Source organism: Folsomia candida, unplaced genomic scaffold (assembly GCF_002217175.1).
Source record: "Folsomia candida strain VU population unplaced genomic scaffold, ASM221717v1 Fcan01_Sc032, whole genome shotgun sequence".
NCBI classification, from domain to species: domain Eukaryota; kingdom Metazoa; phylum Arthropoda; class Collembola; order Entomobryomorpha; family Isotomidae; genus Folsomia; species Folsomia candida.
Window position 1 is genome coordinate 154,688 of NW_019091224.1, and position 72,089 is coordinate 226,776.

Genomic DNA, 72,089 nt, shown 5'->3' on the forward strand with positions numbered 1-72,089 from the left:
AAAGTTTCTAATTTTTACTCCATTTAACGGTGCTAATGTCGAGACTAACGTCCTGCTGGAGAATTTTATCCCATATTTCGAATGTGGAAAAAGATATTAAAATTTCTTTACAAATGCTAAAAGTTTATGACGCACAAGTTCTGTAAATCTTAACCAAATATTTTTTTCGTCTTTCGAAATTCCTGTTTGGATTACGTACTTCAATTTTTACTCAGTGAAAAAATGAATAAATATTTAAATGAAAATCTGCTAAAATACAACTTGCAAAAAGATTATCATTTTGTAATTCCATTCTTAAGAAAAACGATAATAATTTAATCATTAATGAATATAAAAGTTTTATAAGTAGGGAACACAAGTCTACTCAATATAAGGAGTTCAAATATATGTAATTAAAATTATAATTTGTATTTTATACACCTTGTAGAATGCAAATCACGCGTGCATACATATACATTTTGATTGATTTATGAGGTTACTTATTTACTGCAATATTTTATTCTGACTAATTTCAAATACATAAATAAATTCAATGAGAAACACTAATTTTAATTATTCCGAGCAATTTTGTCCTTGACAATGGACGAGACAATCTATCTTAAAATAATTAATGCCACCGTATTCAAAATGATACGTTTTGCCGTGAAATGTTTATCAAATCCTGTGTAAATTTTGGCAAATAAAAAGTTTGCAAAAAAATGTGGAACGCTTCACGATTTTGCGTGTCATCCTTGCGCAGGGGCCATGCTAATCTTCTCTGTATCGTTCCAATTTTAGTATATGTCCTCCCGAAGGAGGACAAAGTTAGTTGGACGGATTTTCATATTTATAATAACACTCTTTCACCTCTTCAGTTTCCCCAACTGTATCTTATTTCACATGCTGTTTTCTTCATTTTCCTAGAAACTATCGCATTCAAGTTCAGATATGTACATTAATCAAGTCATCATGAGACTAATTATGCATTAAAAGTATCCAAAATTACTTAGGTAAAGTTCAAAATTGGTAATGAGAAAGGTATTGGTGAATGCAATGAGTAATCAGGGTGTCCAAAAACGTCCCATGTAGGTTTGTAGGTTAGTCGAGTTTGGGCTTTGGACAGCAGTGCAGATATTTTTCTGGGTGCAGGCTTTCCTGTTGCCCAAGTTCTCCTCCCACGTCGGAGCGATCATGCAGCACGTGGAGGAAAAACAGGAATGGTTTGAAATAAGTAAAGCTCCGTTTCTGGGTAACTTGCGTCAATGTTATAACTTAACTATGGCGCAAGTTATCAAGGAGCGAAATATAAACCCGACTTTACTTATCAAGGTTATTTGTACAAGGGGTGGATGGTGGTGACGTAGAATGTGAATAAATTTCCTTTTTTCATTTGTCACATGACACGGGTAGAGGGAAAATGTCTCTTTTTCAAAAACTAAAACTGCTTCTAAAATAGTAATCTTAATAAGGCTAAATAAATATGATAAGTATGAGAATTTTTGAGAAGTATGATAAGCAATTTGAAGTTAATGTGCGAATTATTAAGTAGCCCAAGCTACTTTATGCGATCGGTTAGTTAGTCTGTCTGTCTGTCCGTTTGTCCGTCAACACTATAACTCGAGAACGCATCAAGATAATCGAAATCGATACACATGAGCTTTGGAGGAGGATCCCGTAAACTTTTGGACCACACCCCCTCGGTGCCAGGAGGTGTGGTCGCGGTGTCACAATTTGGGCAAAACATGTTTGGAGTTGTCGACATGTCGCAATATGGCGACTAAGGTCACGATCCTTTTTTGACATGCTTTGTCGCCATGCTCTAATTTCAGCATTTTTTGGGCGATTTGCATGAAATTTGGGCAAAACATATTTTTTTTGTGTTGTCGACCTGTCGCAATATGGCGATTTAGTTGACGACCCAGCATTCTCAGCATTTTTGCGCAACTTATATATCGTGCTTTGCACGATATATGCTTTGACTATAAATTTTGAACCAGGAGCAAAGTGGCTCAAAACACCCATCAAGAAATTATATCAAAAGATTTTTTCAATTTCTCTCGCACGCGATAGTGAGAACGGGTTTAGGAAATAATTTTGCAAAATTAAAAACCTAGTAACATCGATATTTCTTAACTCAATTTATTCTCTTCTTACAATATGTATTGCCAAAAATTCATGCTTTTTGCCCGAAATCTGCAGATATTAAGATGGCCGTAATGTGCGAGGCATTATTTAATGATCTTATTTAACAAATATACATACATCTTATTATATATAATGCAAAACTGAGTACTGAAGTACTGGATCAAATTTGGAAGCAGAGCTGAACCAGGACAACTGTGCCAGTCATTTTCGCATCGATGTCACCGAATTAAATAATAAAAATTGCAAAGTTAATTTTGGGTGGAAGGATTAATATAGCATGACAATTTTTCAATTATATGCAACCACACCCCCAGGAAAAATAGGGGGAGGAAATTGGGAAAAATGAGAAACCTAGTGTACAGTCGGTACAAAAAGAAGTGGACCCCAACTTGCATTTTACATTTTAATTTCCCCAGGAATATGAACATTATGATGCATCAAAAGTTTCGAAATTCGAATATTCGCGGTTTTTTTACCTATGCATAAATCGGTAAAAATTTCATGGTTCCGACACTTTTACTTCTGACAACCTGATGCCAGAATTTTATCCATGAAAAGAGCTTCATTTTCAGCTTTTGTTGTCCGGAGTAAAAGTGTCGGAACCATGATTTTTTTGAGGTCAAAGTTTCTGTGGGGGCCATCTTATATGGCAAGCGCCGTAGCAAACTTACTTCGTATGATCACTTGTAAAATGATTTAGATACTTGGAATTACCGAAAACTGTTAAAATAACCTCACATCGTCCCCAAATTAAAAACCTAAGCTTATCTAAATTTTAGGATATACATTCGAAAATTAGCACAACGGAGGATTATCAATGTACTTATCAATTTTTCAGATAAGCAAATTTAGTTTATTCAAATCGCCCCAGATTAAAAACTTAGGCTTATCTGAATTTATAATTCTGATATCGACTCTAAAATTAACGCTACGGGGCTTATCGATGTACTTATCGATTTTTTGGATAGTCGAATTTCGTGTTGAAATTGCCCCATATTAAAAACTTTTATGAATAACAGCAAAAATTAAAGGTTTATCATTGTTTGATAAGCCTAGATTTAATTCAATGACTTTGGTGATATCCGATGTTTGCAGAGAGAGAGAGACGAGGTGACACGGATACGGCCCTGTCGAACGACGGTGGTGGACAGCCACCAGAACCGAGTTTCTCTCGCTCTCTCTGCAAATATGGAAACAGGATTTGTGGCACACTTGTCCTGGTTCAGCTCAGCATGATCATTTTTCAAGCGTGTGAATTCTGCCCAAGTGTCTCACCAACTCAGGCCATGCCTGGAACTTATTTCCACAGAAATAGCAGGCATGCTTCTTCTCAAAATTACACTTGTCCCAGGAATCCTGCTGCGTGGACGCGTGATTCGCTCCGACATGTCCCCTCAAAGCACAAACGGATCCAAACCTCTGGTCGCAAAACTTGCATCGTAAATTCTTTCGGTTTTCGTTATAATCTCGGATGTGTTGAATAAAACCGTGTCTGCTAAAAAATCTTGCGTCACATCGATTACACGGAACGAATTTTCGACTAGATTTCTCGACGTGCCTCGCCTGAAAAAAAGTCGACATGAAACTCAACTTAATAATCTATATTATAATTTCGAAAAGTCCGTCCCGTTAAATTTTCCGTGACATTCCAGCATTCTGATTGGCTGTTGGGATTCTAGGTCCACCAATTAGAGCACGGATTATGATTATGGTTATGGTTATAGTTATGGTTATGGTTATGGTTATGGTTATAGTTATGGTTATGGTTATAGTTATGGTTATGATTATGGTTATGATTATAGTTATGATTATGATTATGGTTATGGTTATTTTAATGACTATGGTTATGGTTATGGTTATGGTTATGGTTATGATTATGGTTATGGTTATAGTTATGGTTATGGTTATGGTTATGGATATGGTTATGCTTATAGTTATGGTTATGGTGATGATTATGGTTATGGTTATGCTTATGGTTATGGTTATGATTATGGTTATGGTTATGATTATAATTATGGTTATGGTTATGGTAATGACTATGGTTATGGTTATGGTTATGGTTATGGTTATGATTATGGTTATGGTTATGATTATAATTATGGTTATGGTTATGGTAATGACTATGGTTATGGTTATGGTTATGGTTATGATTATAATTATGGTTATGGTTATGGTAATGACTATGGTTATGGTTATGGTTATGGTTATGGTTATGGTTAAAAAAATTCCTTAGGAACCTTAAAAAAATTCCTTAGCAACCTTAAAAAAAATCCTTAGCAACCTTAAAAAAATTCCTTAGCAACAATAAAAAAATTCCGTAGCAACGTTAGAAAAATTCCTTAGCAACCTTAAAAAAATTCCTTAGCAACATTAAAAAAATTCCTTAGCAACGTTAGAAAAATTCCTTAGCAACCTTAAAAAAATTCCGTAGCAACATTAAAAAAATTCCTTAGCAACAATATAAAAATTCCTTAGCAACGTTGGAAAAATTCCTTAGCAACCTTAAAAAAATTCCTCAGCAACATTAAAAAAATTCCTTAGCAACATTAAAAATCCTATCAGTACAGCTTTGCTTAGCCTGAACCAGGTTTGATTAGTGAACCCATATTTGTCAATAGTTTCCTATAAAATTAGTACTAAATGTTACTATATTACATTTAGCGTCAATACTTAGTCTTAAATACTTCACGCCAAATTCTAAAAGTCAACGCTTATAAATCGGTAGGGATCACCCCCACTGGTCCATTCCGGTGAAATTTTTTCCCATTTGTTTTCATATTCCTCCATATTGAGATATTATCAACCTTTGTACCAATTTTCAGCTCGATAGAATGATTTCGAAAAATCGGTATGGGTCACCCCATAGGTTACCTTCGGTTGAAAAAATTTTCAATTTCACTTTATATTCTTTCATTAGAAGGTAATAACATCCTTCGTACCAAATTTCAGCTCGATTGGATGATTTTCAAAAATCGGTATGGGTCACCCCGTAGGTTCCCTCCAGATAAAAATTTGGCCGATATCAGTTCATAATCTTCCGGTAGGAACCCTTAACTAGCTCTGTGCTAAATTTCAGCTTTCTACGACCATTTTGAAATTTTGGTGCAAAATACCCCACTCACTTGACCCCCACCGGTCAACCACTGGACCGATTTTGCCTACCTTCGAACTCGGTTCCTAACTTTGTCCAATATAAATATGGTAAAAGTTTCAAGTCAATCGGTCAATCCGTTCGGGAGTTATCGAAAGACAGACGGACGGACGGACGGACGGACGGACATGACAATTACATAAGCCCTGGTTCGGGCTAAAAATTCCTTAGCAACATAAAAAAACCCTTAACAACCTTATAAAATTCCTTAGCAACCTAAAAAAGTTCCTTAGCAACATTAAAAAAATTCCTTAACAACCTTAAAAAATTCCTTAGCAACATTTAAAAAAATCCTTAGCAACACTAAAAAATTTATTTAGCAACGTAAACAAAATTGCCTGGCAACATTTAAAAATTTCCTGAGTAACGTGAAAAATAGCCTGACAACGTTAAAAAATTCCCTTACCAATGTGGAAAAAATTCCCTAGCAACGTTAAAAATTTCCTTAGCAACATGAAAAAAATTGTCTGGCAACATAAAAAATTTCTGTAGCAACGCCTTAGTATGCCTTAAATGCCTTAGTATCCTTTTAAAAAACTCCTTAACAACAGTTAAAAAATTTATCAAACAAAGCTACTACTGTTTTAGCTACATTATTCTTGCACTTATTTACTTAATAAGCCAATCCAAAATGCGGCCCGTCTTTAAGACGGGCTTCTAGGCTAGTTATAATTATAATTTGCCGGATGCGTAACGGAAAACCGATTTTTGACTGAGCGTGTAAAAGCCGTCTTTTATGAAACGTTTTTTATTAAAGTGTAAAACCGTCTTTGAAATTGTAAAACGTGTTAATTGAATATCGGTTTTTGCAAAATCAAGAAAACCGATTTTACCCGCCCTACCATTCATCTTGTCAATTTTAGAACGAAAACGAATTAAGAACCCTGTAAATAAATATGAGACGCATCTGCACCCGCGGGAGTGCTCTACTTTTGTGTGCTGATTACGGTGACGGTCACCATTTGGAAATATGGCAAAAACTCGTGTATGAAGCATACGTACATGACGCCGTTATTTAAAAAAATGAACATTTATATCTTACTATAGGATTTTATTTTTACATAAAAGTATTGATTTTTTTTTAATAGCGTCTGATTGGGACACGAATTATTGCCTCATTTCCCACTGGTGACCCAACATCCCCTGAATCATTACCCAAAAATAGACCTACCTCCTCGGGGTGAAGATTTGTTTCAAAATTTTTATTTAGTGTAACGAAGCCCTTACCACGTGATACTGCAAAGTTCCCTTCAACGCGAAACTCCTCCCACACGTGTTGCACTTGAAGGTCTTCTCCTTCGTATGGGTCGCAATGTGTCGATCGAGTTGCTTTCTCTGCGGAACTTCAAGGCCACAAGGGGCGCATGGAAACCGATCCGGATTTTCGGCGTGGTGAATTTTCACGTGCACTCCTAAATCCTGTTTATGTCTGTACTGCTTCTGACATCCGTCGAACGTGCATGGGAAACTGGGTCGGACTTCGGCATGAATACATCTCTTGTGTCGGAGTAGATATGAACTGTGCGAAAATGTTCGGTGGCAAATGCTGCATAAGACACGTGCTCGGGGCGAAGTGTGACTTAGCTCAATGTGTTTCGCCAAACTAGATGAGTGTTTATAAATGTTTTTGCAAATCTGAAAATTAAACATGTGCATAATAAGAATTATTTCCTGTTGGGAATTCGATAGATTTAGTAATTAATTAATCAGCTAATTGAATTCCATGTGCGTACAATGTGCATAATTATGATAGAGTTAGGTACGTAAGTTTGGTTTTGGAATTTTTGAAATTATTACGTATACAGGGGGGGGGCAGGGTTAAATGTCACGCTACGATGGGAAATTTTTCAACGAGTAAAGTCCCTAAATCTGTAGTAGTTACAAGATTTGGGATTGAGATTCTGAATAATTATTACCAAAACTGATGGAAGACTGGTGACAAATTTCCCAAATGTTGAATTTTAGAGACAACATTTTGATAACTAATGGAAATTTATTATTCTTTTCCATTGAAAAATTTTCCATTGTAGCGTGACATTTAAACCACCCTGTATTTTAGTATGTATTTGGTAAATTTCAGACGCATAATTTCCTTAAGTGAAATTTAAAAAAGCTTTCCACCTTTGCCATGTTTCTCTCTTCAATTCGCAAATTTATGTGTCAATTACAACATGCCAGCTCGAATTAATTTGCAAAGTTACAAATTTAAGAGTTTTTTAAAAATAACTTTGCATGATATTAAACCATAGCGTTTCCCGTAGAAGAACAAAGAGGAAAAATGCAGAGAGGGAAAGGGAAGACTAAAATGTGAGCAGCTCGACTTGTGTATTCCAGCAACTTTGTAAGTGTACACTAGAGGTGAGCTGGATCGACTTTTTTTGAGATCCAATCCATCCAAATCCGCTTGGCCCAAACATTTTCAGATCCGATCCATCCAAATCCAATTGGCCCAAAAAAATCAGATCCGATCCATCCAAATCCGTTTAGCCCAAAAATTTTCAGATCCGATCCATCCAAATCCATTTAGCCCAAAAATTTTCAGATCCGATCCATCCAAATCCAGTTGGATCGGATCGGGCCATGGATTATCCAAAAAAATTATCCAGTTCGCCTATATGGTTTGAAATTCAACCTTTGAATTTTAAAACGAGCTTTTATACATGCAAAGCTTATGGCAGGCAAGCCTTTCGTTTAAAAAAGTCAAACCATAGGTTAGGGATAAATGTGATTGGGAGTCTCAATTTATTTGTGTGTACCACACCAAAAATAACAATGACCCATTTAGTGTTTTGAACAGCATCGGATTCTTGATAAATATATTCATAATATATTTTTCAAGAATCCATGATGTGACGTGGTGACGAAATTTTATCCAACCCATCCAAATCCGACCCACCCAAAAATTTTCAGATCCGATTCGTCCAAATCCGTTTGGCCCAAAAATTTTCAGATCCGATCCATCCAAATCCAGTTGGATCGGATCGGCCACAGATAATCCAAAAAAATGGATATCCAGCTCACCTCTAGTGTACACACTTGCTTTATAATAACCACGTGGTGGGTGTCATTCAATTAAGTATTTTAATTAATTTTCTAAAAACTAGGAATCATTAGTGTATTTTTTAAAAAAACAGGAGAGGTTCCGGCTGGCCGACAAAATTTCCATTTCGACTCCACTTAAAAATGGCCGAGTTGACGCCAGCATTAAACAGAGACGTATGTAAATATTCAATTTTTAATTTAAATTAAAAACTGTAATTTATTTATTTTAATTTTAAAATTCCAAATTGCATTATATATATTTGGAAGATAATTTCTAATACTACGGTTATCACGGTTTTTAAGTCGAGTTTAATAAGGTGATTTTTGTGCTTGCAATGAATATTGTGGGAAAAGATTTACGCTAAATTGTGTAAAAAAAATACCACCTTGCGAAAAATTGAAGAATAATCATTACGAAATTCAAAAACATGTAGGCACAGTCAGTTTAGGTAGTGGTAAGGCATTACTAGAACTGCAAAAAAACTTACACTGGGAGAATAACCTAAATTTCGATATATTTCTAAATTTAAACAGTTCAACCAAGTTAAAACCTAGAAGAATATGGGAATAATTGAGGGTGGGCATTTGCATTTGCTTACGTATTTTCCAGGGTGGGCAATGCCCACCCAGTGGCTGTGCCTATAAGCGTCAAGTTTTGCTAAATTTCCTTGGTGTCGAGAATTTTTTTGGTATGCATGGGATTTTTTTACACAAATTTATCTTAGCAATTGGACAAGTTCTTATTTCGGAAACTCATCATTACCTTTTCCATCCAGAGAAAGTTCAAAAATCCACGGAAAAAATTTCAAGAATAGATCTATTAGTAGATTTGCAAAGTCATATTTGTCGATTCCCCTCACCTTTGAGAAAGTTCATGTATTACGTCATCATTTTAGTTTAGGTGGGTGGTTTAGGTTTTCCTATATATCTTTCCCATGTTAACATTCCCTATCCCATTATGTACACGGAGGGCAGGTGAATGCTAAAATCGAAAATTTTCGATGCCGTAACATTTGTACAGCCCTAAGGAGATTTTATAACACATAAAATACTTTTACTTTGTCCAGGTGGTCCACCGCATTTCCAAATTTCTCCCAGTTTCCGACCTCTTATCTTGCCGACTGGTCGACACCGCTTGGAATTCAGGGGTGTTACCCGAATTCCGAAAACGTTCCACACTCTACCTAACCTGTCAGGAACTCTCCCGCCATCACTTCACTGAAACCATGTCCTTCTACCAGTTGCACAACGTCTCGATCAAATTCGGTTCGGATTCGGACCCGGCTCAAAATATTAATTACGCCTTATTCCTGAAAACCCTCCAATTCCGGAGACTTTCTCTAAATCCGATCCGAATCGGGGGTCAAGCCGAGCTGGATTTGTTCCTGGGAATTCTATTCGGCTCAAGGGAAATGTTAGAAGAGCTATCCATGGATTTTGACCCCTTCAAAGTTTCCATGGAGGAATCGCCGTGGAGTCACAAATTTCCCAAAGTGACGCGACTATCCCTCTCGAGACCGAACCCGGCCGAAGGGGAGGATAAAAGCGAAAATGATACATTTTTTACCGGAATTCTGACAGCATTCCCGGCCTTGAAGAATCTAACCGTTTCTGGGAATCTACTCCGTGTCCTATTTTCCAGCAAAGATTCCATCAACGCAAGGTAAAAGTCACTAATTGGGTGACTGGGACATCCCCGTTTTTCAAAATCTGTCCCGAAAATGTCCACGTTTTGATAAAATGTCCCGGTTTATTAAACAATTTTTTTCTTTTAACCCTTCCCACGTAAAAATTCCCCATCCCTTAATGTACATGTAGGTTGGGTGGGTGGGTGCTTTTTAATGACGTAATATATGGATGGCTCCTATATCTTGCCAACCAGAGTTGGGACTTTTTATCAAATCCCCTCAATTTGTGTAGTCCTCGCCCTCCCCTCTCCTCACAAAATCCTCAGATTTTTACCCCTCTCCCCTCATTTTGGAGCAAAAGAATCAAATACGAGGACGAGGGGCAAAAATCCAATCATAATCACTCCTTAATTTTGGAATTTTATTTATTTTAGCATCATCACCCAGCTAACTCTTCCCTGCAGCTCGGCCCCCCTGACTCAGGACGAGTTACACCCTTTACTCCAACTCCCCACCGGTCACCTTTCCAAACTAACCATAAACTCGATCCTATCCCCGGATCGAGCCATGTCCGACTTGTACATCCTCCTCTTTCGCCACGCCTCCACCTTGAGGGTGCTCAGTCTCCAGATTCACGCCCAATTTGCAGGATTCCTTCTATTCCCGAGGTTTCCTGCCTTGAAAAAATTTTCATTTTCCATGCAGCATGGCGACGTCGAGATTTACTTTGTAAAACCCGCCTTCTCCACGGCCACCCCGGGCCGACAGGTGGGACTAATTCTGGCGAAAAATTATTACGGTGGGATCGACTACCGATACCATTTCCCAAAATTGGAAAGTTTCCAATGTGGATCATGTGGGACGTGGTCAGCGACCTGTTTTAAAGCCTGGTTTCCGTACGATTTTCGAAATCCGGCCTACGTTTGTAAGACTGTAAAATATTTTGAGTTTGAGGAACACGATACGAAAGCAAGATTAAGGGAGGGGAAGATATCCGATAAGTATACCAGACTTCCACGCCTTTTTCCGAACGCGGGTAATGAGTACGTTCAGTTAATTAAGAAGTGTAGCCCATAACTTAGGATTAATTAGTAATTAATTACATACTTCCATGTCCAAACCAATAATATTTCCTAATTATACATACGTAAATTGTTTAAATCAGAGTAATCGTATTATTAATTATTTCCATGAAATAGTATTTAAAAATTATAACTAACTTGTTTGTGTTAGACTCTAACAGTTAGAGTAATCGGACTTTTTGCAAGACCAAAATCGTAAAATCTGAAATTTTCATATTAAATATTTCTACATTTTGAGAAGTGCAAAAAACGCTAATTTTGTATAGCTTACCTTTCGGTTGAATTCATTTATGTAATTTAAATAGTATGTTTGCATAAGCGAGCTTTGCATGAGGCACACATTAAGTGAAAAGTTGCAAAGCGAGTCAGAAACCCAGATAAGGGGCCATCCATATATTATGTGATCAAAAATTACCTATTTTAGCACCCACGCACCCCACGTTAAGGGGTAGGTAATTTTAATATGGGAAAGACAAGAAGATCCAAACCGCCAAACAACAAAAGTGGTGACGTACTATGTGGACGTTCCCTTTTCTGCTTTATCCACATGATACAGGCCAAGTCAGACATACAAAACCTGGTGTATTGACGAGAACTTGGCACAAAGTAAGCACATATCTCAAGAAAGTCGGGTTGAATAGAGCCATGAAATAAGTATAAGCAAAACGTACATAAATGGAATATGCAAGACAATACTTATAATGTTAAGAGTGTAGGAGGTTTTTTTGGGCAACTTTGCCAAACTCTCCTCCCACAACCCGTCTTCTCATTGGCTGCCCGTTTGGGGAAAAATGTGCATTAAGCCGCATCCACACTGCACAAATTAAGGCTGGTTCACACCGACAGTTAAATCTTAATTCCACAAATTTTAATTCCACTTTAAATTCCATAATTTATATGTGCTGAAATTGTTGAAGAACGCTGCGCAGAACAATTAAACACCAAAAATTGGTCAAAACACGGTCACGACCTTTTTTGAAAATGAAATTTATTTCGATAATACTTTAATACAATAAAATGGCAATTTAATTTTGTAGTAAAATACGTTCTTGTTACTAAAGATGAGGTATAAACATAATTTAGAAACAAGACGTATTGAGGAAAAATAAACTCGATGGTCGGGACAACATGAGGTTTTGACTTAAATTGAATTTATAAAATTTATATAAAGAAATTAATGTCCACACTGTCATGGATGTGACTGGGGTAAAACGAAACAATAAAATCGATGACTGGAGTGAAGTGAGATTTTTGTGTAAGTCGAAAATTGATGATTAATGAGAATTAACTCTTAAATCCTCCTAAAAGTATTCACCGAAGCTACTTCCGTATGTGCGCTTACTGCGGTTTATTTTACAAATACTGAATAATGTACTAAAATAACCTCAATCGAGTTTCACAATCTCCTTACCATTAATTCTCCCTATGATTAATTTCTTCATATTTCATCTATAGATTCAATTTCAGTAAAATCTCATTTTGCCCCGCCCACACCCCTTGAGTGTGAAGGGGTGTGACACATTGCGGGAACAATTAATTTCACTATATTTCATCTATAGATTCGATTTCTTTAAAAATCTCGTTTTACCCCGACCACACCCCATGGCGACAAGGGGGTGGTCCGATTCCTGCCACGGACAGATAGACAGACAGACGAACAAAGTCTTCGCATAAAGTAGCCGAAGCTACTTATTAAATAAAATATATTCAAATTGCAACATTTTATACATATTTATATACATTGCTTATCCTAAATTTACTAATTGGAGACGAGATAAGCCCGTTGGGAAGAAATTCCAAATTTTTCCACGTGCGGAAGAGAAGTTGTTGTGGATGCTACCCAAACTTTCCCCTCACCCGCTCGAACCATTGAGCAAAGTCCTCCCCCACTTTTCGTCCATTTACCCATATTGCACTATCCTGACATTTTCGTCTTACTTCTCATACCTCATCCTTGAATAGAGCCAGATGATGATCAGACCGTGGTTATATATGTAGGTATGTATTTATGACTTTGAAATACCAAATCGGATCGTACATGGACGTCGTATTTAAAAACTATCACAAAAAATCAAACGTAGTTTTCCATATTTTCTATATTTTAAAATTTTAGTACATATTCCTTTTTTTCATACATACACTCTCAATAATTTTTTGATGATATTGTTACCGGCGGAGGTACTATGCAACTCTACCGCTCAGGTAATAATTTATCACCGAAGGGTAACATATATACAGAGGCTAAATCCTGCACTGCCCCCAATGTCAGCGCTCGGGTAATAAAAATATTACCGATACCGGAGGCAATTTCTTACCCACAGAAGACAATTTGTTACTATGTTGTTACCACGCGGTAGAATTGCATAGTGTCTCCGACGGTAACAATATTGTCAAAAAATTATTGAGAGTGTACACATTTTGAGGATTTTTCGTACATACATATGTTTTGTATGTTTCGACTATGTTTCTAAATATAAATATTCTAATGGATATTTCAAAAATTTGTATGTAAAACTATTTTTCTTCATTCAGAAATTAAGGTTTCCTCACAACTATATTCTTATAAATAAAGTAGAAAATTTAAGTTGAAAAACATACCTATTTCATGTGCATATTTTCCGGGTTTTTAGGCACATATTATTACATGCACATTTATTTTGCACAATTTACGTCCATATACATATCCACCCTCTGATGATGATGGACAAAACCGAGGCAAAGTCATGCGGGAAAACTTCCCGCATTTCCCTTCTTTGTTTCAGTATCTTTTTCTTTAAATTAAAGCAAACATTTATTTCTCTTTTAACTAATTGCTATCCAATTAACATACGTTCGTCAACATCTACTCGAAAAATTCCTCTTTCGCTCTTATCACAGGTTTGTGTTGCGCCATGAAAAACCGTTTTTATAAGTGTAACAATAAACATATTTATTATGAAAATACAATTTACAAGTGATTTGCAAATATTTAAACTCGCAACTTTTATGTTATATGTACAAAGGATAAAACCAGTCAGTATGGTCAGTCCACCTCCACCTAGGTCTACTTCGGAATGTTTTCTCAACTCATACGTAAACTTCTATCCACACATAAATGTCTAAATATTGATAAATCCATTAATAAATAAATAATGGATTTTTCTTGGATCAGGTAATTAACCACATCTGCAAGTTTCTTGGTACGACGGACATCAAAAATTGTCGGCTTGTCTCTCACATTTTGAATTATGGAGCTATTCCCATCCTAAAAAAGAGGACAGTAACGAATTTTGACCTGGATTTAAATATTTTGGAAATTGTGGAAAAATGGAAATTCCGTCCGATCAATGTATTTCTATCTGTCGAAATTTGCCCAGACATTGACCACTTACCGGTGGACATCTCACCAATTAACAACTTAAAATCAATCGTTCTACATGTGGGTGGGGAAATTGGGTGGATGATGGAATACTGTCCAAATATTATTCTCAATTCGTCCTATACCTTGGAAGAGTTAACAATTATATGGGATGAATTCGACCCGGATTTGCCATCCTTTGAAGGCACCGTCTTCCAAAATTTGACTAAATTCGTGGTCCGTGGTTGTCCTGGGTCGACCGACCAAACCGTGAAAACGATTTATCCCGCGATTACCAAGTCATTCACGAAATTAAGCCATCTAGAACTCAATTATTACCAAATAATTGCATTTGCCGAGTTGGGATTGGTGGAAAATTTTCCAGCGTAAGTAAGCATTAATTTCCTTGGGAAATATAATAATAATTCAAATTCAATATACTTCGACACTCTTAAACCACCTGGTAACAAATTATTACCAGCAGGACCACATCTGTTACTCTGTTATAAATGTTTTAACAACTGTGATGAATTTGTTAGCAAACTATAGTATATAACATCTTCAGCACAAATGGAAATAATTGATTTACCGATTAGTAATAAATATATCACAACAGTGTCAAAGTCACAAGTTTATGTACACTCAAAATTACGTGGTAATAAGCGATATTACCAGAAGTTACAATATATGACTCTACCGCGATGGTAACAAATTTTTTGCTGCTGCTAGTAAGTTTATTATCACGCTGGTAGTAATTTTTGCTCCTCGGTAACTGTAACTGTTATTATCAGGGCGATAACAGATTTACGACTGGTTGTTAGGAAATTTATTACAATTTCTGTGAACTTGTACATAGTCACCGCCTGGTAATATCAGGATTATTTATAGTGTATGAAATCCTGCTTGTAGTAATTTGTTATCGTTATTTGTTGTAGTATACTAAACATTATTGTTCAAATTATTTCAGGTCAATCAACTCTTTGGTAGTCGAAGGGCTTTTTGACATCAAAGTGGGCGAATGGCTGCTCCAGTTCCCTCCCACTTTAAAACGTCTAACCATGAAGGAATCCTCTTACTACTGCGACCACCGTCCTCGCCTCAGTGGCGCATATTTAGACCAGCTGTCAACGACGTTGTATAATTTACTAAAGAAACTTTCTCCCAGCCTGGAAGCATTTGAGATTAATATGGAACCCTATCACAATATTAAGACAGTAATGACCTTAACTTTTCCGGTTTTTCCCGTCATGAAAAGTTTCAAAATAATCGGAAATCCGGATACCTTTCAAGCCGTTGAATTTGAATCTAGTCCTGGGCACTTTGCTGAGATTGATTACAAAATATGCTTTCCCATGTTGGAAATCTTGGAAATTTCCATTGCTGAAAGAAATCTGTTTCCTGGAGAAAGTGAATTCTTCCCTGATGGCTGTACAGTTGTGGAGTCTGTCAAAAAAGTTGGAATAGACTTTGTATCTTTAAGAAATGATACTGACAAGGTATATGCGGCTCATCTTTTCACACGAGGTTTGGAAATGTTTCCCAATGCGAAAGAATCGTTGGTGAATAGTATGAAGAAAGTCTTCCAGTGGTAAATCATTGCCTTTGAATAGAACTTCGTCTAGTCATGTCGTACTTAAAGATTAGCTATCAATTTTGAAGTAGTCCAGTGTTAATTTTAATTTATGTACTTCACTTTGTAGGAGAAAGCTAGCAAACTTTTTTTTTAATGCAAAGTTATTTAAAGTTACGTTGGGCTGAATCTCATGTATTAGGGGACTAAATAAATCAGACGATGGAAAAAGTGTTTGAGAATATTGCTGGATTTGTGTCATATCATATGTACTTCCTTTATTTCTATGAAGCTAAAAACACCCATGAACTAAATTAATTAAATTTCCGCCTTATCATTGATACACGTTTCTCATATACTTGCGACAGTTGCAACTCATTAAAAACTGTAATATTTTCGTAAGGATTAATCTAAAAAAAGCCATTAAGGTTATATTTATCTTCAATCTACCCCTCCCATCCCATTCAACCGAATAAGCCTGTCTAAGGGGACGTTCATAAACTTCATAACGCAAATTTAGGCTTTTTTGGGCACCCACCCTCCCCCTCGTCACGCTAGTGCCACAAAAATTTGGGGGCCCACCCACCCCTCTGTCACGTAACGCTGGTCTCCATTTGTCCAGCTTTTATTATACTCAAAATCTATGATTGTTGATTTACATCACACGATGGGGAATGTTACTTTGTTGGCACACATATATGGTAGTGTGGATTTACATATGTTGTAAAGGAGATCAACATATTAATTCATTAATTTGTAAGCTTCACGTTCGAATTTTTAAGTACGCTTGTTGAACTTGTCCACAAATAGTGTTGATTTAATTCCTCCGTACGGGTTTTTGGACTCGCAAATCTTAGCATAGTTTTCGAATAATTAGTTAATTTCCTGTGAAAGTTTTGTGATTGGTGGAATGCATGTATATAGGTAGTTTCTAATCATAAGCATCCATGAAGGCGGAAGCAGGCGGACAGGGTGAAAATGTTCCAGGGTGACCTGTAATGCTAGTGTCCCCACGGGAAAAATTTCAATAATGAAATTACATTATCTGTACATACTCTGCTTACTAATTTAATGAAATGTAAAATATTTTTGTGTCTATTTTTTTATTTTTTTATTCTCATCAAGCTTGATTTAAATACTAAATCTTGTTACGCTTGACGGTAACATAACTAGTAATAAAATTAGAACAATGCTTGTCATACTCGTATGTACATACTTCAAATTGTAAAATATACGTTTAGTAATTGTGATTTATCCAAAAGAATCTATGTGTGTGTATGAAAAACTGCAAGTCTTCACGAATCATTTTCCATGCAAACGATTTCCAAACTTATAGCTCATACAATCGTATGTAAGGACGCCTTACGAATTTTGGAGTTCGATTTTTTCCAAAAGTCCAAAATCCGGAAATTAGTTTTCAGAATTTCAAAAAACGTTCGAAAAAGGAAAGCTTATCCAAACCAAGTTTTTTCTGTCTTAACAAATTAAGGTTGAAAAATTTCAATAATTTTATTGCTACTCAAAAGGTACACTTTTATCAATTTTTTCACAGTAAAATACGGATATCATGAAAATACCATAAAATACCACAACGAGTTCTTAGTTAATCAAATATTTTAAAAAATGCAAAATTTCTATATTATTACAATTTCTAGACTATAGATTTTTTCTTGGATTCTAAACTGACGTCGGGTTTGGCACATATATCTAGCTTCAGTTTGGGCCTGAAAAATATAAATATAAAATTTGTACCTTTTTAGTTTGAAGCGAAACTTTAAATGAGTTGTAAATGAGCCGTAAATGAGTTTTGGACAGGGCCTAAGGTCCATAAATTATGTCACGGAAAAAATCGCGATCTTCTAGACCCCCCCTCCCCCCTTTAACATGTGTCACATACACACGATATCATTGGAGCCTTAGACCTAAACTTCTCCCTCTTGCGTAACATAATTTATAGACCTTCTGTAAAAATTGTCAATTTACAATTGATTGATATTTGAAATTGATACCATTTAATCCCAAATTTATCTGGTAGTCCAAACAGACTTATGATTGCAATATTCCACAAGTTGGTGAGTAATTATATCGAATTTACATTATGGCAAACTCATATACAACTCATCGGTAACACATTTTAATGAGGGTATTCATTATTTCTTCGTATCGTAAAATTAATGTAGTTTACTAAGAAAAAACAAGGGGTCAAGCTTCGTAAAATCGTAAGTTTAGTAACGTGATTTTTTATGACAAAAATAGATATATCATTATTCTCAGCTCGACGAGGAGATTCCGACAGAGAAAGTAAAATTTCGAAACCACACCCCCAGTGGGTGTGGCCATAGGCTTTTTACCGGTTTACTCGAAACCACGCCATGTGATACATCATTTTTCTCAGCTGGATGAGCGGATCTCAGCATAAGTATAAAAATTAGAAGCCACACCCACTGGGGGTGTGGCTTCTAGGCGTATTTTCGGTTTAAGTGGAACCATGTCATGTGATATATCGTTTTTCTCAGCCGGATAAGGGGATCTCACCGGAATTATAAAAATTAGAAGCCACGCCCTCTGGGGGTGTGGTCATGGGCGTATTTTCGGTTTAAGTGGAACCATGTCATGTGATATATCGTTTTTCACAGTTGAATGAGTGAATTCAACCAAAGTGTATAAAGTGTATAATTTAGAAACCTCTCCCCCAGTGGGTGTGGTACATGTTGATTTTTCGATTGAATTGGTACCATGTCATGCTATATATTAATTTTCTCGGCCGAGTGATATGATCTCAACTGAATTATGAAACTTCAAGAACAGAACCCCGAGTCTGTGTGGCTCTCGGCGACTCTGAGCTCTAATCAAAACCGTGTCATGTGATAGGCAATTTGGTAAATTGAGTTTATTTAGACATTGGCAGATAAATGAAGCTTAGTTGCGGATTAAGACCATGGACCATTTTTAAAACGATAGGGTCCTGGTTAAATGAGATACGGATACAATATTATAATCCGAAATAATAAGAAATAAAGTGCGGCAAAGCACGATACATAAGTAGCGCAATAATGCTGAGAATGCTGAGAATTAATTTGCGCTATCAAGCTCAAATTAATTAAATTAATTAATTAATTAAATTTAATTGATCACATGCTCTATACTGCGACATGTCGACAACTCAGAAAAACACGTTTTCCCCAAATTTCATGCATATCGACCGCAAAATGCCGAAATTAGGGCATGGCGACAAAGCATGTCGAAAAAAGTTTCGAAACCTTAATCGCCATAATGCGAGATGCCGACAACACCAAAAGACATGTTTTGCCCAAATTTCATGCAAATCGACCGAAAAATGCCGAAATCAAGGCTTGGCGACGTTTTTCGACATGATGTCGACAAAGTGGCCACACCCCCTTAATAGGGTGTCACCCAATAGCCGTGAAGAACATGTGTTAAAAATTTAAGGTCGCTGCGACAAACCAGTCTCGAGTTTTAGTGTTGACAGACAGACGGAAGGACTTACGGACGGACTGACAGACAGACCAACTAACCGATCGCATAAAGTAGCTTGCGCCATTTAATAAAGGCGCGGTGCCCAGATTATACAGAAGTTTTAGAACAAATCCAGCCACCTACCTACCCCATTTGACTAATTAAGAATATCTTGAACGCCAAAAATTTTGTCGGTGTTTTCCTAATTCAAGCCTGCATGAGATCGTATTGTAATTTGAGAGGAATTTGGAATATTCTGATCACCCTACTTTAACCACACTAGTGTCTGGGTTCTAATCTTGAATTATTCTATCCCAATTTACTTGTCGAGCTCCGAAAACTGGCACTACACGGTTTAGATTGGAAGTCAAAGCCACCGAGAGCTATACGCACTGGTTGTCCGATTTCTGAATTTTCATTATTTAATTCAAATCCCGTCATCCGGAGAAAAGTAATATATTGCATAACATGGTTCCAATTGAATCGAAAAGACGCCCACGGCCACACTCCCAGTGGGTGTGGCTTCTAATTTTTATACTTATGCTGAAATCCGCTCATCCGGCTGAGAAAAATGATGTATCACATGGCGTGGTTTCGAGTAAACCGGTAAAAAGCCTATGGCCACACCCACTGGGGGTGTGGTTTCGAAATTTTACTTTCTCTGTCGGAATCTCCTCGTCGAGCTGAGAATAATGATATGTCGCACCCCATGTTTTGGGTGAAATCGAAAAGGCGCCCAGAGCCACACCCACTGGGGGGCGGGCATGTGACCACTTGAAAAGTTTTAAATGTGCGTCGGGGTATGTTTTCGACAAGCGATTCGAGTTTTTGAAGTTTTGTTTTTTGAAATTGTGACTTTAATTGTAAGGGGGTGTGGTCGAATTAAAAAAAAACTGGGAATATATATTTCGCAGTTTGACCTGAAGTTTCCAAAACGGGCCCAATTTTGAAAATTGGTCAACAATTCAAAAAGTACCCCGATTTCAAATTTGCAATGTTGTTAAGCAATACAAGATCGGCCAACAAGCCTCTCAGCAAGATCGGTAAAATCTCATTATCCCCCAACCACACCCCCTGACTGCGAGGGGGTGTGGCGTTCACTCGGTATTAATTTATGGTGGCGTATGATGAAAACAGAATTGTAAAGTATTAATCAGCTCAAAAGTTGTCATGATTTCCCTATTTTCGATATAACCACACCCCCTGGGTAGAGGGGGTGTGGAAGCTAGGTCACATAATGCTTTTAACGATTCTTGTCACAATGGGGTGGAATCCATGTGAATAGAAAAAAATTAACCTCAAAAAAGTATTTGACCACGCCCCCTGGCGCTAAGGGGGGTGGTCCCATTGACCCCATGATCGAATTTATCCACCCCAGAAATTAGACGTCGATGCCAAACAGCAGGTTTCAAAAATATTGATCCTGTTGTAAAAATGTATTACAGATGCTATATAAACATCCACCCCCATAGAACTAGTTAGAGGTCATATAGAAGTGCCAACTCTGAGCAAAAAGTTTGAAACTTTCGAAATTTTTTGCTCAGCCATTTATGGCCATGGAGTCAAAACCTTCTAGGGTTAAGGTTCACTCAGGTCGAACTATCATTGGTAAAACTTTCAAGCCGATCTGTTATTATCAACCTCGCAAGCTCCCCTCCTAAGAAACGGGGGTAAACGATAAGCGTCAGATGAAAATTGTTTTATACAGTGAAAAACATCATAAGTCCTTTGAGAAAAGTCCCAAAGTCTGTTTCTGCTTTGGGGCTTCACAAAAAAATATTTTTTGTGACACCATTTTATAAGAACACAAGTTTAGAAAGTTAAAAAAGGACACTCCTCTTAATTTGACCTTATCTCATTATCCAGAGGGCACAAAATCGAAAGCCGGATATATTTACCTATAGCTTGAGACATGGGCTTTCACATAAAAGACGTTCGAAATCTCTCAAAAAACAATTCGTCTCGCAATTTACGTGTGAATTTTTATATACCATGTCGATTCACCTTTTGTATATGTACATATCAATAGAAAATCAATATGTGTGTACATATGTTACGATTACGAATGTTATAGTTTTTTATGTCTATTCCATAATGGTCTTTACGGATAACCGTTATGACCTTGGGGATTTGATGAAAAGCATTAGGCATAATGCACGCAAACAATGTTCGAAATATATATTATTTCTTGACCAATGCAATTTACGTGTTTTTGGCAGTGGGAACACTAAAAAGGTTTGGTCTGAAACGACTATTTTTAAAAGATGGTCATTTCCTAAATTGTAAGCTAACTTTTTATTCAAAACTAATTTATTTCCTAGACTGTAAAAAATCAGAAAATTCCATTGAGTAATATTTATATACAGTCCGCCCTAATGAGTAATGACTTTTGAGAAACCTCCGTTGGGAGACCTCCATTGTTAGTGAAAACTGTCCTATGCAAATACTTCGTGATTTTGATTGAGCAATATTTTTAAGTTCGGGTATACACAGCAGGGTCAATAATTCCCGTACAAGAGTTTGCGATTGATTTTTTCGCGCCAAATCTGTCAGAGGGAAGTTCTTTTCATTGTCCATATTTTTCTGCTATACTGCCCTGAACTTATTTTGCTTTAAAAGAACTGATTCCTTAATATTTTCGTTTTAAATAGCGTCGAAAATAATCAATCTGGACAAAAAGTTAAACATAGCCTATGAAAAACATAGCCTAGCCTATGAAAAACATAGCCTAGCCTATGAAAAACATAGCCTAGCCTATGAAAAACATAGCCTAGCCTATGTTAAACATAGCTGTGTTTATCAATACATGCATACCAGAATAACCTTTTTTCAACGTGAGTCACGTCACGTGACCAACCTATTCAAACTACATAAATCTATAGAAAATAACGTGCCATCATACGTGACAATCTCGTTAGTTTATCCGCACATTCCAAAAGTTACGCCATATCGCACAGAGGCCTCAATTAACTACCTATAACTACCTATTGTGTCAAATACAATGCAGTGGGAAAGAAGTATTTATGTGATGTTTTTGTTGACAGATAATAAAATTTGGTTAATTTATTTTCGTAATTTAAACTAAGATTTGAATTTGAATTTATTTGGTTCAATTAGTTATCAGTTAATTACTAATTACTTAAGTTAAATGTAGAAATAGTAATACAATTTCCGAAATATTTTTTCAAATTTCACTCCATAGTCTGTCCATTCATTCTATGCCACATCTATTCCAGATTTCAGCTCCCTTCAACCATTTTTGGTTTTTATGATAGGTAAAGTTGGAGAATTTTGGAAAAATCTTCCCATAGTCACACGTGTTGATCAGCTTAATGCAAATAATTTTGTTGAATTTTGATGTGAATCTGATTTTTGAATAATTTTGATGTGAATCTGACCCTGGTCGGTGGAAATTCAAAGATAAAAATATTATTTTATACAATTACGTACTCCGATACGTGTACACTTGTGGTTCCACCACGCACAAAGAACAAATAATTTAAACTTCAACAACATCATAATTCGGATAAAAAATATTAATGCTATCCAAAAACATTCCGCTCCAAAACCTAATAATGACAAAGCAATCAGAACTCCGCAAAGCAAAAAAACCGTAGAAATCGAACCGTCTAGTTCAACCGAGCTTGAAATCCTTCGTTCCACTTTCTCGCCGGACTTCATCCGCCGACTCAACGTCTTTGACCATTTCTCCTCTTCTAGTCTTTGCCAAATTCCTGACTCAATTGTTGCTTTAAGATTTCTTGGGATGGTTGACTTGTCCACTTTAACAAAAACCAAGGCCGAAATCCTTTCCCAAAAGGAGTTTTTGCTCACGTAGAAAGTCTTCCAGTAGTATTTCCTGGATAAATACAAAACTTCTTGCTTTATGATATCCGAGTATTAGACATCGACTGCACTTACCTCTTTTTAAAATTAAGCATTGAGTGCACTTACCTCTTTTTAGAATTAGTGCGACGATATAGGTTTTTAAAATTAAGCACCAATCGAACTTTACATTTAGAATTACACCGATGATATGTGAAATTCTGCATGCATTTGTTCTTACACTAACTTTGTTTATTATTATTATTATTATTATTAAAACCACAATTATTTTTAATTCTGGTATGAATGGACAGCAGGATTTAGTAAATTTGCATAATAAATGTATAGAAAATTTGTGTAGCAATACACACAATTCTAACACAAATTATCTCGAGCTTCTGGGAATTTTTGAGACAACCACAATGAAAATGCTACAATACATAATGTTACTAATACAATACAGTAAATAAAAATTCCATAACCCGCAATGCAATGCCGTAAATTTTCCCTCCAGAAAATGCATTTGCACCAGCCACATGTGCACTTATTGAATTTTGTACACAATTATCGCTACCAAATATAAGGTTCACTTGCACACAAAAAATATGAATGCAGGTTTTAATTTAGCAACGCTCTAACATCACAATTACGACAAGTTTTAATAACATCATGGGATTTGGTTATAAAACTGCTGCGCTGAATATTAAACTGGGAAGTTTTTCATATCAACAAATAAATATTTAACTAGCTAGACATGCACTAGCAAAAGGATGAACAGTAATGCTTCTTGCCTCAACAGACACGTAAGCTTAGAATTCTTTGCCCAGGGTTAGGAAAAACCCTGGGGTTTTCCTCGAAAACCACTACCCCGGGGTTTTACTGGATTTTACTGGGTTTTGGGGTTTTACTGGGTTTTGGGGTTTAACTGGGTTTTACTTAATGTTTGGGGTAAAATAATATAACTAACATTGTTAAGTCAATTAGTTAAATTGATGCATTTTATCAATATTTACCATGAAACTTCAATGCAAAATGCCAAGAGGACCACCAATAACGCTGACACAACTAAACTAGAGATTAAGCTGTAAATAGTGACTTTTAGACCACGAATGAAAATCTAAAATAAATATGGAAATTCAAGGAATATTTCTCAGAAGACTTATTTTGAGTTAGATAAGTAATGCAAATTTATTTTATTGACTTATCTACTTAAACTTTAAACAAAACAAAGTAAAACTCGAGTAAAACCCAGTAAAACCCTAGTAAAACTCCTTTAACATAGTAAAACCCGCTGGGTTTTACTCATTTACAACCCAGTAAAACCCAGTAAAACCCCAAAACCCCAACCCAGTAAATCCCGGGGTCGGAATACCCTGTCTTTGACGCTTTACGAAAACCTGATTCTAATTAAGGATTCTTTGCGTGTACATTGCTTTCTATTCAGCGAGACTATGCTTCGTGCGGGGTAGGGGTAGACATTCTAACAAAATAGGAATTGACGCGTCGACAAAAATATTTTGCGCATCACAGGATTTAAATTGCGCACCTTATACACCATTGCTTACTTTATGTAATACAGAATTTACAAGTCTGTAAGTACCGAGATGTATAACTTCCCACCAACGGAGTGATATGCGTCCATAATATACTGTTTTTTTAACATTAGAGATACATTGCACAATTTTGTAAAATGTCCTTGCAGTATCTTCATAACAATGGCGTGTTAACATTAACATCAATCAGTTATAGTATCACATTGCTGCATCAATTATTAACAGATTCCCGCTATCAGGCCTAAATCCGCCATTTCTTTGTCCGGTAAAATGTTTTAGCCGATATAAACACGAGACAACCTTCAAACACGCTAAACAAACATTTTATATAAATGAAATTTTTAGTGTTTTTACCTACATTTTAGAAGAGCGACTCTAAACGAAGTGACACAGCGATCGTGGTTTGTTCGGAAATTCCAAAACCTTGTACTGTGTGGGGTGACCAGACTACCCATTAATAGAGATAGCCAGGCCAGCGGCGGTAGCACATTAAAGGCTAATTGCCGACTTCCAAACCCTTAGTTCAAAATGCAGAAAGGAAGATATCAAACATTATTTATTTCATACACTATTTTTACAGCGGCAAACGTGGTCAAAGGGAATGACGGGTGTCTGGTAGATAACTTTGTCGATATTAACTCAAATTGCGATTTGCAATTTGTTGACGATGGAAATGAGTTTGAAATTAATTTATACCATTGTCACATAGAAAAAGATCTACTGCTTCCTACCACAATAATTACAAATTACAGAACCCCGTCAAACTTTCCAGGTCTAAATATTCACAGCGGGCGTATTGCTAAATGCAAACTCGTCTTGATATTTCTGATTCACCTGCAAATTGTTAATACTGAGTTCCAGGGCATTGCAGCTAAATCTGAATGGTTATCAGAATATTTTTTAGCATCAGGCAATACAAATTGGACGCGGCTGAAGAAATTATTCCTATTATTCATTGCCGACGGAGCTGTACAAACCATTGGGTCATATTCAGCCGAGGATGTTGTGTTGCAATATTTTTCTATACAATTAATGTTTGGTAGTTTAGATTACGTTGGGATTGCTTATTTCGCAAACAGAAATTTAATTGAATTATGCATTTATCCGTTTGGGCTTGGGTTTGAGCATCAACACTGTCCAGAAGAAATAATTTGTGTGAAGAAAGCATCTAATGTCGAAAAACTAATTTCTATTGCATCTCCGCCAAAATTTTGGCTTGTCTTTAATTCGGTCCATCGATTGGTATACCTGCCGAGGAATCCGTTCATACCAACCGCAAACTATTCATACATCACATATCTGTATTCTGCTGTGTTCCAACGGATTAATGGCACAATAATTCCAGCCGATAAAGAGTACGTTAAACTTACATATATTAAACGGACCGCTTATATAAATCACGAAGTACCAATGCGTTATGGGTCTGATGGCTACTCTCAAACTTTAGTTGTCACAAAATACAGTGCCATAGAGTTTCTATCTTGTTACACAGAAAAATTTGTAACATTTCAATTTTATAGTACACCATTTCAACCAGAATTATGGTGCACTGTTGGAATTGGGATAGTTCTTCTCTGTATAATCCTTTCAATATATTTGTATTTTGCAAAGTTATACAGATTTCCGGTGTGGCTGTTATTACTGGCAACTATGTTCGAGGAGGGATTTCCCGTTCCACCCTGTGTTGAGAAAAAAAGCATTCTTTCGCACAGTTTTGGGGGCGTGGTTTCTAATGTCGGTTATCTTAACGAATTGCTACAATGGAATAATGACTTCAGAACTTAATGCTCCATTGCAAGGAAGACATCCCATAACGTTTAATGATTTGGTTTGCTCTAAAATAAAACATTCAAAACAAAACCCTGACTACGTCTTAAGCATTGGAAGAAATATATCCGCCCTTGATACATACGTTCATAAAGCGTACCACAAACAGATCCGCCAGTTTATGTGGAACCTTCAACCAAATAGCTCCTTGCTCCATCCAATAACATCTTTTGATTGTTTTAAATTACTATCAAACCTAGTCAATGTCGCATTTGATCAACGACAAATTCCGGAATTCTTAGACTTGCTTTATGACATTCATACCTCTCTGCTAGATCCAGGTGCTCCAAATGGCAGGCAAACATTATCTGAGCACTTCATTAGTCCCGTTTTTGATTTGATGTTTAAATTGCTAAATCCAATGCATGCCCATACTCCCGCTTCAGTAAACTATTCAACATACACAGTTGAAACTGTGCGAAAACTAGTGGAGAATGAAATTGTGTCGTGTGGAAAGGCTGTGTTTGCGGGAACGTCAGAATCGTACATTCAGAGTTAGTGTTTCTGCAGAAGAACTATCCCTTGACGCATTTCTACAAGGGGGACCTCATATTCGCGTTACCATTTAAATTACTATTTACTAACGAAGGAATTTCAAAGGTTCCGATATATTTCAAATTTATGCTGGAATCTGGTATATATCGCAGGCTGGAAATGGAACAATGGAATAATGCATATGTGGGCAGGAAGGGAATTGTACAGAGAAATAATTATCCACACGGGGCAATGCCAGTTTCAATGACCGGATCGCTTTTGACAGCCTTAATATTGTGTGGATGTTCCGTTACCTTAGCAATAATTTATTTGGCAGTGGAATGTCGGTTAAAGCTTTTGATGTACTTCAAAGGCTGGATAATGTTAATATATTTTAAAATTAAGCATCGGATATGTTATAAAAAGTAGGCCATAATAGAGGAATAGATATGCATGTACAGTATTTTATGTACAACATGAATCATGAAATTTCAATAAAAGCTAAGTCATAATTATAATTTTAATCTTTTCTAGAAATGGCCAGACGTTCGTAAGTTTTGAACGCGTGGCCATTTTGTGAAAATTTGAATCTGAACGTTTTCTTGTATTTGGGTCCCAACACTATGGTTGGACTTTATCCCATCTGTACACTATTTCCCATTCGTGTAATTGGTAGGTCGGGAGTGATTAGTTGCCTTGATGTATTGTATATTATGGAATGCTCTTGTAATATAAAGTTTTGCAAACAATTATTTCCCATGTTCCTGCCCGATGTGAAATTATGTATTTAATATAAGGAAGTCAAACTAGAAATATGTAATATAAAATAAATGATTTTGTAACCCAATCAAACAACCGTATAATATTTCTGGTTTCTCTAGCGGGTGATGTGAACGGAATTTAATCATCTTATTACCACACAATATATTAGTGTAAACTTTACACTGTAAAGAGACGAGACGTTCACATGTTCCAATTTATGGGGTAATTGAAAAGAATCAATTCGAAACCATGAAGATACAGTTAAAGAAATTCTGTTATCGGAAAGAATGACCGGTAGCCAATCAATTGACAAATTGTGAAATATTTTGAAACATACTACAAATGTTATGTAAGGAAGCTCCGGTAAAATTACACCAAAGCTATTCATAATATAAATAAATAGATGGACGATAAAAAAAATCGACAACTTTCAGTTTGTTTTGGTAAAACACATATCTTGTTCTAAAACGGATTTATTGCGACGCTACCGAGATCTAAACCGATGTTGACATATTAGAATGAAACTGTTATTTCGTTATTTTGAAAGGTAACAAATATGGTGGCAATTTTATCACCATCTAGGTAATAATAGGTACTACTATGTCACGGTGATAAAAACGGTGATAATTTTATCACGATTTTATTCGCAGTGGAAGCTAACTATTAACTACAGTTACAACAATGAATGGATCACTTCTCTTCTTCTCTTTTCTTCTCAGGTACTTCTTCTTCACATTCACTTCTTCTCAGACAGTTCTCTCTTACGTACTTTTAACGAATACTGCCGGCACGCACTCTCCTCTCTTACCCTACGCTTCCATCCTTGAACCTCCTTGCTCACTCCTTGCAGCCAAGTTCAAACACTAGGGGTTACTTGAGATACTATATACATTACATCTTACTTACTAATTTCACTGAATTTTACCAATTAATTATTTGAATTAAACAAAACACTTCAAACTAATGGAACGAGTCTTTTATTAGGATAACTTTGTAGCTTCGACCGGTTTCATAATCTATCATCAGGCTGCAGAAATATTAAGAATACATGAAAAATATACATGAGAAAATATAATTAAAATTAAAATCAATAAAGTTATGACCAAATACCTGTACAAAATGGTATATTTTAAGAATGAAAATCTCTAAAACTGATACGGAGTAACATGGTTCATCCCTAAAAAATATATATCAAAGTAAATTAAAATCTAGTTATGACGATGTAATAATATATCTCTACTAAGTACAATAATATTTACCTTAAATACGGGATAAATTTTCGTTAAATTGTTAAAATTAATACAATATAATCAGAGAAGCTAAAACATTTATGTGATTGTGTCAAAGTAAAAGAACGAAGTAGTTTATTAAGCAGAAATTGGCGTCCTGAGTGATATGTACATACATACATGCATACACATGTGTATATTAGTTGCTACACAGTTGTCTCGTTAGTGAGTCCACCTTACGGTAGCTTATTTTAACATTGAGTGTATGTAGCATATTTGTGTAAATACGATCACTGTGTTTCATAATAAACTCATGGGTGAGACTGTATAATCATAGCTGTTCATTTCATTTCACCACAATCCACAAAACCACAATCCACAAGTCCATCCACAAACTACAATCCACAAAACCACAATCCACAAGTCCATCCACAAACTACAATCCACAAAACCACTATCCACAAACCCTTCCACAAACCACAAAACTATCCACAAAACTATAGCTGCAGTCCACACATACCATGTTACCCTTAATTCTAATATCAAAAATATTTAGTGGCTTAAAGTTTTTCGCATTTTAAACATACTCTAAGTATATGCACATATACTGAAATTTCATACCGAGGCCAAACACAGGAATGAAAGTAAAAGAAAATTAGAACAAAACTGTTATAGTCTAGGTTTGATACACATGTCAAAATCCAAGATAAAACTATATTTGAAAATTAAACCATGAATTAGTTCTCTAGCACTGCATGTAAATCATTAACAAATACGCCACAAAACTACAACCACAAACCACAACTACAATCTACAAAACTACAAACTGGTCCACAACTAGAAACCACAAAACTACAAATTCGTCCACAACTACAAACCACAAAACTACAAAACTACAAATTCGTCCACAACTACAATCCACAAAACTACAAAACTACAAACTGATCCACAACTACAATCCACAGAACCACAATCCACAAGTCCATCCACCAACTACAATCCACAAAACCACAAACCACAGCAAATACGTATCCACTTTCCACACCACAGTCCACTTTGTGGATTTACACTGTGGTTTGAACAGCAATGCTGTATAAAGTAGGCAAAGATTTATAAAAGGGCATTATAGTATAGGATCTATGTATTAGCAAATCACAGCTATCCTAAATACGTCATCTCTAAATCTACTCGAAATCATTAACTAACACCTTAATGAACAACTCAAGCTTTAATTTGGAAATTTCTATCCATTAGAATTTAAGTAAATTACAAATACATATTATACCTTAGTTTTTCTGCTTACCACCGTTTAACCTAAATAACTAATTTTCTACTGGATAGATTAGTCACATAATATTGGTGATGAAACTCAGCCACGCGAATCCATGTGTTCAGCTTCAGGTCTAGGTAGTCCCAAGCTGACCTGACCCGAGCTAGTTCGATGAAGTGTTTTGAAATAAAAATTACGAGTTTGCAATATCCGGTTGCGCGAGATTGGACTGAGTTAATCTGAAATTGCCTCTTCCCTCTGTTGTCGTAAATATCAAGACCTGTAAGGATCTTAATGGGCAGGTGGATGTTAATCCAATCAAGCTTACTGTTGGGCACGTCGTGAATGATTTGAATATCGCAGACAACTAGATGTTTGAGCAAGACGTCAAAGAGTTTCGCACCCTGACAAAGGTGAAATGTACTAAGAAAGTGGAAAAGTGCATAATACACATATAAAGAGGCAACGTTTGCCATTTCTAAACTCTTAAGAAGCTGGTAAATAATTTGTAATAAACGTTTTTACCAGGCCCTTGGTAATTGCATGTTAAGCATGATGATAAAACCATAAATACCGTCTTATTACCAGTCGGGTTTGTGAGTGAGTGTACACCACTTTGTTTAATTTTATGGTAAGAATTATGGTAAAAAATCTATACCATCGTATACTTTTTTTTACTCAAATGTATATAAACTTCTTTAGATGATTTTACCAAACGTAATCTCTCTAATGAACTATTCTGTTTCTATGAGACAAATATATTTTGGTGATTATATTTACAATTATAGACTAATAAATTGTGTGCAACTAAACCACTGAGCTACAATGGTCCGGAAGTTAATTAGGACATTCTACTGTAACCTATTTAGACAACAAGCTTAGCAATTTTGTGCGTACTACATGACTAGTTAGTCAACTTGTTCAAATTATATACGGACGTACGGCAAACGATTTAAGTAATTGTGAAAATTTAAAGAACTCGATAGATTTTTAAAATCTACACAGATCTGAATATCAGAATTGACAGGTGCGATTAACAAGTCAGTTCGCTTCGTTAGTGATATATTTTTTTAACTTAAATTAAACATGTACATAAATGCATGCTACATATTTCTTTCCTGTTTGATTTTTTAATGGTCTTATGCTTGAAATTTTACACATTTATCGGCATTGCTCGTCCTTATGGTAGACAAAGACCCAAAAGACTAAAGGGATTGATTTTTCTGCGTTTTATGCTGCGTTTTCTGCGATTTTTTACCCGATTTTTCTACGCTTTTCAGGTAGGGATACTTCCTATACAACGCTGGTCGTTTAGGCTTTTTTATGTATATACAAATTGTAACATATACGTAATTGTAACATATTTGGCGCCACGCCATGGCGCCAAATATGCAATTAACACGTAAATATCAATGAATCCTTGGTCTAGGGTCCTAGTAGATTCTAACAAACATAGTGGGTACCCTGGACACGCTTAGCAGTCGGGGACCCTCCCTTGTAAGTTGCATAAACATACATAGTTCTTTAAAGTACTAAATATTAATGCGGGACTTGAATCACGCAAGCACAAAGTAGTTCAAGGATTATCCTCAAAAGACAAATTTTTGTTGCTGTAAAAGATGTAATTTATGGCTGGGATATTTTTGATGAATGCTGTGGTATGTATAAGATTGATATGAGTAAGAATATGTATAAATGAATGAATTTGGTTGAATGGGGAAAGTACACGGAGGGAATTTTAGGTGAAAGTTTTCCGAAATTTGTTAAGGTTTTTGAGGATTTTCTGGTATAAATCGTGGTTGCTTAATAACTGAGCCGTGGCCCGTTCATTATTCCAGAGGAAGTTGAACTTCCTTTTATATATTTTCCATCCTTGAACGGTTAACTTAGATATGCAGAAAATGAATTACCAAATGTATTTTACCAAATGAATAACCAAATTGTCACTGGACACACATTGTAGCTAATGTCACCGCGTGGTGGCAACCATTCTCACCAGCGGTGCAGCAATCTACACCATCCCGGTGTAGCCGCAAATTTACACCGTTGGTGTTAAAATTTGCACCAGCTTGTTTGCAGTGTAGTTGTACCTGATTACCATATAATTAAAACAAATAATAGGCCGTCTGTAGGGCATGCAATACCGGGACTAATTTCCAAAACCGGTATTCGGTATTTTCGGTATTGGGGCCTTCGGTAATACCGTTATTACCGATATAATCGACGAAATATTTTCGTTGAAATTAATGCAAAAAGCAAAAGTTTTCTAATCAGCAGGGCATTAAACAAATGTGTTTATATATTTGTGACTTTATACGCTACCAATTTGTTTAGTTTTGGTCATATGTATTCGTCATGAGTCAGCAAGTGTTTGGAAATGTGATCATGAAAGTCGCTTTGGATTTGAACACTTTGATTCAAAGTGATCCAAAGTGTCGTCTCCCATACCTTATTTTATTGCATAATTATGCTCTCGGGGAAAATGCCCTCAACACTAATCGAAACTATCCCAGGTAGAAATTCTTTTGCTAACTCCAACTGAAACTATCTTTTATGTCCGTCCTCCCAGACCTTCATTTCTTTTATAATCGTCGTGGTTAACGATTTTTGGGGTTCAACTTTCTGCAAATGACGAAATTATCTTATCCGACTCTGCCGGGATGCCTGGCTTAGAGTTCTTGATTTGTGATTTCTGCCGTCCTGCAGTTTGGATGCATCGACATACATTTCTTATAGAGGACCATATTTTGATAGACCTCGGAATTAAGAATATCCCATCTTATTCACAATTTCAAAACCTGTTCAGTATGTAAATATTTGAATAATCCAGCGTTTTTATTATTTTTGGCTCATTTCCCACTTCCACCGACTTTTCAAAAGTAATTCCAAATCGAATTTTTCTTTGTATTTTGCTGATGAATTTGAAAATATCTTGGAACTGTTTTATTCACATCTTATGGTGCTGCCCTACTCACAATTATGTAGTTTCTGCTTCCATATTTGTGTATAAAGTGCGGCAAGACACGATACCTAAGTAGCGCAAATATTTCGAGAATGCATCAAAACAATTTGTCTAAAATAGGGGAGTGACAATATGCGCCATATTGCGACGTGTTGACGACACCAAAAAACATATTTTGTCTAAATTTCATGCACATCGGATGAAAAATGGCGGAAGTAGGCCATGGCGACGTTTTTCGACATGATGTCGACAAACTAGCCGCACCCCAGCAATACAGGGTATCATCCTATAGCCCGAATATGTGTTAATAGTTTCAGGTCGCTGCAACAAACCATAGTCGAGTTATCGTGTTGACAAACGGGCGAAAAGGAAGAATAACTAACCGATCGCATAAAGTAGCGTACGCTACTTACTAAACAAAAATGCATCTAAATCTAGAGCCAGGGTATGCAATAATAATGCAAAAGAACGGGTTATGCATTTGAACCTGAATGCACGGAATTTACTCTATTTACATGGCGTCCAGAATGCATGAATTTGTATTTGAATAGCCGTCTGTCTTGCGATAACTCTATTTAAACTTCGACTTGAGATTTGGCACAAACTTAAAACAAATATAAATATTTGCGAATTTTAAATTCATTCCGCAAGGCTATTACGTGTTAGACTTTAATTTCCCTTACCATCGCCCGGCTACAAAATCTTAGCATGTAAGGTAATTGTTAGATAAATACAAAAGAAATGGTTCAGCCTTTCCCTACTTGAAATTCGACACGCTGGATAATACATGAAACGCTTAGATCAATTCCGTTATAAATGCCAGGATAGATGTTCCTATTGCGATGCCCAATAAAGAGAAAAACCTGACCAAATTTTCCAACTCGATAAAAATCTTCCTATCGATTTTCAACTCCCTGTGAATTACAAATTTCTCCCCGTCCAAACTGTCATGGAATGTCGTCAGCCCGGATTCCTTTAAAGCAGTTAAGATACTGTGCACCTCTCGATAAAAGGGAACGAAAAAGTAATCAAACAACAGTAATCGTTGACTCATGTAAAACATGTTGCACGGATAGCTTCCTTGACGTTCCGTTTGATCAAACCGCAATCTTGTTGCCTTTATGTATGAATCGCTTGCGTACTGTAACACGAGCGCCCTGTAGGATGAATTTAATAACACCGCAGAATGTTGACGAATATCAGAACTGAACGGGTTGTGCATTACTTCAAATCCAGCTTTAAATAGATCTGGGATTTTCCAGGTTTTGAATTCCTGTTCAATGTAATCGTGTAGCAGATAGCTGGAATCCGTCAAATACACAATTTTCTTAAATACACCGAAAAGTTCGGCCACATCGTGGTACTCGATTGGTTTGGATGGTGCAATAAGTCCTGCAATTATCAATGATTCATACGCACAAGAGACAACAAACAATACCAGTGCGGTTAAGCAGAAGGAAGGCTTCATGTCCCGGCTGGGTTGTCGCAACAAATGTGAAATTATGAAGTACATTTCAAACATTGTTCTCGACCAATTCCAATGCGTCCCAAGAATTGGGCTTGATGCTAACAAAATACATGAAACGCACAATCCCACCCAAACTGGATACCGAAATGGTGTCAACCATACTGTCCACGTAACTGGGAAAACTACTTGATGCCGACAATGGGTACAAGTTGCGCAGGATTTGTTAAAAACATGTTCTCCACAAACTTTTGGAAGTCGGAATAATTGCCTATATGTATTGTTAAGAGGAATATTTTCGGCCAGTCGGAGTTACCTTTCCTTTCCAATAGCGTAAAATTTAATTGGGACTGCAGTATTTCCAAATTAAATTGATAATAATAACAATGCACATTCGGAAAGGTATTAAGTATCCTTAATTCCTTGTACAACAAGCAGTTTTTGACCATTGGTTTTTCCATGAGTGCAATAGTCTTTGCATTGTGATTGTATCTTGGATAGTCGTATGGTTGAAAGTAGAGCGTATAGATGGCCACGTTATGTATGGGAACGACCTGATTTAAGATATGACTTGCCCCAGGATCAAAGTAGATCAGCTTCGCGTCCCACCAATCCACTACAATTATACGGGATGGCCACCATTCCCAGAAGTCATAGGCGAATGTAAAATGTTTCTCAACCCAGAAGAAGAAGGTTGCAGATGTTTTTCCCGCGTAAAACACAAACGTGGTGAAGTCGTTATAATCGTAGAATGGGTATATAGGATAATTTCTGGGTTGTTGGATATGCATGCGGTGGATAATTTAATTACGACCGGAACTATGACATCCTTTGGCCAGAGGGAAAATTTCGAAAGGTTGTAGTAAGCGGCTCGACTACTAATTTTTGTCCAGGTGAATTCGACTAATGATTGGAATGAGTGTTTTGAGTTTTCGTGAAAGTCTTGAAGATGTTCCACATTGGGATCAGGATTTGTCCATTTATGATAAAAGTGGCAATGCAAGATTTCTCTTGTGGGAGCAACTGGACTAATTTGAAATAACACAAGGAAACATATCAATAAAATCATTTCTATAGTTGATATATATGTCATTAATTTGCTACGATTTTCGACAAGTTGATACTTGAACTGACGACAAACAGACTCTAGGTCTGTTTGTTTCAGGGTGTTTCGACCCTTGCGTGATCGCCTTGAAATAAGCAAGTAGTATATGGAGTGAAAATTATATGTGATAGATGCATAGATACTTTGTTTGGTTAGGCCAACTCACACACGTGATATGGCCAAGGCCCTCATCATTATATTTTCATACTAATCATTTGCTGGTATCTACATTACGTTTGGCTTAGGGAAACCATGTAAGATGAAACCTAGCCATGTCTCGGGAAGAGGACACCATTCGGCATGTATACCTACATATGTAGTGAAAATTATATAGTAATAATAAATGGTTGTTACGAAAGGCCTGTCTTTAATATACACGTGTGTAATAATATGTATGTAATACATTCGTTAATTATAATTGCTTACGCAGTGGTGTCGAACGAAATTGGCTTTTTCATTGGTATTAGCCTACGCTACGACAATAATTGCACATTTTTGTTGGGAATAGGTGACGAATTGTATAAGCATCTAAATAAATTAAGTATTCATTTCGAGGGCAACTTTAATTTCCGCTTAAAAAGCTGGTGACTAAGGAGGACAACCCCTCACCGACAAAATCACCGATCTTGATGCCCCTTGGATATGTAGTCCTCGGTGAGTCTAGTACAAGTGTGGAAGGATTTCATTCCATAGCCCCATTTGCGCCCGCCACACCGCTTTGAAGGAGCGCCCCATGCTAAACTAGCCGCACTAAAACCTTCGTCAAAAATCCAATTTTGCTCGGATTTTCAAAAAAATAACATTCTTGATCCCAGATAGTTGCTTTATCATATCCAATATCAAACTCAACTTTTTTGAAATTATGATTTTTTCCAAATCATACACATGAAATTTTTAAAAATATTGAAAAAATTAAAGGTTGGCATCTCGCAAAGCTTTCTCAGAAATTTGGGAATTTAAAAATAAGTTTCTGATCATTTGCTGGCAAAAATTCCCCATCGTCAGTATTTCCTATGATGAAAGACGAAGACTTATGTAAGAAATTCCTAAGTATTTCTTACATAAGGGCCCCTGTACATAAACGGTTGTGTATTTAAACATGTACGTAAAGTTATATATTTAGGGTTTTAATGATGGGCTTTCCAAAAAAAGATGTGTACGCAATCAGTCCTACAATAAATACTTATATGCGTGCTTTGCAAAGACTTACATGCAATGTCAAGGAATCTGATGCAGCATTAATGTCATATTACTGATATGTTGTCATATTTTTAAGTAATGCTTTTTTGACAACCTTATCGTGAACAAACAGTTTCATTAATTGGAACAACCATTGGAAACAATGCTTCTTTTACTGACATAAATGTTCTTGAGTTTTTCAACTTTATATCTATGTAACAACTATAATTGATTAATTACTTATTTAAGTAATATCTTTCTGATGCAATTTATATTTTGACATTTAAACTAACATTAAGTAGTAGAATTGGAGTACATATGTAGTATTGCAAACAACTATCATCAATGTTTCATTTTTGTGTAAACTCATCGAACCCCGAACTTAACACGGATTTGCTTTGACATGGTTCAAAATTGCCGCAATAACTCCGCCATATCCCATGCTGGTGGAAATTTCCCAAATCCTGGAGACATCCTTGGGGTCAATTTTCCCCGCCAAGTCTCGTTTTTCAAAGGTGCCCGCCATCTTTTGCAGGAGGGCATTGCCGTCAAAGTCTTTGATCATTTGCAGACCTTTCTCCTTCAACGCTCCGCCAAGGCAGGAGGCGGTTTGTTTGATTGTATTCCAATCTGAGGGGACACAATATAAAATATATTTGTTAACCGGGCATGCACGTTGTAAAAAAATACAGCATGCAGCCTATATGTATAGCCCGAGTCAGGCTTACTTTTGGTTCCTGGAAAACTTTTAATTTTAAGTTTCCATCTTTTAATTTTCCATCCCGACCATTTCCGACCTAAATCTAGAATAGCTCAACCATGGAACAAATAGCGATGATGGTCCCCTCACCGATTTTACCATATGACATATCAAAATGCTAAGTTTTTCATGCTGATCAAGAATATACCAACCATTTGAGTGGCAAATGAAAATTGACCCCGCAATTAATTGTCAAAGTTTTTTCTTTTTCCCCCATGGCGGGAATTTTTTGGGGCAATTTGAGATTTTTGGGGTATGTGCAATTTTATTGCAGAATCTGAAATTTCGATCACCCTGGAAGGCTTTTTGGGGGATTGTGAGGTTTTTGGGGCAACTAACGAGGCAAACCTTTTTGGTGCCATGAGCTCCAAGCGTAACCACTATAGGCATTCGACGTATTTTTTAATACTAGTCCTGTGATGTTGCAAAATTTAGATGTTAAAATGAAATTTGGACACGTGGTGACGATTTTTCTGACTCGCGGAACGGTCACTTTGGCCCTTGTTGTTAACAGCGTACGCATTCCTTTCACCACACGCCCCTCGCTCATCTCACTTGTGAAATCTCAACCTGTTTACTCAAAATCTGAAACTTAAAAAAAATTCTGAAATTTCGCAAAAAAAAATAATTTTGAACACAGTTTTTTTCCAAATTTCCAAATTAAAAAAATTTTCTTAAAATTTCCAAAATTCATAATTTTAAAGGATTGAAAGGATATTTTTGAATTTTTAAGGCTTTTTTATTTTGTTTAAATTTTTGAAATTCTGAACAAAACGCAGCAGCAGAATGCAGTATCATGATGCATGCATCATCCAGGAACTGTGTGCATCTTCCCAAAAATCTCAAATTGCCTCAACAAATTCCCGCCATGGGGGAAAATGACACACAGTCTTAGAATTGGCTGAAACGTCCAAAAATGCAATGCAAAATTGGGGTTAGAAAAAAACTTTGACAATTAATTGCGGGGTAAATTTTCATTTGCCACTGAAATGGTTGGTATATTCTTGATCAGCATGGAAAACTTAGCATTTTGATATGTCATATGGTCAAATCGGTGAGCGATCCATCATCGCTATTTATACCTCTCCTATCTTGGAAATGTATTCCTAATTTTGTTCAATATACATACAGTAATATTGTCAACTCAATGGAAGAAATGTTACAACAGGTGGCGTGTGCGCGGATGACAGACAGGAAATCAGACATGACGGTATTACAAGCCCAGACTCATGTTAAAAAGTAAAGAAATGACTTTACTTCCTCCCAACAGCTTCCATGAACAGTATCCAGCAGCTCCTACGACAACAGTGGCTGCCAAGACGGCGAAAAACTTTTCCCATGGCGACATTTCTGTGGAAAAAAATAAATTTAAGTTCGTCATTAGGTAGTGGTGTTGCCAGCCACAATAATAGGCGACTCTAATGGTAAATAATAAATTTATTGTCTGATGACTATCAATTTGCTACCACAATTAAATTAATAATTTTTATCCCTCAGTTGTAGTTATTACCGCCATGGTAATTAATTTACACCAGGGCGGTTACAAAATCATTATCATGGTGGTAGAGTCATGTATAGATAGAACATGGTATTACTACAAGCTATAAATATTTGTGAGTACGAAAATCGTGATTTCAACAAATTGGTTAAATATCATATAAAAAAATATATCCAATTCCCCGCTTACTTTTGAAATCATCCCAAATTACCCCGGCCACCTGACTTATCGATTCGCTCGAAATTTTTGACGCAGCCGCAGCCACCGTGTTGGCCAACTGCTTCGCGCCCGCACTCAACTCCGCCGCGCTTGCTTGAGTAACTTGTTCTTGTACTTGCGCAGCATGGTGACTTCCATCAAGCGCAGATTTAGCTGCTCCAACAACGGAAGATTCCTTCAGCCCGGTAGAGGACTCAACCGTAACCTTTTGTGACGCAGATTGTGACTCGGTTTGTTCTAAAAATTCATGAAGGAATTAAACGAATATAATTTTAAGACTTGTTTTAAAATAAGGTTTAAATTGTCTTACGGAAATTCATTCTAAGACGTGACCACTATATTTTATGTATCTCGGTTATGTATGACTGAGAGTTGTAATTGTTTCGTAAAATATTTATGGTTTGGTCAACCAAAAGGTTTTGATAAGATATCGCTCCGCTGAAAGGATTGTACATAAACACAATTTATATATTTATGTGTTTAAGCTTGTGGTAGCATGGCTGACCAATAAAAAAAATTGATAAATATTACTATCTGAATATTGTGGATGGATTGATGTAATAAGAATAGGACTCAATTACTTGTATGTACATATGTATCGTAAATTTGTCTCACTATCCAAAAGAACACGGGGAATGGCAATAAATTTAATTAAACTTGACCAGAGCTAAAGTAGGATCTGGTTTTCGTCTCCGTGGAGCCAAAGTTTATCTAATCACATAGAGTGGAAAGTTGGATATGTTGGATTTAACCAAAGTCCAAATGAATTCAGTGCGCAGTGGTTTGGTTAGGTTTTGTTTGTAGGTTATAAAGAAGATGGGAGTTGTGCGATCTTCATCAAAACCATTGAAGTATTTACACGCAGATATTTGCATAGTTTGGGCCGTGCATGAAGGATGTGATTCACTGGAATATGGATGAATCGATTATGACATAAGTTATACAGGTTTATGTAGATGGCAGTTATACATACGTGAAGGTAAATAAATTCTCCAGACTGGACCATTAATACTACTTCCAACTTCGTCCAAACTGTTTTATGTATCTATGTATATAGTTATTCGAGTACCCCTATACTCGCACAAATTACCAACTTGGCAACAAATTCAATACCGGTAAATTGGTATGTATACATATTTATTACCAGTCGGTAACACCAAATTACAACTTTGGTAACATCCTTGTTACCGGATTCTTGTATTGTATGTGTTGTATAATATAGTTACCTGTGTGAAAAGTGAACATAACAAGATAATACAAACCTATTTATTTATATTTTCAAGTTATGCAGACACTCCACAAAGTATAGATAAAGTCAGCCGTGGTCCATATTTGCAGTGATGACATGCCATATTATCGCTTTATTTGGTTTACGTAAACACTCCATACTCCACGATGGGCAGACTTTAATGCTTGTAAAGCACATATTTATGGCCCTGGGATTTTCTTCCATCCAACATAGTGTTGCGTAACGTGCTCATCAACACCATAAATTCCACTGATGAGTTGCCCTACTTAAAGAAAAAAGTTACATCCACCATGGCCAGTAAATGTTTGTGGGCTGTCATAGCAACCAGGAGTAAGCGATTCTCCAAGTGATGCAAGAAACGAATTTTTTATCCAAGAAAATTATTTGGTAAGTTAAATTTAATTATCCAGAAATTATGAGCAATAACAATTAAGTTAGTAATTAATTTGTTATCATTTATGTATAGAACATTGAAAAATTGCTTTCGTGCTAAAGTTTAAAGATTTTAGCGTCCTACGCATACATATTTACTTATGGATTTGCAACCGGTGGATTAAGTGGTATGTTTTTTTTGTATTAATATTATTTGTCGGATTGATATTTCTTCGGGTAGGGTTCAGGGCGCGAAACGGCTCGGAATATGTGTCGCCCGGTTGGTGGGTGGGAGGAGGTTTAAGGGCGCGAAACGCCGAGGGGGAAGGCTAGTAATGGCAAAAAAAGCAAACCACCAAAAAGGAGGAATTTTTGGCTGCTGTTTTGCTTTTTGGAGTACACTGTACATAATGAAATTGAATGTTGGAAGGGGTTTCATCAATTCAAGGTTTCTTGAACCATTAAGATTGATCACGTGTACATAACAAAATTCTCCAAATTGGAAACTGAGAGCCCGAATTCGAGGCAGTGGCCAAATTCTGGTGCAAAATAATTTTTTAAATTATTTCCAGTGATATTTGGCTGGATTTTGACGATTTATAGCCAAAAATCTAATTTCTCAAAATTCTCAAAAAATTCGCACATTTTGGCTTTTATCTCGAAAACTGCTGGGATACCCCCCCAATATTATTGCAGATTCTTAATGTACACAAAATTACGAAAATTTTAAGCTATCAAACTTCAAAATCGTTGGGAGATGAAAAAAAGGCAATCTCATTGTGTATATAGGTACTAACTAAATATGTCAGTAAGCCGGCGTGTTTAGTCAGGTTAGTTTCACAGTGACATGGTTATTACATTAAGCAAGTATGCAAACGAGTCAATAAATGTCGTGCCGTTGGGTTTGTCCATAAGTTAAAAGAGGAGATGGGAGTCTGGAGAAATTCATCAAACCCAGTGAAGCGTTTGGATGTATTTATATACGTTATGTATTTATATAGTCTCTTGTCTTGAGCAGTGGGAAAATAATTTGACTGTGTATAAATAGAGTTAGCATTGAAATGGCATGTAAAAAAACAACGAAAATTTCTAAATGGGGATATTTCCTACTTAAATTGCCATTACGTATGTACATATATACTTATACATGACGGACTCTCGCTAATGGTATACATTGACTGTAACTCTATTTTTTAATTTAAAAATAAGTACCCGAAATGGATTCACATCCCGGCAAAAAAAATCGCAAAAATAATTTTTAGTCAAATTGCCCCACCCCCTCGCCCCCAGACGCCCCCAAAGGACCCCAGCGCTGGGTCAGCTTTTTCTCGGCGCCCAAAGCAGATAACCTCACCAAACTTGGCATGGGCCTCTCATTTGAGGTCGTTCTTACTGACATGAAGTAATGAACCCCCTAGGTCAAAATCTATAATGCCCTTGACCTGAAAATTTCGGTCATTTTTTTCGTTTTTTCTATATATTGTTCGTGTTTATGAAATGTATAGAATTCAGAATATATATACTTTGTGGGGTATTGGACCACCCCCTGGTGGTCCAGAGGCAGAAGAATATTTTTGAGTTTGTCTGTATATTTGTCCTATTAGCTTCCAATCTACGGCTGTGTTAAATTCTGGAGAATCGAGATTTCTTGTCTCTCTGCCCCTGGACCACGAGGGGGTGATCCAAGACCCCACAAAGTATACATATTCTTAATCCTCTCATCAAGACCTTTTCAACGATACCCCACGTATGGGGTTATGTGAGACTTTATCTTCCGATTTATCCCGCTGACCTCTGAAACAAGGTCACGCAGGTCGATTTCGACCTACCGGTAATTTAATTATATTCGCTTACTAAGAGTCAATAACATACCAAAATTTGAAGCAAATCGAACCAGCGGTCATTAAGAAAGTTAGCATTAAGGGTACTTTGTCGCAATTTCGACCAAAGTCGGTCTTCCTACAAAGTACCCTTCGTTTTTGAGCTAGGAGGTCCGGACCACCGGCATTGGACGCAGAATATAGGGTTTCTGCAGGGTTTTGAAGTAGATAACATTTCATAAACACGAACAATATATAGAAAAAACGAAAAAAATGACCGAAATTTTCAGGTCAAGGGCATTATAGATTTTGACCTAGGGGGTTCATTACTTCATGTCAGTAAGAACGACCTCAAATGAGAGGCCCATGCCAAGTTTGGTGAGGTTATCTGCTTTGGGCGCCGAGAAAAAGCTGACCCAGCGCTGGGGTCCTTTGGGGGCGTCTGGGGGCGAGGGGGTGGGGCAATTTGACTAAAAATTATTTTTGCGATTTTTTTTGCCGGGATGTGAATCCATTTCGGGTACTTATTTTTAAATTAAAAAATAGAGTTACAGTCAATGTATACCATTAGCGAGAGTCCGTCACATATATGTGTAGGTGTATGTGTATTGTGCCCCCAATTGTTTAGTTTTACATAGATATTACTGCCAGGGTATTCCGACCTGGGTTTTAATGGGTTGGGTTTTATTGGGTTTTATGGGTTGTAAATGAATAAAACCCATTGGGTTTTACCATGTTAAGTGGGTTTTAATGGGTTTTATTGGGTTTTATTGGGTTTTAATTGAGTTTTACCTTAAAACTACATTCTAAAAGTTAAATATATCTCCTATACATTAGAAGACGTTATCCCAAAGCAGTTAATTTCATCACTATAATAATATATGAAAGTCCGGAAGAAATCAACAATTGACTCCATCCTTTAGCATCACAGATTTCAAATTTTACAAAAAAATATAATTTCGGAATCGATACATATTCCAATATGAACAAATGGATTGTATATATGATTGGGATTGAATTTGCAATAATTGTGAATTATTTTTGTCACGTTAATACTAAAAACCCAATAAAACCCATTAAAACCCAATAAAACCCAATTAAACCCATTAAAACCCAATAAAACCCAAATAAAACCCACTTAACATGGTAAAACCCATTAAAACCCATGGGATTTATTATTAGCTCACCCTGCGTAGCACGGGAGCTATTGAATTCCTCTTGTCCGTCTGTCCGTCCGTCTGTCTCTCGGTCTGTTTACGACTCTTTTGCATCAATTGATGCTAATTAGAGCCAGTTATTGGCATTCCTGACTGACTTATTAGCACCACTGATATCGAACAATCGGAGACTCAAAATGGTGCGAAACAATTGGGAAAATATATGCTAAACGCACCAAAAGTGCAGAAGAACCGTCACAAACACTTATGATTTTGACGTCAAATTTTTTAAGGTTTTATGTCAAAATCATGGTTGCTCTTCCATGATATTTTGCACCATGATATTTTGCTGGTATTTTGCACCATTGGTGCAAAATTATATCCCAATTACATATATCTTTGTTCTGCATATTCTGCACCATTAATGTAAAATTTTGCCAAAATTGCGTATCTATTTTATCTGCACCATTGGTGCCAAATTATACCAAAATGATTATTACAGGGTGAGCTACTTCTAACGTTACAACGGTTTATTTTTGATTAAAACCCTGGGTTTTTCCGAACCCTGATGGAGGGTGCCCCACAACCAGAAATCCAGTGGCATCAGGGCACACTGAATAAGGAGGGTTTATTACACAAGTAGGTAGTTACAGGTGTATAAATGTTTGACATAAATATGTAATAGGTACTTACATATACACCCTCAAAAGTAACGTGACCTGTTCAAAAATAGTTACTCTACCCTAAATTCTAGGCTACGTAAATTTCACTAAATCCAGGATACCGTTGATTACTGCTAAACAAAATTGAGTTAACAAAAATTCTTATTAATTAAAATTTTAATTTGCCAGTCAAATTCAAATACTTACTGAAAAAACTGTGAATCAAGTAAGAAATTTTGAATTTGGGTTTTGAAATCAGCTAGAACATATATATATATATATATATATATATATATATATATATATATATGCGCAGCTCCATACAACTACATACATACTGTTTTGTAATCCTCTGGAATCCCCAAGATTTAGAACAGTAGGCCAACTTATTTGGAATTTTTCAACCTTTGATTGTGAGGGTCGAATTTTAATTTTGCATATTAGTAACAATTAGCTTTTAATTAAAAAATGGCATGATTATAAAACACCTGATACACAGGATCTTGAGTAATTAGTCTTCGCAGAAAAAATCAGGCTATCAATAATTGTAGATTGTCGTCACCTTCTTGTAATGAATATGTACGGCTATTTGCAGGTAAAAAAATGTCTTCCGACGATTCGACCAATACCAGTTCATCACGGGGTGAATCCGAGAGTGAAAATGAAAAGGAGGATGACGCGATAGAAGAAGAGGAATTCGTAGAAGAAGGAGAAGATGAAGAGGAATGTGTCCTAGAAGAAGAAGAAGAAATGGATGAGGATGAGGATGACAAAGAAAATACTTCAAGGTACGTTATAATTTTCTGGTTACATTTCATTCTAGTAACATAATATATACATATGGATATTGACATATCGGCGGACTATGTACATAATTCTAAAAAGACCTATCTGGAGTCGAATCTTAATTCGAAATAACCTATATACTAACATGTATTTAGTTATAATCGCAGTATTTAGCTATAACTAGATACATGTGTACACATAGGTCATTTTAAAAATAATGCTGTGCACAAGGGTTTAGGACGAGTGGGTGAGAAACGTCTCGTCGACATGTAATTGGTCGCCGTACTACTGGTCGCCAAACTAACTTGTCGTCAATATCAACTTGTCGACGGATGACTGGTCGACAAAGCATGCCGAGGGCAGACAATGCCCTAGGCAGTTATTATAACATTGAGCTTATGGGGGCATTAATTTAAATGCCGGGAAAAGAGGACAAATGCCTGATGCCATAAATGCCTACACGCCAAGGGCGCGGACAACCCTCCAACCCTATGCATAAGTATTATTTGTTAATGCTTAGGCTGCTTTAAATATATGTAGTATAAGTTTTTATCGGAAATTTACGTTTATTGCAGGTCAGATGATGTGATTAGTGAAAATTCTTCTTCTGATGAATCCGAGAATGAAAATGGCTTGGAGCGTCTGTTTAAAGTACCTGGTTCAGACGACGAACAAGTAATGGATGGGGGTACTGGAAGTGCAAAGCGGTACGTAATCAATTATTTACCAATCACTCTTATGCAAAATTTCTGGCTGATTTTATTAGTAGATACTTTGCGACAATCATGAAAATACTATAGTTAGTCAAATCCATTTCGCACGGGGCTCGACATATTTTTCACTATGCCTTCAGCAGGATACACGTTAAGCCTATAAAGTCCGTATATTTCTGTCATTATGCTTGCATGGATTTCAAATGCTTATACCTAAATCATTCACCTCGCTCCCATATTTTTGATTTTTAAATTGCAAATGGTAACTAAACTCTACAGGAAATTGAATAGCCAAAGTAATTCGGGGCTTACCTCAACTCTGCATGTTGAGGCTTGGTTAAGCACACACGGCTATGGGCTTGCAGAGGGGAACGAGGATCCAATTTTACCCATTTTGCAAAACATCTCGAACCATGCCTGGATATTCCTACCACTTGACCAGGAAAGTTACCAGGATTTTGAAAACGAATGGAAGTGGGTAACAGAACGTCTTGATGACAACCAGCGATTCAAGTTTCTTTCTGCACTGTGGCGAGCTAGAGATATGGGCGGCTCGCATGCCATTTCTCAACAGCAATCGCTCATCAGCCAATTCTTCAAGACGGATTTCACCATCTATACCCTAGAATTCTCGTCCGAAAAAGAAAATTTTGCGTATGGAAAATTATTTGCATCCGAAAAAATAAATGTATCACACGATCCGTCAATCACTCCCACACGGGCACCATTGGATGACAGAAATTTCTTAGAACTAATTGCTGAGGACACAAGGGGAATCTACATAGTAGCACTTCCTGGCAAGGAGTACCGATTAATTACAAAAATGGAACAGATTCATTTGCAAGCTTTCAAATTGGCGCAGAAACTAGTTGATCAGCTTGTACAGTTCCACATTTTACGGTCAGCCGTAGAAGAGCGGAATATTTTTTTAGACCTGCCAAGCATACTTTCTGGTCCAGAAACTACAGACAAACTCAACGTTCTTGTACGACAAGCAGCCGAATGTCTGGAATATAGCGAACTTTGGAAGACTATCTTTCCAAACGGTTGCATCAACGAGTACATTATCAAAACAATAGAAGAACTTGGAAGAGTTCTGCCTCTCAGCGAGAACGACACCATCCGGTTAAGTTTAATTCAAGCATTCACGAACGAACTGTATTTTCCATTAAGGGCCATCATCCTAAAAGAAAAGGAGAAACAGGAAGAAATAGCTCTCGAGGCTATGCTCCGGGCGGAAAGAAGAAAGAAACAGTCAATCCTTTTACAGAAGAAAATAGCGGATACAGCAGAGAAAGTTAGATTGATGGAAGAAAGCATTCAATCAGCAACAGCAGATTCAAAGATTTTAAAAGAACAAGCTTCTAAAAAGGAACAATTACTCCACAATATGAAAGCGGAAATGGTTAAAATGGAAGAACAAAAGGCACTCAACGAGTTCCTCAACGACATTTCAGATCCGTTTGCCGGTGATATTGCAAACATTACTAAGGCTCTAATGAATCTTGGAAGCATGGAAACAATGTCTACATCAGAGGTAGTTAGCAAGCTTTGCAAAATATGCAACTTTTCTAAAACCAAGAAAACGTACCTACCACAACTAAATGCTCGCGCTAGTAAGAATAACTCCGCGGACAGAAGGTTAATACAAGATTGTCTCCAATACGTCACCTCCACGCCATGCTTAGAAATGGACGAGTCCTCTGGTGACATTGACATTTCTGGGGATAACGTCATCGTTAGCGGAGTGTTACCAAAAATTCGACAATATCTGGAATCACGCTATGTCCGGCAAGTCAAGTTTGCCTGCCGTGGTACATTCATTTTGGATGAGAGTCTAAAAAACGAATTTTTTCATGGAGTTAACATAATCATCATTGCTCAAACCGCTTTAGTAGCAGAGCATAACCTTCATGTGGATGTGTCCGGACTAAACGCGGCTTCTCATAAGGAGTCCAAGGCAAGCAATGCTAGCAATTTTGGTGCACCAGGTTCAAACGGTGCTCATGGATTCAATGGCGAGCACAGTGGGGACGTGCATATTGAAATTATTACCGAATTTCGAAATTCCGAAAACCTCACCGTCATTTGTCAAGGAGGCTCTGGTTCAGATGGACAAGAAGGCGGGGACGGGCATTGTGGAAGGGATGGGGGAGATGGAGATGACGGGAAGGTAGAGATGAATTGGGCAACAAGCTTTGCTGTTTCAGACTACTGTAGGATTGAAAGAGGCAAGAATGGCGAGCGGGGACAGAAAGGCGGTGAGGGTGGTTGCGGTGGAAATGGTGGGGCAGGCGGGCTTGGAGGAAAATACGTTCTCAGTGTCAATGACAAGATCCACAATCCAATATATGAGAATAGCCATGGCTCGTGTGGTGCTACTAAAGCACACGGTAAGCCAGGTCAAGATGGGCTGGACGGAATCAAGGGAAAAGATCATGGTTGGGCTTGCGCGTCGGGTTTTCAATCTTGGATAGAAACTAAAGGCTATAATATCACTTCGAAGGAGGAATACAGATTTTGGTACGTTTGTGGGTATACATTACGTACTGGTGACACACCAGTCCGTCCTGCTCGCACGCGAAACAAGTCCATTGCAAAAATGTCTCAGCAAATTCAAGTTCAAACGCAAAAGAACTCCATTTCCGCCAGTGCTGTTGAATTAGTAAAACAAATTGTGATGAGTCATCGCCAACAGCTTACTGGAAAAAATCAGCTAGCGTCAAAAGAGACCCATGTTGAACAGAAAGTAAAAGAAGGTATAGCTTCCGCCAGCGGGGATGTTTCAGGAATACAGGATAAAGTCACAAAAAGCATGCAGACCATTGAGCGAATGCATAATGAGAAGATAGCGCTGCAAGCTCGTAACAGTGCCTCGAAGCAAGAAAACCAAATGCTTTTGCAGGATATCATAGCAGCCAATAACATGAAAGAGGAAGCGGAAAAGAATGCCAAGGCCCTTGAGCAAATGGCCCTAAGTGCAAAAGACGCACAAGATGGCGCCCTTCAAATGACTGCGCAAGTCCAGTCGCAGATGAGACAGGACGTCGAAACTGCAACGACAACTTTATCAACAAAAGGTGGGCTATCCCTTGGCGATGAGGTCACCAAATCAATTTCAACTGCAAGCGAGGAAAACGTTGATAGTGCTTTTGGAAAAAGTCTACTGTTAACCTGGTGTATAAACTTTTCCTGAAACTAAAAGCGCAATTGGCAAACGATGAAAAATTCATGTCAACGGCGACATCTGATGCTCTTGAAACCCTGAACGATGGTTCAGAAATATGGATCTCTAACAGAGAAAGAGGAGGAACACTTAATTAAAATCTGCTCTGATCCACAACTTGGAGCGTTAGATCTTCAAAATTATTTAGAAACGGAAATGATGAAAGATGTTAATTTTGCCAGGTCACGGGAGTTAACCACATCAGAAAAATTTCTAATTGATAAACTAAGTTATGGCTCGATTCACTGGTTGCAGCTGCTTCGGAACGTTAGAACAGGAAAACATGTGCTTCCCACGGACTTAAGAAAGCTCATCGACGACCCTGCCATCTTACGGCAACTGCAACCAATACAAGCAAATTACCAACTCCTCTCCGCCATCAATGTGTGGAAGAATATACCATCAAGTAACGTTGGTGTTATTTCTACGCTACCGTCTTCACAACAGAATGAGCTAAAGGAGAGATTTATGAGACAAGGAGGCATAATTCATGCCGCTTTATCCATTGTGGATTCCAAGTTTCTTGAACCGCTTGATAAATATCTTGATCGACTTAAGGAAGCCGCCAACAAGGAAACAGAGCCAGGAAAACTCTACTCATTCACGTGCTTCTTTGGTAATGACACTTTTCCCTTTGGAAAGCTAGAGCCGTTCTTACAAAAATATTCGCCCAGTAATGCTGATGAAGTTGACAAAATTCTGTCATCATTAATAAATCTTATACCATTGATGAACCTTAGTGCTGAAGAGCTGTGGAACATCAGACAAGACTTGATTGGTATGCAGACCAGGGATAGCACCGATGACGTAAAGGTGAAATTGATCAAGTTTGTAAGGAACCTAGAAGAAGACTTCAATACGAATAAAATTCTCCCGATGATACTTCAATTAGAAACCAAGGCCAAAAATGGAGGAAGCGAAGAACACCTGTATGTACTCGATTGTATCAAAAAGCTTTTGCTTTCGTCATACCGGTACGAAAGTGTGGATCATCTGAAGCACATAATAAAAATTAGTACCATTAAAGGGGATGAAGGAGTGAAGCGCACGTTCGGCAACCTTTATGACCTCTACATTAACACATCAAGTAAAACGTCACCTCCTACATTCTTTACCAAGACAAGGTATTTGATTGCCCTTGACACAAAACTAAAGCGGTGGAATGAAATCTTCTCCAGGCTCTACAATTTTTCCGACTTTACCTTCATCAAGTCTGGGTCAAGTTTCGATTTTTACGAATTCTTAAAGTATATCGAGAAGGCTGCCACCGAAGGCAGCCGTGAGGGCATGGACGTCGTTAAGTTCTGTTTGGATGTTGGGAAACTTGAGGGCAATACACTGATCGACTTTACTCTTAACGAGTTGGCGGAAGTAGAGAGCACCTTGTGGGCATGCGTGACGGATACTAATTGGATTGAAATTTTAAAAATTGCGGCTGTTTTACAACAGAATGACGCCTTAAAATCTGCTACCAAAATTCTACATAGCCTGGATAGATATAATGTGGACAAATGTAAAGCAGACCGTAAGGAGATAACTTCCATTCTACTAGATTCGCTTCGCGCGAGCTCTTCGGAGAGTGACCTTATTGGCGAGAAGAAGTTACGGAAGTATATCGAATTCTTGATGCTTAACCTGGAGATCTACCTCGTAAAGCAAGGCAATTGTGATGAAATGGGGAAACTAAAGAGGAAAATCATAGAATCTGACAAAAGTGATATTGTCGCAGTGCTGAATGTTTTGGAAAAGCAAATTAAGCCTTGCAATGATTATTGCGAAAACGTGACCTTAATGAGCCAATATTTTTCAGCGTTTACGGACAGGAACGGATTTAAAGAATATGCGAACCTCATGCCAGCCGCGCTTTCATTGATTAGATGGAAAATGGAGAGTCCAGGTAAGGCAGATTTCGAGAGGTTTGTCAAGATTAAGCAAGTAATGATGGAAGAAGACACTGGTTTGGATGAAATCGAGAAAACTGTAATAATATAAGCTCTCGAATTCTTAGAGAAGCCAGAAAAATCCGCGTACCCTGACATTTTCTCTTTTCACCAAAGACAAGCCCGAGCTTCTAAAGAAAGCTGGATCACGATGCAGAATATGGAGAAGGAAGGAGAAGATAGATTACAGGAGATCTTAAACTATTCAACACCACTTTTAGTAGCCGCCCAGTATGCAATCAACTTAGTCAACAATGTTTGGAAAGGTCTTGGTCCAGCTAATGCGGCTGAACGTGGAAAACTAATATATACGTCTTTTCCTTGCCCAAGCCAAAATGAGAGACCAATTCAATCCCCTAATAACAAAATGCGGTCATTGGTTCTTCAGTGGATGCTTCTGAGAACAAAAGGAAATCCATTTGCGCACATGGCAAAGGTTCTAACGGAAGTTTATACACTACCGGATAAAAGGGAAAAACGTCTGCGTCAAGTCCTAACACAAATTATGGAATACGGTGGCGAGTCTGACATCTCCGAAGAATTTCGTTGGAATGTACTACGAAACGCAATCCTAGAAATAAAGTCGGACGCAAAGATGATGCGCCATCAACTTGCTGATGTTCTCCTGACGATTAAACCCAACCATGCCTCTTTTCCGTTCATCTTTCGCCTTATCGAAAACATTTCAGAGAGGAAATTGAAAATCACCAAGCCAATTGATACACTTTCTGCCACACACGATCAAACAATAACATCCGATTTTATCCTCGACAGCCTACGCACACATATCCAAAATTTTAAATCGGGCGTCAACTTTATTGAATGCATACTGTTCCCAGATGAAGAATTGCTTTGGAATAAGATCGTAGCCATGTCTAATCTGGAAACGTGTTTGTCCAAACTGCGCAAAGCCATATGCGACCTTCCCCAGGAGGCATGGTACAATTGGCTAGAAAGGTGATATTTCAATCTTGTCTTCCACCACGTGACTAGAAACTGTTGGTCAAATATTCACGACTTTTTTACCACTTCATCCTTGTCAATACCAAGAAAAGAAAACAGTCTTTGAAAACAGCCAGCTAGCGACGAAAAAGTCTTAGCGCCAACAAATAATTTGACTCCAAATATTGTTGACATCAAACTAACTGCAGATATGACAAACAAAAAACGGATGAGTAGACACACAGCGGCCGCTATCTTCCGAGCAATGAAAAAAGCGCAACTGTATTCCTGCTTTAAACTTTCATACCTACTCCAACCCCACGGAAAGAGAATTGAGTGGTTGGAATTACTTTGCGAAATAGCTGAGAAGGATGATCGCGCCGAATTCTGGCTATTTAAGAACGCTCGAAGTGTGAAAATGTTTCTCACCTTGATACGCGACATCAGTTTGCGAGACTTGAAGATAATTACCGAAAATCGTTTCCCACAAAGCTGGCTGAAGACTATTTTGACAGCATGTACTCAACACCATTTTCAAGAAATACAAACAACATTAAACCCGTCTGTTTGCCAACTCCTGGATAAATTTCTAGAACCACTTAATTCTGCCAAAATTCGGTTTCTCGTAATGATGCATAACATGATGAAAAAAGCACGAGATGAAGAATTTCAAGGGAAAGACAAGAATAACTTCCTTACCATTGCGTACAAGGTAATCCAAGCTATGGTTCATGCAGTTCTTAGGCCGTACGATTTGAGGAAGGTATTACAACTTCTTGATACCAAGGAAGGCATCGCCACTTTTGCATACTGGCCTCGCGTGATCCGCATTGTGCGAGTTGGTCTAGCTTTGTCATAACTATCTGGATACGCTACTGACGCGCTACTTTGCATGGACGAAAAATATACAGAAGATTTAGTTGACAAGTTGGCCGACGCTTTGGTAAAATTTCCTTCCGATGCGGCAGAAACCGTGGAATCGATCATAAAAAATTTTGAAAGTGGAGACTGGATACTGTGTTCCACCACTTTGGGTATGCTAAACCCGTCCCAGCCCGTTGCCTTCATTCAAAATAAAATATCAGACGCTTGCACTGAGCTAAGGAAGAACGAGTTAACCGCAGAAAGTATTTGCGAAGTTGCCAAAGGGATGGAAATAAATAGCAGGGGAGAAGATCACTTAGCTCGGATAAAACGAACAGAAGAATGCATTGACATTCTCAAACGCAAGCTAAACACAAGCTACCCCCTTTCAAATGGATCGTACAAGCGGGATGACCTGGAAACCAAAGTAAAAAATTGGGTAACTGGATGGAAAAAAGAACACGGCAACGTAGCTAACCGCGGTCTAGATGCACGAGATGATTGCATAATTTCTACAATGGCCATCATATTTCGTGCCATAGAGTGGCACTACGCCAAGGCGGATAAGCTTGAAAATCTGCCTCATGAAAAATGGAAGCACCCGCGAGATGCGAAACTGTTTTCGGTCTTCATGCTCATCCAGGGTTTGACAGAGAAAGCGACTGATGGAACAAGGAACGGTCGCCTTGGACAGATCAACACAGGAGAAGGCAAGTCAAGTATAGTGGTGATGTTTGCGGCATTCTCAGCACTACTTAAGGGCTCCGTCCATGTCATAACTTCCAACAAAGTGCTCGCCCTTGCAGACAGTGACGAATTTCAGACCTTCTTCGAAATACTGGGACTCAAGTGTGGAAACAATTGTGACAAGAAAGCAGTCGGGGATGACGAGAGACGGAACCGATACAATAACAATCATGTCGTGAATGGTGAGTTAGCCGGATTCCAAGCGGATATACTGCACTCTGAATTTTACGGAAGAAACATCATAAGTCCCAAGTCTCCGGATGTTCTCATTGTCGACGAAGTGAATTCTCTACTACTCGATAAAGGATCTAATATGTTATACCTAAGTCATACCATTCCAGAATTGAAGCATCTTCGAGGCTTGTTCTTACTGATATGGGATGCCGTCCAATCTCAGCACATCCCACCAGAGAAGAAAAAAGACCCAAAGCCATACACAGAAACGGACATACTTGTTGTACGAAACGCTGTAAAGGAAAAGATTGACAATGTAGTAGAGAATGAAGTATTCATTCCGGATTGTTTAATGGACTTTGTATCAACCCGATTAAACGTGTGGGTCAAGCAAGCCTTCGTCGCGCGATTTATGCCCGCCAACGAACAATTTAAAATCGACGAGGCTAAACAGAGAATAATCAATATGGATCAAGATACGGGTGTCGAGCAAGGCAATATGCACCTTTCTCTTGGCCTACACCAATTCCTCCAACTCAAGCATAAGTCTAAATTATCACCAGAAAGTTTAAAATGTGTGTTCATGTCGAATGACCATTACTTCCAGAGGTTTACAGATGGAAGATTGTTTGGAATTACGGGAACGCTGGGTGGCCAGGAAGAAACGGATTATCTAGTAACGAAATACAAGGTTGGCCTATTTTGTTCTCCTTCCTTCAGACAGAGTAGGCGAGTAGAAATTCCCGCTGTGTTAAAAACGCAACAAACTGAGTGGATCCAAGAAATCGTGCAAAGCGTGAAGGATATTTCACCAAAGCAGCCAATCTTAATTATTACAGAAAACCTTGCGCAACTGGAACTGATTTCAGAACAAGTTAGAAATCACTGTGAAACAGTTTACGAGTACAAGAGCTCCGAGAAGCAGGTAAATTTTACGAAGGAAGTCGAACAACGGGAAGGACTTCAAGCCGGCGAGGTTGTCGTTAGCACTAACCTCGGTGGAAGGGGGACAGATTTGTCAATATACGAGCCAAAACAAGAAAAGGGAAAACCTCCCCTAGAAAAATTGAAAGGCCTTCACGTTATCCTTTCCTACTTCCCTAGCAACCTTCGAGTTGAACAGCAATCATTTGGTCGCACAGCCCGAGCCGGAAAAGAAGGGACTGCACAATTTATTATAAAATCAACTAGCGACGAAGCTACAATTTATTCAATGAAGGAGAAAAGAAAACAATCAGAGTCCGCCAGAATGCATATGATGCAAACCAGGCAGATGGTACGAACAAAGATGGAAGACCAGTTGTTCACTTTATACAAAGAGTTTGTTAATCGAATGAGAAGAAATGAAACGTTTCGGCAAAACAAGAAAATGGTTCGGGAAGCTCAACTTGGATTTTTGAATAATCGATGGGCCGTATGGCTCGATTCTATTCGGAATGACCTAGACAATCTACCACTGCAAGGACTTGTCGGCGAGCAAACCATATTAGAGAAGTATCGAGGATTTGAGAAAGAGCAAAGGGGCAAGCTATGGGAAGGGTTTCCCCGTCTGTTTGCCGAATTTCCGTCAGAGCTTACCAAGCTTGGACTTGTTTACGAAGAAATTGCTTTGCGAAGTGTGCTCACAAAACTATTTGCATCGGAAGACGATGAGGTGCCAGAAGAAAGCAAGGGTATCCTCGCCACGATTGGACACGGTGTGGGGGCAACAATTACAGGTATTTATAAGGGAGTACTTAAAACGGTTACCGAACCAATTGATGCTGTGAAGAAAACCGCGGAAATTCTGATGTCCGCAATTCCCGCAGCTGCCGGATTAGCAGAGAAAATTGGGAGTCGAATCTCCGAATGTTTCTCAACACAAGAAGTAATCACAGTCGGAGTGAAAGTAATGGAAGAAGCTTTGAAAGACGTAAATTTTTCCGAAGCTGCGTCCCTAAATTTGGCTGGGTTATTGTTAACTAATTCGCCAGGAAACAGAGTTAACGCCAAGTCACATTTAAAATTATGCAGAAATAAGCTAGCCAATCGGTTGGCTCAAAATCATTCTGCGACCCGATGGCTGGAGAACGCACATTCGAAAATGAACCAAAATGGGGAAACCATAATCAACTTGAGAAGCAACATGTTTGAGGAACAAGTGAGAAGTGAATCGAATTTGCTTTATATTCACTTGGACGCAGTTAATTCCATTCTGCAAACGCCTCTCAATCCAGGCTTCATTCGGAGGCAAATACAAGGCTTGGATAGCGAGGAGATTGCAACACAGCTTTTGAAGAATGTACTGCTAAACGAAAAGTTGAATATTGTTAAGGGTTACCGCGTGTCCAGAAAGTTTCACCCAGAATCATACCAGAAAGACGTGTTGAACCGGTTGACATTGCCAGCACTTCCATCGAAACTGTCGGATCTACTCGATAAGTGGAGCAGACAAAAGAAGACCGATATTCAAGAAAAAGATTTTCAGGAAATCGTCGTAACCAAGAAAGATTTCCTTTCACATCTGAGCGAGCTTGGCCTAACTTCAAAAACTGAAAGAGAAGTAATAACACTGAATATTGAAAGCTATAAGAAAACCAAAAGCCACTGTAACATCGATGATTTCACCAACCTCAAATACATCCAAGAACCTCTAGCTCTACACCTTTCACGGTATAAGGGAAGCATTCTGTCTCCATCTCTGGTGAAAGCGTTCATAGCAGATGGAAATGAAAACGAATACGAACATCTTCGCAAGACCCTTAAAGCCATTAAGTGGATTGACAAGGCCCCTATGCACCTAGTTGTGGACGTCGACAATATGAACAAGTTCATATTTTGCCTGAAACTTTCAGAATCCATGAAAATGGAAGGAAATGAAATTTTTTTTGCCGGTGCGACCCTACCAGACACGGAGACATGTACGAATCCGACATCCTTTCACTATATCAAAGACTTGTTGCTTTGAAGCAGTGCCACAACGTATTTAACTCATCTTACAGTAAGGATGACATTATTGCTTTCAACACGTTGCCATTTCCAAACACGAAGGAAGAAGGGGCAATGGAGATATTCAAAACGTTTATGAGTAAGAGGATAATCAAGGAGCCGAAAGTGAAATTTGAGAAAAGCATGAACGACTCCCAGGGTAAAATTAGTGCACGTATAAAGCTTTTGGAAGATGTCTGCTCATCAGCGGATTTCTCAAACCTGGTCGACGAATTTATCAAAACCACCGGAAAGCAGGTAAACTTAGATGCCGACAACTTGAGAAAGAAACTTTCCCAACTTATTTTGCATTCCGTCGGGACACTAAAACAGTTTGAAGAATTGCGCGTGAATTACGAAAAGATAAGCACACGAGTAAACCTAAAGGTGGGACAAGTTTCGGAGGAACCACAGGAACTTTTGCAAGAAGGCACATTCGACCGCATCATCATTCTGGATAGGAACCTTCACTGGTACAAAAATTGGGGTACTGTGATACTTATCTTCGGCTGCGTAGAAGTCGGCCTAGGTTTAGCGGTGGAATTTCTATCAGCCGGCGCGTTAAGCCCGTTAGCTGCGTTCCTCATGAACGAAGGTGCATCCGACATATTCTATGGTTTTTCACATCTCTACGCCGGAAATCAAGTTGATTTCTCGGCATATGGAGAGGCAAAATTAAAAAGTATGGCATATTCTGCTGTCAGCTGTGTCATTCCGGGACCATGGTCTGCAACCGCAGCTGGAACAATTGCTTACTCGGGTGCTAGTTCAGCACTAAAGGTGTTAGGTGGCGCGCTGTTGAAAGAATTTGGAAAGGCTGGGTTCAAAACTATTGTGTACAGTTTTATTGAAGGTAAAATTGACGATGAGATGAAAAGCGAAAATAAGACGATCCACCACATTCTAGACCAATGCTTCACGAATGATGAAGTACAGCAGCTAATGGATGAATCAAGGCAGATGGGAGTTGAAGTCTGGAAAGCTGCTGAAGACAAGGAAGACATTGCAGTTATCATTGAGAAATTAATTGATTTTGCGACATCAGAGGAAGGTGCCCAGTCCACCTTTAATGTCAAGTTAGAAGAAACTTATACAAATATAGCAGGAGGGATAATGCAAATTATGGAAGGCAGAATAGCGCGGAAAGTTTTACCTACACTTGCCCATTCATTGGCTGGGTATTTTGCGTTTTCAAGCTGCCAAGGACGAGCTAGTGATCCGTTATTATCTTTGATCACGCAAACCTTGAATAACTTGCAGGATAAATTGGAAACAAAGCTAGCCGAGATTGTAATGGGAGAGAATGGAGCTAAAGTTAGAAAAACTGACGTGGATAAGTACGACGAACTTGACGAATTTTTGAATTTGACTAAAGAAGAACTAACTGATGACGACAAGAAGAGATTGGACAAGGGAAAAATCAAAAAACGTGACATAGAATTGGGCAAATTGAATGCCCATCTTGATCAGCTGTTCGCGGGGTTGGAAAATCGTCTCAAACGAAGAATATTAGACCACTTCATTACACAATTGACCGGACAAAAGCCGAAGCGCCAGCTGCACGAAACCATAAGAAAAGGTTACTCAATTATCATAAATACTTACAACATACAAATTGCTGACTTTATGAAGAAACAACAACATGAACTGGGTTATGGTTATCCCGACGAGATAACACCTGATCAACCTAAAGATACCGGGTAAATTTACGGCAGTAATTTTGTCAATGTCCATTCATATGTTCGAACTAATTCTAAAATAACCGAAGTGCAGTGGAGTCTTAATTTAAAAGTAACCTATGAGCACAAGCACTAATTTTAAAATGACCTACATATGTGCGTACTTGTATTTAGTTATGTTAATACTAACTAAATACTGCAATGCTTAACTCAATACATGTGGGCACAGAGATGATTTTAAAATTAAGCCTCCATTGCACTTAAATGTGTTATTTTAAAATTACTACGACGATATGCTATGACTGATTAATCAATTTTGTTCTATTTTTAGTTGGGACATGTCTGCATTTGTGTTCAATGCTAGAGGTAGGACGATAGACAGCGTGAGGAAGGCGTGGAGTCTATTGGGAAATACGAATGAAGACGATTTAGAGTTTTTCCAGGACTCCATTGGCAAATGCTACGTCTGTGTTAGGTCAGAAGAAAGCCTTCAACATTCTTTCGTGCTGGATCAAACGCCAGGAGCTTTTGACGAATGTTTGAAAATACTTAATGCAACGGGCAGGAAGTAAATAGTGTGGCCCGAGTCACGTAACTTACATATACTTATTTATTGTTAGATGTTGATTTCCTTGTATTCAGCTTACAAGGCTGTTATACTGCAGTAGAATTCTTTAGCTTACGTTAAAATCTTTACTCTACCTTATGTTTTCTATTGTACATAAAGTGTATCTTGCACAATTTGGATAAATAAATGCCCTACGATTATTTGAGTAAAGAGTACAGGGAGTTTCTGGTTACAGGATTACTGATTTCTTCATAAAACCAGTTAAGTCAGGTTATCAATTGTATTTTTGTTGTATTTCTGTCAATCATACTTCTTAAATTTTATATTCACACGAAGCAGACAAACTTGTTGTTTAAAAGTAGTTTTGCAAACTGAAACAAATCGTTAGTATCTGTTCTTCTACATAGGCAAGTGTTATTTTTTTAAGTTTCATATCTACTAATCTTGATGTTTTAATTATAAATCTTTACATATTTGTATAGATGTTAATGCAAGAGCTTGCGTATACCTACAATTACATACCTACACATATATGTACACTCAACATAATCCAGTAATACATACTTTTACCAGCGGTGACCATATATGCATCTTACACCTTGGTAATAAATTTGTTAGCCTTATAGGTAACTTAATTCCACCCCGGCCATATTTTTGCCTCGTGGTTACAGTTATCACCAGTAATAATTATATTTTGACAACCTAATTATTAACATAAGTTTTGTCGTTAGAGTTTTCTAGGTGATAGCCGCCTACCACCCCTTCTAATTCAGAGTGTGCCAAGGCAAAAAAACATGCCCGTGCCGTTTTTCCTATTAGGCACGTGAATTTTAGGCATGCCCGATTGCCCTTTTGCCTGTTTCGGGGCAATACGATAAATACATTCACGTTAAAAGTTGTATTTAGGGCTGCACAATTCACTAAAGTTTCAATTGCGTCTTTGTCACGGGAATAGTAGAGGATAGAATCATTTGGGAAAGTTCGATTTGAAAAGTAGTACATAATTCTATTTAATAGCTATTTCAAATGATAGCTTAGAATGAAATTAAGGGCATTGATATTACAATTTTATTTAAATAGTAGAGAACAAATAATTTCCAATATTGCCTTTTACTTAAGGCGCTTTGCAAATATTTTTAATTAGTTGTATAAGCCAATTGTTCAAATAATTTACACGAACGGATATTGAAAATCTATTGCTGGCCTGATGACTCCTAATTCATGAACAAATAGTGTCATTATTTGAACTATCAGTTATGTTAATTAGCAAAGGTGAGATAAGTAATGTAATATTTTAACCTTTCACAACGACGGTAAATATTTATTAATCTTTCTAAATACATATATCTTAACCAATACGAGCCCATTTCATACATTTTATGTCTGAGAGTCGCCAAGTTTTCATTTGTCAAGAAAACATTGACAACGTGTCGACGTGTCTTAACGACGTGTCGCAAGTTGCGACTCGCAACGACAAAAAATACCAATTTTGCAAACTCCTAAAAATTTTATTTTATTAAAAAACTAATGTTACCTGTATCTTGTATAAAAATCTCTACTTGTATGAAACAAAACAATTCCTATGCCCTGATTGGCCAATTCAAATATCACCAACCAACCAGAATGCCGGAATGTCACGGAAAATTTCACGGGACGGACTTTTTGAAATTATAATATAGATACTACACAAAATGTTGTCCTAATGTAGAGGTATACCAACTGTTATTCTAAATAATTGATGCTTTGATGCTTCCTTAATAAATAACGCGATCGAATATGTAAATATTGGAAATTAAATTCACCAACTTGCGATAATGCCCTGTCAAAATTTATCATCACATTTAATGTAAATATTTACACTCATTTATATTTAATGGCTGTAGTTTAAATTATATAGGAAGTGGGAGGAGGAAACTCGCTTTAAACTGAAGATTTTCTGATCAAGGCCTTTATCCTCAACGTTTCCAACCTTGACGATAAATGCCTTAATCAGAAATCTACAGTTTAAAGCAAGTTTCCTCCTCCCACTTCCTGTATACGGAGGCATGCACTCACTAGTGCATGCCTCCTATTGGGGTTTAAATTCTACCCGCATAATTTTCTGTATATGCTGAATCCGTTAACTAATTGTTATCATGGAAGAAACCGCAATTATTAATACTTTTTCAACTTCGATAACTTTATAATTAAATACTCGAATTCTTTAATGACATCCAAACCTCGACAGTTTCCTTGGCAAATATCTTCCCCTCCACGTCCACATCCACCTCCTTCGGACGGTGCACTTACATACTTAATTTTAAAAAGTCATACGTTCCATCCAAGGTTTCGGGTGACATTGACAACTGACATTAGGTGACTGACATTAAGTGACAATAACCGGTTGTTGTCACTTGACATTTAGTGACATTAAGTGACAAGTGACATCAAGTCATAAATTGGGGAAAGTGAGATAGAAGTACGCGATAGAAGATAGAAGAACTTAAATAGAAGTAACTTAAACTTCGTATCTCATAATCCGTGCTGATTTCCCTCTCATTTTACCCCAATATTTGGTTTAATGTCACTTGCCACTTAATGTCACGTAATGTCGGTTATTGTCACTTAATGTCACTTAATGTCAATGTCATGACATTAGGCCCCAAAAGTAGCATTAACGAAACCCTGGTTCCATCGATACTTAATTTTAAAATATCTATATTATAATTTCGAAAAGTCCGTCCCGTGAAATTTTCCGTGACATTCCTGCGTTCTGATTGGCTGCCGGGTTTCTGTATCCGCTAAGCAGAGCACGAGTCGATTTTCGATTATGATTATGGTTATGGTTATGATTATGATTATGATTATGGTTATGATTATGATTATGATTATGGTTATGATTATGATTATGGTTATGATTATGGTTATGATTATGATTATGATTATGGTTATGATTATGATTATGGTTATGATTATGATTATGATTATGGTTATGATTATGATTATGGCTATGATTATCACCTCGAATAAAAAATAAATAAATAAAATAATCCCATAGGTTATCACCTCGAATAATCATAAAGATTACAGGCAATAGCATACGCTTTATAGGCAATGATATATAATATATATTGATGACATCAAACTATCAAAATATGCGTGTGTGTTTCGAATTTACCAAAAAACGTATCCTTGTCAAGTTGATTCGATGGTGAAGAATTATAATCTCGTTCGTCATATAATCTTACATGTAGGTTGTCACTTTTTTGCAAATAATGATGCGAAATGATGATTAAGGTTTATTTTATAGCCACGCCCGACGAAAATGAAATTTTCATCAAATAAAATTATTAATTAACCAATAATGAAATATCCGGCGGGGTTATCTTTTTATTCAAGCTTGCTGTGTGGCAACCATTATGCAAATTAGAATGGCTGGGAGACGGGTAAAAATAAATAGATACATAACTAGACATTTCATGACTATTGCACTTGTGCGTGATCAAAGCTAGTGCTGAATGTGTTGCCATTATTTAGCATGTATAACAAAGGCGTTTCCTATAACACTCTAAATAATCTATTGACATGATGTGTTGCACACCACCGGAGGTTAAAAAATAAGAACTACGTTGCAACAATATATATAGATAAGTATTATGTAGTTCATTATACTCATATTTTGCAACTATCCGACATCAAGGTGCTTTTGCATCCTCGAAGGCTGCCGGGTTGTCTTATGTTTGCCTATTTCCGAACTATTCATTCATTTTCATTTCCCACGGTGGCCCTATTCTGCCCGACCCCAACGTCCCCACGAATATTCGGCATTAAAAATTATTTGCCTTCGAAAGTCGTCTAACCTACTTTTTATTTTTACGTCGATAGCTTCAATTTAGCGAGGGTCATCTTAATTTGCAAGGTAAGGTTTCTCACGGTTAAGGATAAGCTTAGTAATAAGCCCAATGCTCCTTTGGGAAGTAGGTTACGCGAAACTCAGTTCTCGTTTTTGAATTTGTATCCCGTATTCCCAATAACATCTTATTATTGTGGTTTATGGCGTGAGCACCAGAGGTTGGAACCTGGTCTTATGACTAGATTACTGCAAAATCATCTCGATTAGATTTATCCATCTAGACTAAAAGTTATATATTTTTTTTGAAAACCCATGCTAAAGATAAACCATCAACAAAATTTTGTGTTTATTTGGGTTTACAAAATTTAAAGAACTAGCAAATCGGGTTTGGCAATATTGCAAAACCATCACCGGATACGGCTCGAAGAAGACGCTGTATCAATCCACCGATATAGGTATCTAGAAGTATGGCTTGGCTTAACTAGCTTGGTATATATGGTATCTGGGATAATATACGGTACAAAATGTGGTGCCGATCGCATGAGCAGCCAACTAAACACGCAAGGTGAATTTAAGGGTTTTAAAAAGCGAAAAGAAATAAATGTATTTTTAAATATATGAACTCTAGCATTCCCTGTATTGAAACGCTTCTATATTGTTCTTAATGTCACAGCTATTTAGTTAATTACTATTTAATTATTCAAAAGCGTAAGAAAACTCCAAGTTGATGGAAAGGTAGTTTTTATTCCTTTCGTAACAGTCTACTTCAACACATACAGGAGGTATTTTACACCACTTGAACCAATTTCCATCGCGTCGAAATCACCGAATTTGATTAAAAAATTGCAAATCAACTTTAGGGGGCAAAGATCACTCTGCATATTTTTTTATCATTATACCCAACCACACCCCCTTCGAAAATTTTGGAAGAAAATTAGGAAAAATGAGAAAGTTAATGTACACTCGAGACACGAAGAATTAGACCTTAGGTTGCATTTGACATTTCAATCCCCCATGAATACGAAAATTTTAATGCATCACAAGTTTCAAAATTCGAAAATTCGCGCATTTTTCACCTACACATAAATCATTAAAAAAGTCATGGTCCCAGTCATTTCACTTCTGACAACCTGATGCCAGATTTTTCTACTTGGGAAGAGCTTTATTTTCAGCTTTTGTTGCCAGAAGTGAAATGACTGGGACCATGACTTTTTTGAGGGCAAAGTTCCTGCGGGGGCCATCTTATATAGCAAGTGCCGTAGCAAACTTTTGGCCACAAATGCAGATTCAAATCGCCCCAAATTAAAGATTTATATGAAAAAATCATGATAACAGTAAAAGGTTATCATGTTTTTATTTGCCCAGAATTAATTTAATCCTGCAGGTCAAAGTGCGACACATACGGCACTGTCGTAAACACAGATTCTGGTGGTGGTGGGTACACGAGAATCCAAGATTCACGCTGAATATGGAAATTGGTATTCTGGTACACTTAGGAGGAAAGCTTGTGAGCCATATCATACTAAGGGGAGCTTGTGAGGGTGTCAATGACCGATCGGCTTGCAATTTTTACCACTGATAGTTCGACATGAGTGAACCTTAACCCTTGAAGGTTTTGACTCCATGGCCGTAAACGGCCGAGAAATATATTTCGAAAGTTTCAAATTTTCACCTCAAGAGATGCCATTCTATCTGAGCTCACTCAAGTTCTATGGGGAGGATGTTGTAATGCTTATAAGCATTGGAATTTTGAAATTGAGCCAGTCTTGCAACTCTTCGCCGATTTTCAAAATTCAAAATGTTTTGGAAACTTTAGGTCATGGGCTAAAATATATAATTTCAAATTTTTGAAATTTGACCTCATTCGCCTGCTACCAAGGTCACAAGGTCAAAAAGTCACCACATTTCCATGGTTCGTAAAAATTGGTTGTCATCAAATTTTATTGAAAATTTCGAAATTCGACAACTTGGGGAGTATCAAAATATGACCCGTGGGGCTTGTAAAAATTGTGGGTATGGCTGGGGGTGTGGAAAAAATAAATCAAGTTTAAATTACTGAATTTTACAGCTTGGGGGTCGAAAAATATAAAAATCCTTCTAGGGCCACACTCTCTGACGAGGTTTACATTAGCGGAATAGAGGAATGTTTTCATCCATCAACCAACCAACTAATATTGAAAGTTATGAATTCTTTAAATACCCACGAAGGGTAACCATGATATTAAGACGGATCATGGCCCACACAAGAATTGTGCAAATTACTCAATTTATATTTGAGAGCACTATGTTGTTTGAGTAATAAAGGGCCACTTTACATATATCCAAGCTTTTGAGATTTTCCTACAAATTATTGAAATGAATTTACTCAAATGGAATAAATTATTTGTGAATGGGGGTCTGAAAATTCAGCATTTAAAAATCCACCCCCTTGATGTGGACCGTTATATGAATTTTGATTTTGAATTTGAACAACCTCCTATGCGTGACATCATTCACAGGTGAGGGATAAATTATAGAAAAATGATAGTGAATAATTCAGCAAAAAACATTCCATCAAAAAATATTTAGATGTGGTTTTATTGCTAGAATATATTTTCGCACATGTCAGTCAAAATAATTAAGTTTTTATTTTATCATTATTCATGAACTTACAACCATCATTGTGGCTGTCGGAAAACGCGATTGTTTTAATCAATATAGAAAACCACAGTTGTTTGTGTATCAGAATGGAACCCGCAAAAGTCACCAAATCTTACAGAATTGAATGTCGTTAGTCTACCTGAGTACTCATCCACGTGCGAAAAATAAACAGCTGGAACAGTTGGAGGTTTCACTATACAAATTGCAGTGCCAGTATGCGACTCTAGTTCGAACAGAGTAAAATGCATCCCAAAATGAGTGCACACATGAAAACGGTGGTTCTCCAGCAATCTCACGCTCCGCCCTCCTCTCAATGTCTGTTGAACGCAGGGCCGTAGTACGGAGTGGTGACAGAATTTCATGTATTTATTATAAAAAAATAATTTAAATTGCCAGCACTACGGCACTAAGCGAGAAGTCTCATTTTTTTATCATTTCGCTCCAACATTTCCATGTGGCGGTTCAAAATTCAATTTAAGCATGCCAGCGTACACAACCTATGTGCACAATAAACTATAGCTTTCATTGTCACTTAGGTTGTTTTCGAATTAAGAAGCGAAGTCACTTAGGTTGTTTTCGAATCTAGATTCCAATGCACTTACGTCGTTTTAGAAGTAGTCCGACGATATGTAGTTTCAGCATAGTTCACAGCGCTGTCCCGTATGAAAATCGTGTCACATTATGCATAATGCTGCGTATGCGTTGTGCATAATGGTCTATGCAGAAAAAAATATGTATGATTGTGCATACAATTTCTGTCGGTTAGTTTGTGCATAATCGTCTGTGCATAATTATGCATAATTCGACATATTTTATGCATATACCACCCGGCATAAATTTTTTGTGCATAAAATCCAGCAAAATTTTGTGCATAAAATCCAGCCAATTTTGTGCATAAAGCTGGCTAAAATTTTCACCTGGGGTATTGAACCCACCTGTGCAGTATCATATAATTTCGTGAGTTGCGAAATTGTTTGCCTGATTTGTTTTCCCGATAAACTCACCCCCCATTGCCGCAAAATTTTTGGGACATCCCGAGAAGGTTTAGGGCTCCAGGTGCTGGATCATTCAATCGTAGTTTTATGTCTAGGTAGGGATCACATTGAATTGTAATTTTAAATGTAACGGTGAAGGGATTAATTGCTTTGCTGAAAGGTCTCATTTTACAGCCTGATTGTGTTTGATTAAGGTGTGAAAAATTTTCGCAATGCTGGAACCCCCTTCCTCGGTCCGCCAAACAACAATCACAATTTTTTTGCAGCAGAATTAAAATTTATATTAAAATAATTAGGTCAGCGTTGAAAGATTGGGACAAGCCATCATTCAATCATTATTTGCGAGACGGGTTGACCATGCTATTTTTGGATTGGATGAAATTACTCGAGGTAGGACATCCACTCTAGCGTATGTAGAGATTTGAATAATATTTGGCACGGACAATTGCGTCCGTGTGCTAAATATTATGGAATTCACTCAATTCACCGTCAATGTGTGTCAGGTTAATCGAAACAATGGAATCGTATGTAGTTGGAGATGCTCAGATTATGTTATGTATCACGTACCATTATAATTATTTAATAAATCACGCTACACATTTTGTTGGCTTACATATGTACATTCATGGGTTAATATCTTTTGTAATGCTGAGAAATAATACTCTAACTTAACTAAGCTATGATTCCAAGGGTTTGAGAGGGATAATTAAGTTTGCAATTTTTCATGTATGAGGTCAGTGAATTGAATGGTGAATAATGATGTGATAACTGTGCTAGTGTTTTTTGGTGGAATGATAACTTTGTGTGGATAATATGTGGTGGATTTATAAAATGAACAGGCAGGAGACAAGCTGAATAATTACTAATTTAAATTGAGATGTTTACTTGGTCAGAATTGCTTTAAATATTTTTACAAGAGAATTGTGTAGGTACATATGGGAAAAATAGCCAATTGAGAGAATAATGTTGACTGGTCGGTAGCTAAATCATGACTCCCCGAGAGAGAGCTCGGTCTCCTCGAATTACATATTGGTACAAGACAGGTGGAAAACATGTATGTAAAAATAATGACATGCATACATACACACTTTTCATATTCATGGTTAAACGTTATTAACACCGCCCACCTTGTAATACCTCGTCACAAAAAAATGAAACTGTGAATTATATTGAAAATTCAAAATTGAAAGTTGATTCGAAATGAAATTTGGGATCATAGTCATATAAGAAAAATATTAATCCGTGAAGTAGTGACAAGCTTGAAACCTCAGCCTAGCTGCAGTCGGATTCGAATGTTCTTGCATAACCGAACTGTTTAGGAGTTTAGTCCCACGCCGGAATATGGAACGACGAAGTCAAACATGCAGGTTCGGCGTTGGAGTCGTCTTGTAACTAGGAAAAACAATACAATCAGTTAAATGAAATTAAAAAAAAGATTACTTGTCATTGCATGGTAAAATTGGACTTAGTTTAACAACAGGGCGTTTCAACTCGGTTTTTGCTGTCTTTACGGTGACCACTCTGACCAAGGCGTCTGCGCCTGGATGGACTTCGGTGACTCGAGCTAGTCGCCACTTTGCTGGGGGAAGATCGTCGTCGTGAATAAGGACAAGATCGTCTATTTGTAGATTGTTCCGCTTTTTCGCCCACTTGAATCTTTTTTGTAGAGTCTGTAGATATTCATTTCGCCATCTCTTCCAGAAATGTTGGGTCATGTGTTGAACATGTTACCATCTCGATAGTTTATTGGTGTTGATATGAGTGACGTCCGGATCCGCGATGGAGTTAAGCGGCCGTCCGATGAGGAAATGACCTGGAGTTAAGGCCTGTAGGTCTCCTGGGTCTGGTGACATTGCGCAGAGAGGACGGGAATTTAGGATGGATTCCACTTGACATAATAAGGTTGCAAATTCTTCAAGGGTGAGATGTGCGTTGCCCATTACGCGACGAGTGTGGTACTTGACCGCTTTGACGCCGGACTCCCATAAGCCTCCGTGATGTGGTGATGAGGGGGCGTTCATGTGCCACGAGATACCTTGAGCTGCTGCTCCTTCCGCCACGTTTTCATTGAACTCAGTAAGGTAAAATCCTTCTAACTCCTTATCGGCTCCTTGGAAATTCGTGCCACAATCTGAATATATGTGACCTGGTACGCCTCGTCGTGCTGAGAACCGTCGGAGACACGCGAAGAATGCTTCTGTGGATGGATTAGTCACTGCCTCCTGATGAACTGCTTTTGTACTAAAGCATATAAAGATTGCAAAATATGATTTCATTGACCTTTGACCTCTTCCCTTAGCCTTGAGAATTGAGGATGGGCCTGCGTAGTCAACTCCAACATGTAGAAATGGGGGATTTGGAGTGACACGAGCAACAGGTAGATTTCCCATTAATTGTTGTGAAAGTTGGGCTCGATGTCTCCTGCAGATGACACATTTGCGAATGATTTGACGAATTGTGTTTCTTCCTCTGAGAATCCAAACTTGTTGTAGGAGGGTTGACCATGTAGCTTGAAATCCGCTGTGAAGATTCTTCAGGTGACAATCTCGAACGATGAGCGTTGTGAGATGATGATCATGGGGTCGAATCGCTTGGTGTTTTGCCTCCTCGTGTATTGGTGACCGTGATAATCTGCCGCCCACCCTGAGAGTTCCTTCTCCATCAAGAAATGGATTGAGTTGGTGAATGTTTCTTGTCTTGCAAACCGATTTGGAGTTTTGCGAATCGTTAATTTCCGCCGCAAAAGAGTCTCCTTGTACCGTTCGAATTAGTTGAGTCAAACTATTCTTTAGCTTGGATGGACTTATTGGACCAGTGAACTTTTTGGATGGGTATCGGGTATTTGCAATGAATCTTCTGACGTATGCAGAAACTCGAACGAGGTGCGAAAAACTGGATGCCTTTTCAATGAAAGATTAATCTGTTTTAACATGGTTTACTTGAACTTGCTTTTTCTCTTCAAGCTCAGGTACCTCCTCCCCCTGAATTACTTCTGTCTGAGGTAATTCAGGCTGATTTAGCCAACTTGGACCTGTCCACCAAATGTGATGGCTGGTTAACTCGGCTGCGAAAATTCCACGGGATGCGCAGTCGGCTGGATTATCTTCGCTCTTTACGTGTCGCGTCTGATGATGGAAACTGTTCCTGGATTTTCGCTACTCTGTTGGCGACGAAAGTTTTCCATCTTCCGGGAAATGATGCGATCCACCTTAGAACGAGTGTTGAGTCGGTCCACATTGTAACTGGGTGTTGCATTTTGCATGAGGTTTGCACCATTTCCATTAACTCTGTTAATAGTACTGCGCCACAGAGTTCGAGTCGAGGTAGCGAATGTTGCTTAACTGGAGCCACCCGAGTTTTTGAGGCAACTAAACTGACCTTGATGATCCCAGCTGCTGAGCCTGACTTGAGATATACAATTTGAATTCCTCTTGTCTGTCTGCAGGGTTTCGTTAATGCCAGTTTTAGGGGCCTAATGTCATGTCACTGACATTAAGTGACAATAACCGGCATTAAGTGACATTAAGTGACAAGTGACATTTAGCCAAAAATTGGGGGAAAATGAGAAGGAAATCAGTGCGGATCATGATTTTTATCCCAACCGGTTGAATTTAAGGCAAAATTTATTACAAAATTATAGTTTCTCATACATTAAAACACAATCTTAATTTTAAAGTTCAGGGGACCCAGGTTAGATATGTGGGTAATCTTTAATATAATTGGCTACTGATTTATTGGTATTGCATTGCGCTAGTGTCAATTTGTACCTGTGCCAATTATATACGCGAATACACCGGCTGGAATGAAAAATCTCACGATTTGCTTTAACTTCCATCTCACCTTCCCCAATTTATGACTTGATGTCACTTGTCACTTAATGCCACAAAATGTCAGGTGACAATAACAGGTTATTGTCACTTAATGTCAGTGACTTAATGTCACTTGTCAATGTCACCCGAAACCCTGTCTGTCTGTCTGTCCGTCTGTCTGTCTGTTCACGAGTTTTTTGCATCAATTGATGCTAATTAATTTGCCCCATGTGCAAATTAGTAGCACCATTGGTCTCGAACAGTCGGTAACACAAAATCGTGCCAAACAATTGAGAACATAGATGCAAAACACACCAAACGTGCATAAGAATCGAAAAAAATAACTAGAATTTTTACTTCGAATTTGTCACGATTTTATGTCAAAATTATGGATGCATTTTCCTCGTTTATTTTCCACCATTGATGGAAAATTATATCACAATTATGTGTATCTTTTGTCCGCCCATTCTGCACCATTAATGCAAAATTATGCCAAAATTGCGTGTCTATTTTATCTGCCAATTCTGCACCATTGGTGCAAAATTATGCTAAAATCATTATTACAGGGTGAGCTACTTCTAACGTTACAACGGTTTATTACACATTATTGCCAGATAAATATATATCTTTGGGGGAATCAATATTTTCGAGGGAGGGCACCCAAAAGAGTAATAAGTTGAAAAAACCCCCAGCGAGCTGGTCTCTTACATACATAATTTCAAATTAATAGGTGGCGTCAGGGTGAAACACATATGGAAAATAAATGTGTAATTCTTATCAAGAGCTAATCAGAGAAACCGATAAGGATAAAAAAATTGGTCGTTTACACGAAAAAAATATTGAGGCCACCCATTCATTCATATATCAGCTTTGTTACTCCAGCAAGGAGTAAATCGTAAACCCGGAATCGGGGAGGTGGGCAACTTGATCCTCTGCCGCGGCGGAGACCGGAATTCCCCACGATTTCATCAATTCGGAAATACTGCGTTGCACCACAGTTGAAAAAATAATGAGCCAGGTGTCACGCTTCTCATCATCGTTCCTTGGTAGTTCATCCCCCGGAAGGTCGCGATACCTCTGGAACACCTCTTTGTAAGCGGCCCATCCAAAAATTCGTTCCAATTGGTAATAGAAAATTAGACCGCGGTCAAAGTCCCTTTGAAAATTTGGGTAGTTAATTCCATCGGAGATATACTGAGTTATGTACCTCCGAAGGTTTTCAGGCAGTAAGATGTGGGGACGAGTGTCTGGCATGGGGTGACCCAAGAATTGGTTCATGACGTACATCGAGAATATGTTGCAGGTAACTTCCGCTGTTTAAATTATGGATCATGAAACATTTTTAATTGTTGATTTCCACAGCAATAAAGCCTACATTGTATTCGTTTCATGTATATGTACAGCCAAA

The 72,089-nt window shown here is 37.6% G+C and overlaps 5 protein-coding genes and 1 non-coding gene across 9 annotated transcripts; 3 read left to right on the forward strand and 3 right to left on the reverse strand.

Moving 5' to 3' along the window:
* Positions 1 to 694: 694 nt before the first annotated feature.
* Positions 695 to 800, reverse strand: LOC118439274. The gene has a single exon (XR_004837324.1). It is a non-coding gene; the product is annotated as a U6 spliceosomal RNA (small nuclear RNA).
* A 7,525-nt stretch (positions 801 to 8,325) lies between these two features.
* LOC118439214 lies at positions 8,326 to 11,097 on the forward strand. The gene is made up of 3 exons (XM_035860321.1): positions 8,326 to 8,491; positions 9,385 to 9,980; positions 10,380 to 11,097. Exons 1-3 carry the CDS (start codon positions 8,459 to 8,461, stop codon positions 11,020 to 11,022), a joined length of 1,272 nt encoding a protein of 423 aa, XP_035716214.1. The 5' UTR covers positions 8,326 to 8,458; the 3' UTR covers positions 11,023 to 11,097.
* A 2,665-nt stretch (positions 11,098 to 13,762) lies between these two features.
* LOC118439271 lies at positions 13,763 to 16,165 on the forward strand. Of its 2 annotated transcripts, none has more exons than XM_035860432.1 (4): positions 13,763 to 13,940; positions 14,030 to 14,099; positions 14,179 to 14,750; positions 15,332 to 16,165. In XM_035860432.1, the coding sequence occupies exons 2-4, from the start codon at positions 14,046 to 14,048 to the stop codon at positions 15,954 to 15,956; spliced, it is 1,251 nt and encodes a 416-aa protein (XP_035716325.1). In that variant the 5' UTR covers positions 13,763 to 13,940; positions 14,030 to 14,045; the 3' UTR covers positions 15,957 to 16,165. The 2 variants fall into 2 exon arrangements, with proteins under 2 accessions (XP_035716325.1, XP_035716323.1); XM_035860430.1 differs by having other exon boundaries at positions 13,763 to 13,904.
* A 21,030-nt stretch (positions 16,166 to 37,195) lies between these two features.
* Positions 37,196 to 40,425, reverse strand: LOC110860450. Of its 3 annotated transcripts, none has more exons than XM_035860414.1 (6): positions 40,121 to 40,425; positions 39,850 to 39,977; positions 39,510 to 39,776; positions 39,080 to 39,172; positions 37,791 to 37,799; positions 37,196 to 37,692 (listed from the first exon to the last, which is right to left on the reverse strand). In XM_035860414.1, exons 2-6 carry the CDS (start codon positions 39,857 to 39,859, stop codon positions 37,445 to 37,447), a joined length of 627 nt encoding a protein of 208 aa, XP_035716307.1. In that variant the 5' UTR covers positions 39,860 to 39,977; positions 40,121 to 40,425; the 3' UTR covers positions 37,196 to 37,444. The 3 variants fall into 3 exon arrangements, with proteins under 3 accessions (XP_035716307.1, XP_035716308.1, XP_021965179.1); XM_035860415.1 differs by having other exon boundaries at positions 40,071 to 40,425; XM_022109487.2 differs by lacking the exon at positions 37,791 to 37,799 and having other exon boundaries at positions 37,205 to 37,692; positions 40,121 to 40,389.
* Positions 40,426 to 41,066: 641 nt separating this feature from the next.
* Positions 41,067 to 49,501, forward strand: LOC118439226. Its single transcript, XM_035860345.1, has 5 exons — positions 41,067 to 41,175; positions 41,255 to 41,348; positions 45,395 to 45,587; positions 46,161 to 46,292; positions 46,578 to 49,501. The coding sequence occupies exons 3-5, from the start codon at positions 45,403 to 45,405 to the stop codon at positions 49,492 to 49,494; spliced, it is 3,234 nt and encodes a 1,077-aa protein (XP_035716238.1). The 5' UTR covers positions 41,067 to 41,175; positions 41,255 to 41,348; positions 45,395 to 45,402; the 3' UTR covers positions 49,495 to 49,501.
* A 19,098-nt stretch (positions 49,502 to 68,599) lies between these two features.
* LOC110860388 lies at positions 68,600 to 70,109 on the reverse strand. The gene is made up of 2 exons (XM_022109420.1): positions 70,032 to 70,109; positions 68,600 to 69,772 (listed from the first exon to the last, which is right to left on the reverse strand). The coding sequence occupies exons 1-2, from the start codon at positions 70,107 to 70,109 to the stop codon at positions 68,600 to 68,602; spliced, it is 1,251 nt and encodes a 416-aa protein (XP_021965112.1).
* Positions 70,110 to 72,089: the final 1,980 nt, after the last annotated feature.

Coding starts and splice junctions, on each gene's coding strand:
- LOC118439214 (XM_035860321.1), top strand. CDS start 8,459: ATGGCCGAGTTGACGCCAGCATTAAACAGAGAC. Junction 8,492..9,384: donor CGCCAGCATTAAACAGAGAC/GTATGTAAATAT, acceptor TACTTTGTCCAG/GTGGTCCACCGCATTTCCAA. Junction 9,981..10,379: donor AAAGATTCCATCAACGCAAG/GTAAAAGTCACT, acceptor TATTTATTTTAG/CATCATCACCCAGCTAACTC.
- LOC118439271 (XM_035860432.1), top strand. CDS start 14,046: ATGGTCAGTCCACCTCCACCTAGGTCTACTTCGGAATGTTTTCTCAAC. Junction 14,100..14,178: donor AATGTTTTCTCAACTCATAC/GTAAACTTCTAT, acceptor TTCTTGGATCAG/GTAATTAACCACATCTGCAA. Junction 14,751..15,331: donor TTGGTGGAAAATTTTCCAGC/GTAAGTAAGCAT, acceptor AAATTATTTCAG/GTCAATCAACTCTTTGGTAG.
- LOC110860450 (XM_035860414.1), bottom strand. Junction 39,173..39,509: donor AATTTGGGATGATTTCAAAA/GTAAGCGGGGAA, acceptor TTTTTTCCACAG/AAATGTCGCCATGGGAAAAG.
- LOC118439226 (XM_035860345.1), top strand. CDS start 45,403: ATGTCTTCCGACGATTCGACCAATACCAGTTCATCACGGGGTGAATCC. Junction 45,588..46,160: donor GACAAAGAAAATACTTCAAG/GTACGTTATAAT, acceptor CGTTTATTGCAG/GTCAGATGATGTGATTAGTG. Junction 46,293..46,577: donor GGTACTGGAAGTGCAAAGCG/GTACGTAATCAA, acceptor TAAACTCTACAG/GAAATTGAATAGCCAAAGTA.
- LOC110860388 (XM_022109420.1), bottom strand. CDS start 70,109: ATGTGGACCGACTCAACACTCGTTCTAAGGTGGATCGCATCATTTCCC. Junction 69,773..70,031: donor AAACTTTCGTCGCCAACAGA/GTAGCGAAAATC, acceptor TTCATTGAAAAG/GCATCCAGTTTTTCGCACCT.